Source organism: Eublepharis macularius, chromosome 2, assembly GCF_028583425.1.
Source record: "Eublepharis macularius isolate TG4126 chromosome 2, MPM_Emac_v1.0, whole genome shotgun sequence".
Taxonomy (NCBI): Eukaryota; Metazoa; Chordata; class Lepidosauria; order Squamata; family Eublepharidae; genus Eublepharis; species Eublepharis macularius.
The window spans coordinates 125,219,539-125,280,486 of NC_072791.1; the positions used below are offsets into that span (position 1 = coordinate 125,219,539).

At 40.9% G+C, this 60,948-nt stretch overlaps 2 protein-coding genes across 2 annotated transcripts; both read right to left on the bottom strand.

Moving 5' to 3' along the window:
- Window positions 1–8,164: 8,164 nt before the first annotated feature.
- Window positions 8,165–45,104, bottom strand: COPB1 (COPI coat complex subunit beta 1). Its single transcript, XM_054970808.1, has 22 exons — window positions 44,937–45,104; window positions 41,441–41,578; window positions 38,723–38,952; window positions 36,075–36,244; window positions 30,293–30,407; window positions 30,019–30,111; window positions 24,204–24,341; window positions 23,532–23,651; window positions 22,755–22,862; window positions 22,512–22,658; window positions 21,678–21,823; window positions 20,623–20,719; window positions 19,917–20,077; window positions 14,852–14,972; window positions 14,343–14,570; window positions 13,927–14,106; window positions 13,172–13,316; window positions 12,954–13,073; window positions 12,556–12,701; window positions 11,693–11,782; window positions 11,196–11,351; window positions 8,165–8,238 (listed from the first exon to the last, which is right to left on the bottom strand). Exons 2-22 carry the CDS (start codon window positions 41,529–41,531, stop codon window positions 8,179–8,181), a joined length of 2,862 nt encoding a protein of 953 aa, XP_054826783.1. The 5' UTR covers window positions 41,532–41,578; window positions 44,937–45,104; the 3' UTR covers window positions 8,165–8,178.
- Window positions 45,105–48,858: 3,754 nt separating this feature from the next.
- Window positions 48,859–60,081, bottom strand: PSMA1 (proteasome 20S subunit alpha 1). Its single transcript, XM_054972828.1, has 10 exons — window positions 59,974–60,081; window positions 59,164–59,208; window positions 57,691–57,792; window positions 56,590–56,693; window positions 55,160–55,248; window positions 53,985–54,055; window positions 53,496–53,625; window positions 53,186–53,265; window positions 50,408–50,512; window positions 48,859–49,214 (listed from the first exon to the last, which is right to left on the bottom strand). Exons 1-10 carry the CDS (start codon window positions 59,974–59,976, stop codon window positions 49,158–49,160), a joined length of 786 nt encoding a protein of 261 aa, XP_054828803.1. The 5' UTR covers window positions 59,977–60,081; the 3' UTR covers window positions 48,859–49,157.
- Between the last annotated feature and the right edge of the window lie 867 nt (window positions 60,082–60,948).

Below are 60,948 nucleotides of genomic sequence, written 5' to 3' on the forward strand. Positions count from 1 at the left end.
ACTCACTTAACATCAGAGAATCACAAAGCATGATTCCTGTCAAAAACACTTTATTTCTTGAACAGCTTTAGGTTACACAGCAGGGGGGAACACCAAAGGGCATGGCAGCACTATCTTACACAAAAATAACACAACTCACTTCACATCAGAGAATCACAAAGCACAATTCCTGTTAAAAACACTTTATTTCTTGAACAGCTTTAGGTTACACAGCAGGGGGGAACACCAAAGGGCATGGCAGCACTATCTTACACAAAAATAACACAACTCACTTAACATCAGAGAATCACAAAAACACAATTCCTGGCAAAAACACTTTATTTCTTGAACAGCTTTAGGTTACACAGTAGGAGGGCACAACAGGGCATGATAGCAATGTACTGCAAAAAATAATACAACCCACTTCACCGTTTTTGACAGCAATTGTGTTTGTGTGATTCTCTGATGTGAAGTGAGTTGTGTTATTTTTGTGTAGTACACTGCTTTCCTGCTCTGTGGTGCCTTCCTAAAGCAGTTACAGAAATAAAGTGCTTTTGACAGCAATTTTTTGGGGTGATTCTTTAATGTGAAGCGAGTTGTGTTATTTTTGTGTAAGATAGTGCTGCCATGCCCTTTGGTGTTCCCCCCTGCTGTGTAACCTAAAGTTGTTCAAGAAATAAAGTGTTTTTGACAGGAATCATGCTTTGTGATTCTCTGATGTTAAGTGAGTTTTGTTTTAATTTTTCTGTGTGGGGGACTGCTGGTGTAATGTGTCATAATGCTTTGCCTACTTGTACTTTGGAAGGGAGAAAATAATTTTTTAAAAACTTTATTTTGTGTTGTTCTTGTTTTATTCTTTGTTGTGCAGTTGGTTCCCATCATAGGGAACAATGGGGCTGGCTGGCCAGCCATCTCTGTAGGTGGTGGGGGAATTTGAGGGAGGGTGTCTGTGGTTCAGGTGCTCTTTCACAGGGACCAGCTGGCACTCAGAAGTGTGCCCACCATTGTGGCACCCCTGGGCTGTGCAGAATTGCCCAGGGAAAGAGAGTTTAGAAGTTCCCAGCATAGGGAACAAAGGGAGAGGGCTGGCCTTTGCCAGCCTGTTCCTGGGGTTATGGGTGTAGGGCAGGTGGGGGTGGATTTGGGTCTGTGAGGGGCTAATGTGGGGATTTGGGTCTGTGTGTGGCAGCTGGGGGGGGGAATTGGGTTTGTGTGGGGCTGTAAGGGGTGGACTTTAGGGGCTGAGAGGACCTACTTGGGGAGGCCATGAAATGCCCCCCCAAGTGGGAGCAGTCTGAGCCTTGGTGGGGGGTGGGGGGTGGGAGGAAGGGTGGGAGAAGGGCCCCAGAGGGCTGGGGGGCATTTTGCATGCAAAATGCCACCCCTGGCAACACAAGCCTCCCCCAGCAGTCAGTGGTAGAGATGAGAGCAGAGCACCGACTTGGGGAGGCCATGAAATGCCCCCCCCAAGTGGGAGCAGGCTGAGCCTTGGTGGGGGGTGGGAGGAGGGGTGGGAGAAGGGCCCCAGAGGGTTGGGGGGCATTTTGCATGCAAAATGCCACCCCTGGCAACACAAGCCTCCCCAAGCTGTCAGTGGTAGAGATTAGAGCACCTACTTGGGGAGGCCATGAAATGGCCCCCCCAAGTGGGAGCAGGCTTAGCCTTGGTGGGGGGTGGGAGGAGGGGTGGGAGAAGGGCCCCAGAGGGTTGGGGGGCATTTTGCATGCAAAATGCCACCCCTGGCAACACAAGCCTCCCCCAGCTGTCAGTGGTAGAGATTAGAGCACCTACTTGGGGAGGCCATGAAATGGCCCCCCCAAGTGGGAGCAGGCTGAGCCTTGGTGGGGGGTGGGAGGAGGGGTGGGAGAAGGGCCCCTGAGGGCTGGGGGGCATTTTGCATGCAAAATGCCACCCCTGGCAAAGGAAGCCTGCCTCTTCATTTTTTCCCCATAGGAAATAATGAAGAAAGATCAGCAGCAGCATGCTAACAATATGCTGCTCCTTCGCTTTCTTATGGGAGGATGGGGGGACCTGCTTTGGGGGGCCATAACATGGCCCCCCAAAGTCCAATCTGTCTGAAACTTGGGTGGTTGTTAGAGAAGGGTTAGAGGAAGGTCCCCACCAATTTTGGGCTTATTAGGTGGGAAAATGCCTCCTCCAGGCGTCCTGAAAGACGGAGGCATTTTCCCCAAAAAAAACCCCGAAAGAATGCCGAAAGAATGCCGAAAGAATCCCGAATCCCGAATCCCGAAAGAGATTCTTGTTTCGGCTTTCGGCTTTAACGGTAGAGAATCTTGTTTCGGGTAATCCCGAAACAAGAAAGCCGAAAGTTTTTTCCTTGCACACCCCTACTAACCAACTTTATTGTAGCATAAGCTTTCGAGAGCCACAGTTCTCTTTGTCAGATGCATTAACCACTATGGTTAACCACCAGGCTCCTCTTCCGTTAATCTTCATGATTCCACAGTCATTTGGACCTGTGTCTCCCTCCTCCAAATCCAGTACTTTGTCCAATGCATCATACTAGGACAGTAAAAGTAAGCATGATCCTAGAAAGCCATACGTTCAGTGAGATGTTTGGGTGGGGAGACTTTCCTGCCCTTGTGGGCTAATTGGTGAAGAGCCCTTTCATGCCAGCTGACCCTCCACTGGCAGCTCCTGTAAGGAGGGAAAGTGCAGTGCCCTCTCTGCCCAGCCCTCTGGGCAGCCCTGGGCAGAGGGCTGGGAAATAGTTGGGCAACTCCAGGCTTGGGTTTGGCACACACCCCTATCAGGCTCAAGGCCCTTTGCCCCCTTTTACTTCACTACCCTAACAGATCCATCACCCACTATCTGTGGGATGGGTTTTGTGGTGGCTTTTGCATTCCCTTCCCTGGCCCGTGGATCCCCACGGTATTGAGCAACCTTAAGTCAGCACAAGAGGTGCTGGAAATCATGGCAGCCAAAGTCACTAAAGAGGTGGCTGTGGGCTGGGTGATGGACTGCTTCAGCATTCCTTCTCTGCTCAACCTGAGGGTTTCCCCTTCTTGCGGCAGTCCCAAAGTAGGCTCCTACTGTCATAACCACAGGACTTATCATTTGTCATACCCATGGGACCCTTTGGTAAATGAGGCCCTCCCCCTGAGCTGTGTTCTGTTAAATATGCCTCTTTTGAACATGCAGTTCTGCTACTCCGGTTTTATGGCACTGGGATCCTTTTGGCAAAGTGTGGTGTGCAGTCAGCCTTCTGACTGCAACCTGTGCATCCCAGTGATTACTGACTGCTTGGCTTTAAATTTAGGAACATGTGGTACATAGACAAGGCCATGCCAATGGGATGCTCAATAACGTGCACTGCCTGAGACCTTCAGCATATTTTTGGGATGGGCCACAAGGGATCATATGGGGTGCCCATCACTCATTATTTAGATGATGTTTTGATTTCAGATGGAGAGGTTCTTCAGTCTGGCCCCAGCCACATGTCGCACTCTGGACCCATTTCTAGAGAACCTGTGAGATCTTGGGAATGCACTATAATGCAGAGAGTATTCAATTTGGTCACCCCCTCCACCTTATGGGCCTGTTCTGCAGCCACATCCAGTTTTTTGGTTTTGTGGCCAGCTCCAGGGCATGGCCTATTGGCCTACCTCCTGGATCATGGTCCTGCGTTACCCAACCGACCTGAAGGAATTGGGCTTTGCTCCCAAGACCATGCACTTTGCTGTCATCTCCTTCTTTAGCAAGACCCGTGGCTACCTGGACCCATGTGATTCTTTTGAGGCTTGGCAGACTCTGGAGAGCTGTAGGAGGGCACTGCCTCCCTCCCTGGACCTGCATTGTCCCATAACTCTGGCTATACTCTCTAGTATATGCAGCTTCTGGGCATTTTCTGGGTTGCTTTTGAGTCCCAGCTGTTTGACATCCTCCCTCCCTCAGGAACTCCTCGTTTCAGTGTCGGCAGCCATAATTGTCTGGAGTTCCAAGACTGACCAAAAGGGATGGAGGAAACATCCAAACGAAAGCTACAGCTAACATCGCACTGTGCCCAGTTCAGATTACTAAAGCTTACCTTACCATCTGCTTTCAGCTCTCAGGCCCTTTTCTCATACATGCAGATTGCTCCCCCATGATGCAGTTCCAGTTCTCTTGTCTCCTCCTCTTCAGAATGCACTCCTTTGGAACAGGGGCCGCCACCGTGGCAGTGAACATCGGCCTTCCGTCATCCCAGATTCAGGCCATTGGGAGATGGAGGTTTGGAGCTTACAGGACCTACATTTGTCCAGAGTTGGGGGATCCCCACTATTTCTTTTTTGGTAGCTCCTGCAGGTCAGTGAGTATTGGTATGGATTTGTGGGCAGTGCATCATTTGCTGGGCTTGCATCTACACATAGTCATCTGGATAGGGCTGGCAACAGAGACTGGATGTAGCCATTGATGTCACCTGGATCGGCATCAGGGCAATGCTTTGGGACTTCATGGTACCAACAGTTCTTCATGCCAGGGATTGTGGTCCTTCCAGATATCCTGGTCATACAAGTGGGGGAGAATAAGTTGTACACACAGCAGGGATCACACTTAAGGCACTCCATGATGGGTTACCTGAAACTCCTCCATGGACACTTTTCTTGGATGCATCTACTGTGGTTGGACTTGCTCGGATGGCTCTCATGGCGCAGGGCTGTTGGCCCAGACAAGGTGGATTTGGCCAAGCAGAAGTTCACCAGGGTGGTGGAGCAGTTTGTGGAGGCAGTGGGGGATGCACTGATTCCCACTGGGACATATCTTTCTGGTTGGAGCCATTATATTATCCGGACAGTGTGCACCTGTTCAGCTGAGGACAGGACATTTGGTTGCAGGACATTCTGGATGGTCTGTGGAGTTGCTTGCAGCTTTAGGAGCTTTGGTGGGAGCAGTTTTGTGGGTTTTGTGGTGGTTTGGCATTGGGCATGGATCCTTTTATGGGGAGACAGGGCCTGAGAGCCCAGTGACCTCAGGAAGGGGATCCTCTTAAGGGATCTTGGGAGTGAAGCATGGCAGGTGCATGCCCAGCTTGGAGGCTGTTGTGGCATCCTCACTCCCAGGCGTCAGGGGATTCACACAGGAGCGTATGGCCACGTGGTATCCTAGTATCTGTCATCTCATGGTTTCCCCCTTCTTAGCAGGTGGGTTGAAGGGGCATGGCAGGTCCATCAGCTGGCAGGCGGATCAGCTGATGTTTGGATCTGGTCCCTATGTCACCAATGCTTCACAAGCTGTGAACCAATAAAGCTGTGGCCTCTTAACTACAGCTAAAGTTGTTCTGTGTATTCTGTCACCTTGCTCTCACCCCCTCCCACCCATTAGTGCGGAGCCTGCAAACACTGGCCCCCAAACTCCCCAAACCAGTGGTGAGCTGGTTGCAGCCCGTAAGGGTGTGTGTGTGCACAGCATGGGCAGCTGCCATTTTCCACAGTTCCAGCAGCCCCCTGCAAGGCAGCACACATCACCCTGTTCAAATCCCCAGCCGGACAATCAGGGCTGGCTGGCCACATTGCTTGGAATAGGGTTAGGTAATGGATGCACTTTCCTCTCAGGTCTGTCACCAAAGCATTTGAGGAGAGGCGACCATGCCCCTTGTCACTTGGCTTGCAGCTAGTATCCCACTCAGCCCTCCCTTGTATCTTCAGCTTGCAGGGTGCTGTTATGGTCTGGCTACTAAAGGGATCTTGATCAGGTGTGGCATGCTGGGGGCTTTCAGGGGATATTGTTTGTAACTACTTTTCTTTGCCACAACTTTTGGTATGGTTTGAGCACTGGACATGGATCCTTTTCGGGGGGGATACAGGCCTGCGACCCCCCAAGAAGAGGATCCCCTTAAGGGCATGGTACATGCCCATCTTGGGGGCTGTTGGGGTATCCTCACTCTCACGTGGCAGGGGACCCACACATGGGTATACAACACCGTGGTATCCCAATATCTGTCATATCATGGTTCATCCCTCTTAGCAGGTGGGCTGAGGGGGCTTGGTGGGTCATTGGCTGGCAGGCGGGTCAGCCAATGTTTGGATCATCACCAATGCTCCACAAGGTGTGAACCTTTTAACTCCAGCTAAACTCGTTGTGGCCTCTTAACTCCAGCTAAAGTTGTTCTGTGTACTGTCATCTTGCCCTCACTCCCCTCCTACCCATCAACTATAATAATAGCATTCAATTTATATACCACCCTTCAGGAAAACTTAATGCCCACTTAGAGCGGTTTACAAACTATGTTATTATCATCTCTACAACAATCATCCTATGAGGTGGTTGGGGCTGAGGGAGCTCTGGAGAGCGGTGACTAACCCAAGGTCACCCAGCTGGCTTCAAGTGGAGGGGTGGGGAATCAAACCCGGTTCTCCAGATTAGAATCCCGTCGCTCTTAACCACTACACCAAACTGGCTCTATCATTTTAGACCTTTTTAAGTAGAGAAAAGCCGCATAATTACCGCCTGTGCTCCAACTCTATTCTCCCCTCACTAATCATTCTATCTATTTTATACAATGTCATGAAAATGAAAATGTAGAGGTTTTTTAAGCATCCCTTTGTGACATAATGTACAGGCATATTGTGCTAAATATTCTTTAGTAACTTAGAGAAGCCTGTAAATGCCAGAAACACTTTGATATATTTTCACCATTTAGAAATTTACAGGTGGATAGAAGCTAGTTATTCAGATGCCATTCTGTTTTCCTCCGTTCATTATACATGCATCGTATAGTGTTGAATTGCTCACAATTTGCATTTCCCCCCATAAATAAATGGACCTTAATGACTCACAGATGAATGTCTTCATTTGCTCCTTATGCCTGTCTGCTGACAGAAAAGATTTCTTTGGCATTCCAACACAGCATAATTACTTCTCCCAAAGTGACAACATTCCCATGGCAACATTTGCATTTTATTATCCAAGGACTTGTGAATGCTCCTTAAGTGAAAATAGGCATAGTTAAGATCTTTTTTTTTAAATTATGTTGTTACTTTTGGAAGAGGCATAAAATGGCAGGTACAGTTATCTTTAACTAAAGATGTGTGAACTTAGCTAGAAGGCCTAACCTTTCTCGTACATAGATTAGTTGCATGAGAGATTTGTCTAGATTATTTTTAATCTACAGAAACAATCCAACAACACCTAATACAAGATTCTGACATACTGTCCATGGATTTAAATGAGAACCAAATTACATAAAATGCAGCATGCAGAAAATAGAGTCCTGTGGCAACTAAAGACTGTTTCCCAAATGGCTACCCCGATTTCCAAGCCATTTTATGCTCTAAAGGTAGGTCTAAACCAGTACACTGATTTAGGCCTTAATTGGGACACACTGTCATTTGAAAAGTATGCATTCACTGCTATAAACTTTGATCAAAACTTAAGCTGCTGTATTTTGGACCACTTAAAAGTTTTAAGACATCTAAGAGATTGGTTAATGTACTACTTTATGAATGCAATACTGAAGACAGATGCCGGTGCCAAACCTCTTCCTGAAAGTGGGCCATCCCTAAACTTAGCAGGTCAGACTGGCCAACACTTAATAGGCTATTACCTCAAAGAAACAAGCTGTAATCTAAGCACACAAGAAAAAGAATGGGGTGGGGTAATGTGAATGTAGCTATCAAACCTAAGATATCAAACCTCGCATTCACACTACTGATGGATTTAGGGAAACTTGCTTGGGAAATGCAAAAGCTTCTCCCTTCATTTTAATCAAGGGGAAGCTCCATATACATGGTATGTGTGACCATGTGTATGGCCTAGCATCCTCCAGTGGAACATGTGCATACATATTGTGTGTGTATGGCTTGAGAGATTTAAATCTGCATTGTTTTTCAAAGTACAAAATGAAAAAAGAAAATCAGCAATCTCAATTATTTACTATACTTTTCTAAACTCTGAAATAAGCTTATGTCCAAACAAAAAGAAATTTAATTATACAACAGGACAGTAAAACAGATGTTTTTAAAAACTTTTTTGAAAGTGTACATATAGGAGACTACACATGACATTTAATGACAGTGAGAAAAAAATTAAGGTTTTATTGACATTGATCTATTTGCTGGAATGCATTCAATACAAGACAATCAGCTTCTACAAAAAAGACACAGAAAATATGAGATGTTCTGAATCCAACCAGCAACATTCCAAGCATTTAACTGTAAATGATGAGACTTCTTAGTCTTATAAGAATGAGACTTCTTAGACTTATAAACTGGTTTTCTTCTGAGAGAGATTGATTTTGTCACCAAGACTTAGAGCCATTCCCTGCAAAGAGACAAAAGGGTCATCACTATTTATATTACTGATGCTAACTAATGGAACTATGAATATGCAGGAAGTAATTTTGTCTTCCCACAAATTTCCATTTGCATATTTAGCCTGTTACAGCAAGGATTTTTTAAAAGATCTGGCCTGGTTAGCATGACATGGAAGTGGTTAAGCACAGAACACTCGCCTAAATCAACACTGGCTACTATTTAATCCTTCAACTACCCAATTTAAATGCTGCCAGGTAAAAGGGAGAAGAGTGTAGAACTGGGCAGGTGGGGAAGGAGAGAAAGACTCCCCCAAAGCTTAGACATGCATAAAGTATGAGCAAGCAGTATTCCACTATTATTCCTAATGCATGTTACATTCAGACATGTTAATACAGTGATACTCAGTGGCTCTTCTGAGCACTGTTACCACTGTTTAATTCTGTCTTAGAATCCCAGTTTGCAGGCAAGAAACAAACCAACGTTGGTTAAAGTGCTCCAATTTGGTCATCACAACAGTTTGCAGTTTCATTCAAGCCTGGATACCTTTAATCTCAGCTCTGTTTATAGGAGATGCAGCTTGCAAGTCTGAGATAAACCATGTCATGAAAAACTGGAATTTATTCATGGTGTTTGGATACATTAATTGTAGGTCGCTCACTACAGTGTGAGAATCCTTTTTCTAAGCTGTGTCAGAACCAAAGAGATGTCCTAGAGCCAAAAAGCATTGTAGAAGTAGCATTCTCTATCTCTGAGCCTTCCCTCATTCCCCAAGATTTCAGTATTTATGATTTTCAACATGCAATTTTTTGTATACACTTAAGAAAATTTATAATTGTGATTTATGAAGGGATGAGAATAATGTTCTATACCATGCAGAAAGCCTAAATCAGAAGCAAGTAGTACTTTAATTGTCTGGTGCTGCCCTCTCTGCTGGATATAGCCCCAGCCCACCACTCCCCAATGCAGCTGAACCCCTTACTCAAGCGGAGACAGTCAGCAGAGGTCGGAGCTTAGCAGGAGCCGTGGAGGAGGAGCGGGATAAAGAGACCGACGCACGAAGAGCCTTCCCCGCTTACCCAGGCGGCAACGGGAGCTGGGCAGAGGCCGAGAGAAGGAACACCCCAGCACACAGCAGCAGCAGGGATGGGCAGAGCGAGACCCAGCCGTCGTTTGGGAGCGGGGGTGAGGGTGAAGGGTGGCGGCCGTAATGTCGGCACACCGAGCCCAACTCAGGAGGTGGGCTCATTCCAGAGGGAAAGGCCAACCAGAGGGGAGTGGCAGACCAGAAAGCCCATCATGCAGGGAGCAGCAGGGGGAAGGAAGACAGACAAGCCAGACATGGAGGGTGACTGGGAAAGGGAAAAGGGAACCGGGAGGGAGATAAAAGGGTTTCCTCCCTGGGAGGCTGGGGATGAGAGGTTGGTTGGCGTTGCTAGAGAGCGCGAGAGAGGGAAAGAGAGCATGCACAACCTGGTAGGAGGAGGAAGTGGGTGAAATAACCCCCTCCCCACCACAACTCTGAGGTCGAGGGAGGAAACCCAACCCCACCCCCACCCCGGGGTGTAAGGCAGCAAGGAGGAATGATGGGGCAGCGAGGCGGGCGTGGCTGGGGTTGACATTAATCTTCTCAAAGGAAATTTATAACTAAACAAAGTCCATTGACACCAAGAGCTTTGCTATCAAAAGGGCACTCTATGAAACCACATTTATGAAAGTTTTATTTGTATATGGCTACATCTACGTTTACAATTTGAGCAGTACTATTTTACCCATGATACAACACAGTCAAGCACCTTGCACAATGGGTTTATCCTACTATTCTGCTCAGCTACATGAAGGTGTATTCTGAGAGTGCAAGACCCATCCTGCCAGTACAAGAGAATCCTTTGCTGACAGACTGCATGTGTGCCAAAAACATCCTTTGACTCCACATTGGCATCAGAGCAAGTGAACTGCTACACCCTTATCAGTAGCCTGTGGAACATCATACTTCATTTACATCTATCTTTCATTCTGCGTTTTCCAAAGCCCATCATGCATGACACCATTCCTACTATGCGTAAGTAAGTGTACCATGGGCCTGGAGAGCAAAAGACACTTTATGCGTATAAGCAACATATTGGAGGACCTCAGCTGATTAAGGAGCATGTTGCAATGCACCAGGTGTAAGGCCAGCATGAGGAAAGGAAGGGTTAAACACTTGTGTGGGAACCCCTTTGCACTATTTTTTGCAGAAGAAAACAGATCACTGCCCACACTGTTTACTTCAAAAATAAACAGAGAAACATGCACAACTGGTCAGTGCAATGGTGTTGGCCTCTATTTATTACATCTGACTATATCAATGAATAGACTTCTTTAATACACGCCAAAAGTATGCTTTTTATGAAATCAATTTAAATGAAATTTTGTAAAGTTTTATAACATGTAGCACAACTTTTGAGCGAATAAAAGGTTTTGTTTGTATCTCTACAGAATGGGAGTGTTAAATACAGATGACCAGAAGCTCCATTTAGTCTTAATATCTAAACTTCTGAATATATAGTAATGTGTCTTACAACCCAAATATAATTGGGTCTGAAGGACCCATACCAAATAACTTCAGGCACCTCCTGAGTTTTTACTGATAACTACTGGTAACTACAGCTCCTTGTAATACAGCCTTGTAGTATGTATATAGGAAAAGAGCTCTGTGAAGCTCTGCTTTGCATGCAAAACCCATAGCTCTCTGTATTCCTCCCTTGACATCACATCTTCCTCTGCTTCAGATAACTTTTGCTAAGGATAGATTTCAGTCTCAATCCTAAGCAACCTTGGACATTCAGTTCCAGGAAAATGTGCTTAACGTGCCAGCTGCTAACAGATAAATGTTAACAAAATTACATTATATTACATTGCAAAGTTCAAGCAAAGTGGGCATACTTGATTTGTAAGTTTGCAAGACTTTATATAATACACAATTACCTGACTTTTTGCACGAATTCTAATGTGTCCTGTGACCGGAGCATCAGGGCCAAGATGGATTGGCTTTTCAATGCTGACGTTTGCAAGTGCATCTTCTCCAAATATAGAGCGTGCATACAGATTGGCAGCCATAAAGCCACAATAACCAGAAAGGGCCTGGAGGAACAACAGATATTTCACACACCCTGCAATAATTATTTTTCCACATTTTAAACCTTAAACACCTCTAAATAGGTTTTCAGATTTAAAACTTGAGCCTCTGTTCATTACAAACATTTTAAACTACATATTTTAAAAATGTATATCCCAAAAGTAAAGTACAGAAAGCACAGAAAAGTAAAGCACAGAAGCAAACTAAAGTAGTTTGAAAACTTATATAACCTCCAACAGAAGATTAACCAATTCTATTTGAAGGATAAGGAACGTCAAAACAGTTCTCAGTGAAGTGACATATGCCATTTGAAACTAGAGCCACAATTGACTGGCAAAGTTCCTACCTTCTCAGGAGTAAGGCATTTCATATTTGTTGACTTTAGTATATGTTGTAGGTATTCATTCAGATCCACTATGTTTGTATTCACTGTGACCTACAGAAATGAAGAAATGTAAGGACTCACATTAGGACATCTTGGTAAGATTAATATTTCTTATAGGCCTACAGTAAGTAAACTCACTCAATACCCCCACAGGATAATATAATCTGTGAACGAGAAATTGCAAAAGTGTCAAACACTATATAATAAAGTATCATCCAGTCAAGGAGTCTGTGTTTCCAATACATGTGAGTAGTCCTGGGCAATTCAGAAGCCCACAAACTGTTTTAAGCAAAGCTTGGTAGAAAAAGCCCAACCACTCAAAACAGCATTCTCAGTAGCAGCCCATATTCTTTAGAGTATATAATCTCTGCTAACCTAGAGAGCAGTTTTTTGGAGAACAGAGCACAATGGATCGCCCTCATGCACTGCTTGTTTTTATGTGCTGGTGGTCACTATAATAATAACCAACCACCAACCACCACCACCACCACATTCAATTTATATACTGCCCTTCAGGACAACTGAATGCCCACTCAGAGCGGTTACAAAGTATGTTATTATTATCCCCACAACAAACACCCTGTGAGGTGGGTGGGACTGAGAGAGCTCCAGAGAGCTGTGACTAGCCCAAGGTCACCCAGCTGGCATCAAGTGGAGGAGTGGAGAATCAAACCCGGTTCTCCAGATTAGAGTACCATGCTCTTAACCACTACACCAAACTGGCTCTCACTACTGGACTAAGGCATACATATATATTGAGTTACATGGTTTGCTGATAACATACACATTTAAACACATCAAATAAGACAATAAACAGAACTCACTTTGTTTTCCCATTCAAATTCTGCCCACATCTGACGGAACTCTGCATCAGTACAAGTAGCTGGTTGGATGTAATCCATGATGTCAATGTGTATGTCACTGAGGACAACACAGTTTCTATCACTGGCTGCTCCAGAAACATCATATACTAAAAAACAAACATATCAGCAGACACTGAACCAGGCTACATAACTGGCAACACTTTTAAAATTGTATTCAATCCATAATAAAGAGAAGAAAACATTTTGAAAACAGCATTTCCTAATGCTTTAGTAACCATTGATTAAAAAATAATTCAGATTGTGAAGTGTTTCATTATAAGTATATTCTTACAAGAACTAGTTAAAAGTATTACACACTTAAAATTCTTTAATTATTATAAATAAAATACAATGCTTACCAATATTACCAAAAATTATACCATTCTCCGTTGAAGCTACTTTCACATTAGCCTTAATATTAGCAAAATCATGTGGAGCAAGTGTTAAAGGGGAAGGTTTTTCCACAAGCTTCAAGTCACCTGTTCAAAAACAGTTTGAAAAAGAATGTTTAATAATGTACAAGAAAAAGTCCTAATCACAGGCAAATATTTTTAGGTATCTGTGTTAGCTTATTTACCTAATGTAGCTAATTCTAGCGTACAGTTCTGCAAAGTATCACCAGTCTGGTTTACTACAAGCACATCCAGTACAATATCATATTGATTGACGTGAACATAAGCTTCTGCATAGACTGGATCCGAGAAGCCTGTCAACTGGGTGACCTGTAAAACACACAGATTAAAGGTCTTAGCAAGGAGCTTATGGACTTGGTTGAAAAGAAAGGATGCTATCAAAATGTTTAGAGATGCTTGGTTTCATTGTTACTAACAAGTTAGTCAAACTCTTCTATGGTACAGACCACTTTAAACTAAAAGCCCCAACCTTTAGTTATTCTCTCCAGTGTCAACTTTTGTAAGCAACCCATTTGGGGAAATATAGCGCAAATCACTGTCATGGACTAAATTTTTAGAGTTCTGATATTACTTACTTGTTTTGTTCAGTAAAATAAGTGCAATTAAGCTACCTTGACAGTTTTAACTTATCTTCCCCATTCACAGAAAATTATCCCATTTGCAGAATTCCTCTGAGGTTTTGATTGCTTGGTTATAAAGTAACAATTACAGTTTCTAACAAACTTCAAATGCTTTTCAGTATCACTACCCAAATGCAGAAGTAACTGAAACATTAATAGCCTAACAGGTTATTTCACAGAGAACAGAACAGAACATAATGGGAGTATTAGGTCATTTCTATCTACTAAAAAACAGAGTAGAAGCAGTTTCCAGATTTTGGACCTAAGGGTTGTGTGGGAATAATTAAATTTTACATTACTTTATTGAGTTTGGATGCTAGTGGATCAGCAGCTTCTTTTCTCTGTGTGTTCCCCATTGCTGCTAAAAGGCTCAGCTGAAATTGATCCTCCTTTGAATTCATTTCATTTTTAGCAGTAAGCTGCATAAAGGAAATGGGATCATCTGGCTGAACTGTCACATTCCTCTTCTCAGACTCTTTCTGTAGGGATGAGAAATAAAAACTCATTATTCCTACATGTGGATAACAAAGCAAATATTTTATTCAGCTCTCAATTCTCACCTGATTTAAAGCGCAATTGTAAGTAGCATTACACCAACCTAGGCCCACTGAAATCAAACGGTTTTGACTGGAGCAATTCTACAATGGACTGCGTTACACCAGGGCTCAAAAGCCCTACCAAAGTACCAAGTACACAGGCCCATAAGAGAGTTTACCTTTTGAGAGAGTTTTTCCTCTTCCAGCTTAGCTGATAACATATGAGAAAGGGACTGCCTGCACTCCTTGTTGAAAATGTCATTCATTAGAGGGGAACATTCTGAGAGCACCTTCAGGCAGAGAGAGATCCGATCCACATCATCATCTGTGATTGGCTTTTTGGGAAGAGATGACTTGCCCAGATGGAGAATAGTGGCCATGACCAACATTGCCTCAGCAACAAAAGACTAAATGAGGAAAAGAAGAAAGAGAGAACATTTGCCCGGCAACATCTCCCTAATTTCTACATAGCGTTTAAAAGCAGATTAAAATTATATTGCATCTGAAGCTGAAAGGATTACATGCATCAATGATATGTTGTCTTGAAACCAAGCTACATAGTTCAATGCAAATCAAGAGCTGATGCTAACTTGGGTGTAGGGTAGGTCAAGAAGTTATCAGTTAATAGTCTATTCATAAAATTTCTTAAGGCAGAAAACTTATATGACTAATCAAAAATGTAATTTACATTTTGTTTTTTCTTTTCCTGAAGCAGTGTCACATATCGTAAAGCGATCTTGGTCAAAGTAGTGGCAAGAGAAGCTGCAACAAAGAAGTCTCCATCCAACAAGAACCCTCGCAGTGGAGGTCTACAAAGAAAAACAATCTTGAAATTCTTAAAGCACTGTCTTAGATCCCTAAGAAGTTTTACTTCAGGCTTATACTTCTTGTTCCAGCAGTTAAGTATGATCAGATCCCAAAGGAAAGTACCCTTTTTCTCATATCCGAATAGGTATTCATAAATCAGCTAGCTGCATATGTAATCAAAGATTCCCATGAGTTACAAATAAATTCAACACAAGACATTATTAAAGAAGACAGTATAATAAATGGTCAATGATTATTCCCAACCTTCAGCAGAACTATCAAGCCATACAAATAAATTGGGGGATAGAGGGGAGGATGAAGAGCAGGAAGAAAGCCATATGCATAAATGCAGGGATGAAGTTTTGAATAGCTCCCAATAAATTAATTCGTTACACAGTAGCCTTTAGATTCCAGGGATATTGATAATAGGTGACTTTCTGTTTTGACGATATGTCTGTAAAAAGCTAATAGTCTCAAGGTTGTGTTGATTAAGTTAATTCTTTGTTCCAGCCTTCTCAAAAAGGGAGCTACAACAGAATCATCAGCATTTATATGACAAGGTCTGTGGAGGTGACACACAACTCTGGAATTTGCTCTCTGCATCAGTTTGCCTAGTAGCTGGCTTGTTAAAAGAGTTAGGGAGAACTTGTTCCATTTTCTCAGGCATTCCATTAATTTTGTTCTTCAATATTATCACTCTTTACTCTGTTTTACTATTTTATTATTTGGCCTGTTTTATGGTGCTTTGATTCTGCATTCTACTTTTATGATTGGCAATGAGAATTATTATCTGTTTCTGTTTTAATAGGAAATTATGTTACTTGCTGATGTTAACTATTTTTTTAAAACACTGTTTTTTATCTATTTAATGGGATTTTATTTTTATTTATTTAAGCTATTTCTAGCCCGCCCTTCTCACTGAGACTCAATATAGATTACATAGTGTCAATACAACATCCAATAAACAGTAAGGATTACAGAAATTTGAAAACAACTAGAAATCAGATACAGAGCTGAAAACAATGCAGAAAGAAAACATAAGCAAATTGACATGACATATTTTAAAGATGTATATATTAAAATATTTTTATGAGCTGCTTCAGGTGTTTTTAAACAGTGGGTATGTCCTGTATTTTAAACAAACAAAAAAGGTTCCTGCTTATGGTCCATATAGCTGATAATACCATTAATCTCCACCCTGAGAAATAAAACAAGAGTATGTTGTGATAATTTCATTTGCCATTAAGAGAGAACACAGCAGCAGTTTAACAGCACACTCAACACCACGCTGCAATTTAGGTAACAATAAACAATTATGTGCAATAGAGAAGTGGAAAGATGTAATTACACCTAATTTTAATTTGGAATATATGATGCACTCATACCACACACATTTATGATCCAGGGTTGTAAGAAATTTTATTTCATTTAAAACCTAAACAGCTTCCACAGATCAGACTCAAACACAGAAGGAAAAAAGCTCCTACTTCAGTTTCAAAAATGACTGAAGCGTTTACCCAGTGCTATAATAGGTAGATAAGCATTCTCGTGCTTATGTGAGATTTAGCTTAAACACAGAAACATCTCTAAATTCAGTTTCACTTCACTTCACATTCTTGCCTGAACATAGGACAGCATTGGCATGCAGAAAGAAGCCTTTGGTTTCAACGTGATGGCTTGGTAAATCTCTGCTGACAGAAAGGATTTCCATCAGGACAAGAAGACTTCCTCCCACCCCCCCACCCCCCAATTACTGCAGCCCAAAATGATCCCTCAAATGTGAGGTGAGAATTGGACAGTCAGGGGCAGGGGAATGAGCAAAAGTCACATCCTCTTTTGTTAGTGGGAATTCTTAATGGGAACCAATCCAATGTTTTTTGTTACACAGAACTCAATTTTTTTTTGCAGATCTCAGCAGAGTAGGGGTGTGCAATCTGGGTTTATGAACCAGCAAATAGCCAGATTATGGCAATCAGGTATAATCTGCCTATGCCAGTTCGCATGGAAGAACTGACTCCAATCCAGGCAGCCAGACTCTACTGGGTCAGATTATTCAGTTGTAACAGGCAGCCACAGGAAGCAACTAGAGAGGCAGCGGCACAAAGCCAAGCTGAGCTCTGCACTGCGGCAGAAGAGAGGTGTAAGGCTGATAGGGGAAGAGGCAGCAGGCACAGTGGATTCCCATCCCATTATGCCCCTACACCCCCAACCAAGTTCCAAAAGAGTCTATCAAGCAACTACTGCCAGCTGCCTTTTAAACTCTGCAGCTCCCCCCTTCCCCGTTTGGAATTCTTTGGTTCGACATTGGTTCCCTTGCTGCAGTTTGGTTATATTGGCTTTTGTTGGTTAAACTTCCAAGGGACTTTGTCAAACCAGAGCACAGAGCAATACAGCTACCCACCTGAAACTATCAAAGCAGAGAATCCCAAGTGTGTGTGGCAGGCGGGGGTGGGGGAACGACCACAGAATTTAAAAGCTTTGGAAATGTTTCCCCATAGGAAACAATGAAGAGTGGCTGGGGGCAGCTTGTTTAAGGGTCAACAGAATTAGACCCTAGAGTCCAATCCTCCTGAAATTTCAGAAGTCTTTAGAGGACGGCAGAAGTAGGTTCCCTGCAAACTTGTTAGCATTTACTTAAAAAATGCCGTCACCAGCCCTTTGGACTTTTTTTCCTCATAGGGAATAATGGCTGGATAAATCTGGGGTTCTGTAACCTGGATCAGAGAGAATAAGACCCAAATTTCAGGGATACTGAAATTTTTTGGTTTCAAGTGGATAGCCGTATTGGTCTGTAGTAGAAGAGCAAGATTTGGGTCCAGTAGTACCTTAAAGACCAACTAGATTTCCAGGAGATAGATCAAGATGGGTAACTGTATTAGTCTGTCTGTAGCAGTAGAAAAGAGCAAGAAACCACTAGCACCTATAAGACTAACAAAATTTGTGATAGGGTATGAGCTTTCATGAGCTGTGACTCACGAAAGCTCATGCCCTCCCACACACTTTGTTAGTCTTATAGGTGCTACTGGACTGTTGCTCTTTTTTCAGATTGCCAGGGTATGAGCTTTTGAGAATCAGAGCTCCCTTCATCAGATTTTTCCAGTATCTCTAAAACCCTGCTCTGAATCACCTAAGTTTTTGATGCACACCCCTACAGAAGAGCTGAAAGGAAATTCAGAAAGTGTAACAAAAGCAACACAGGAACTACTGATAAAGTTAGAGAAAAAAGGAGAACTTGTTAAGGGAAGATTCTTCCTTATATTTCAAAAGACAAGGCACACTTTTGCAAGCCAGACGTTATTTAAATAATGAGAATTTGACCTATATTCCAGACCAAAAAACTGGAAATCTTTCTGTATATCTTCATTGTGGAGAATGTTTAAGATAGTTTGCATGTATTTACTTATTTAGAACACTGATACACCACCCCTCCAGAGACCTGCTCAAGGTGGCTTACAGCTAAAACTTTTAAGGCTGTTTCAACACAAAATGCACAAAATTGTTGGAGGCCTGAATTAAAAACATAATTGAACAAGAATGTAGGGATCTGTAAGTGCCCTGTAGTTATCCTTCTCATATGCAAACTTCTTCCCACACTTCATATCCAGATCAGTACATGTGAACTATGCCAATTTCAGGCTAAAGTGCTTAGGTATGCTCTTCACTTCTCTTTGGGAACTCTGGTTCTTAATGGACAGTATAGCCACATACAAGGTTCATGTTACCCTTGTCTGGTGACAGGTCCCAGGTAATACTAATACAAGAGAGGAGAGATTCACACATGGAAGGGAAGATGATGCATGAACTTGTGGTCTATCCCTAATCTCTAAAACTCATTTGGTTGTATAGTTGATGTAGGCTGCTTTCACTGAATTTTTACAGTATAAGACAAGAAGCAGTCTCAAGGGAAAACATCAAATAAAACCATCTTTTACTCCCAGAATGTATCTAAAAGCTGAAAATTGGAAACTGGACCAGTCAAAATGATTTTTTGAAAGAAGACCAAGGGGGGGAGGGGACGAATAATCAGGATCAAAAGCTTTCCCAGAGGCAAACAACTGGCATCTCAAGACTAGCCACACAAAATTAAAATCACTCCACGCAAACAGAATTAGCTGGCCTCAAGCTGGAAACTATGTTTTGTTTTTCAGAAGCAGGTGGAACTCTAAGGGCATGCTTTTCATAAGCAGTTTTGTTCATGCTGGAAACTATAGTTTGTAGAAACACTAATAGGTGCCTTGGACTATTGCAAAAAAAATTCTCTTCTTTAATGATTTGCTGCCCACTCATAGATAGCCTTTCTAAACTTTCTGTCTGCTGCCAGCAATGTGCTTTTGGGCTCTTGATAAAAGACAAAAAGGCCATGGGAATTATATAATAAGTGCCTGTCTTTACTGATACTTCATCACTTCTTGTATCCTGTCACTTTAACAAACAAACAAACAAACAAACAAACAAACAAACAAACAAACAAACAAACAAACAAACAAACAAACAAACAAACAAACAAACAAAAAGCAAATTCCTCTATTTGAGCATTCAAAAGAAAAAAAACTGCTGCAGTCTGTTCAAGTAAGTGTCATTATTGGAAGATCCAATGCTTTTTTTCTTTAAAAAAAGAGAGCGATTGGTACTCATGATGTTCTCTCATCTGAGCCCAAGTCCCAAATGCCCAAGAGATTTCAGTACTCTGTACCTGTGTGTAGCCCCTGAAAAAAAGCCCTGGGAAGATTATCTGATCAGACAGGCTGCACTAACATAGAGCAAAGATGAAAACATCAAGTACAGTTAAGTCACAATGAAATATCAACAAAACCCCAGAAGTGATTCTGTTTTAAAGAGGTAGATGCTTGGGAAGAAAAAGAAAATGTAAGGCACAAGTTCGTTATTCATAAGGTAAGTACTGTAAGCAAAGAGTATTTAACCAACCAAACAAATACTCTAATCACCTGTCTTCTTCCTTTTTGGCAGGTCTGGTACTACTAAGGGCACTCTGTGTAGCATAGGTTCCCATTTCAGTAACCAATTTTTGGGCAGGGCCCACAGTGATTTCCTCTTCAGGTTTCAGCTCACCGGCCTCTTTCTTGATTTCAGACTCTACTATTGGGATCTGATAATGAATAAGCAACAATATATTTTAATCAACATAACCTGCTAAATAAACCCATTAGCATGTGATAGCGAGGAAACACGTTTTGTCTTTTCCAGATTGTTTCAGATTCTCCATTGAAGATATAAATGTAATAATGCTGTATTGTAAGAAGGCCTACAGGATAATACACAACATTAACACACAGTGTTTTTTCATGTCTGAAGCACTTTCTATACATGATTTTGTTTTCATTCTTATGCTGGTCCCATACTGCATATGAGTGGTGGGGCTGAGAGAGAGAGACTGGCTTGCCTAAAGTCTCCTAATGTGTTTGAAGAAGGGCTATAACAATTACCACTGAAGTACCTCTTTTTTCTATCATTTATTAATTCAAGATGCTTTGAGTCATTAGGTTAGTGGGAACCACTAAACTGATATTAGCATGGTATAATTTTTCATTTCAAAGCATCTTCAAGACAGCAGTAACCACAATTGAAAATGCTACACTGACATTCGTAGGTGTATTCTTCTTTTTGAAATGTACAACACACACAAATACATACCTCTCCGAGTGATCTACGAACTTCTGTCATTACACTTTGTATATCTTCCTTTGTACTACAGTATTCCCCAAGGATCCAGAGTGCTCCTCGATAAATTCTACAAAACAAACCGAGAGGTCAGCCTCATTGTCGAAAAGGATAATTTATTTCTTTTTTGTACCCTAATGGACAACAAAAAAGCAGCAGTCATCTCAGCTCAGAGGAGCTAAGCCAAACCATGTTGAAAGTATATATTACTAAGGTGAATAGCATATTGAACCTCTTGTTTGCTAGGGCAAGCAGTAATTTGCCCAATGGTGAGCAGATGAGGGGCAGAACTTTGGCCTCCTTCCACCACTTTCTTTGCCAAAAGCAGAAAAAAGAAATTTCAAGGTTCAGAGATGCATCACAGGCCTTTTAAAGTAAAAGAGTGCAGAGGCAAAGGTGGTAGCAGTGAGAAGGACACAGAGAAAAGTGAAAATACAAATGGGTAAGCAGTCACTGATAAAAAGGACAGGAAACTTAACTGGGTGTTCTTTTTAACTTTGTTAGGAACCATAAAATTTCATTATAAATTTGCTCCCTAAGATAGCAAACGTCGACTTAATACATGCAGCTCAGTTTCCCTTCGAGTTTCTGCTTCAGCAACGTAAATAGCTTTTTAATTCTGAAAAGCAAGGTTCTTAGTTTTCAGCAAGACAAATCAATTACCTTAGCCATGAAACCTAACATTAAACATCCCTGATACACTCTGTGCTCATATTTTATTCAAGAGCAGCCAACTGCTGCTTCAGTGGTCTTTTAACAGTCACGGGTTAATTTCATTATCTCATGTAGTTTGTCATCAATTCTATTGTATGATTAAATACGAAGGCAACACTGTTGACAATTAAAGATATAACAGCATCAACAGTTTAACTCGGGTCAAAGGAATTCATATTTTAAGAATTTTGTTGTTGGCACCTAGATAATTTTCCTCAACTAGCATCTCATATGAAGATACAACTTTGGAGATATAAAGAACTCTTTAAATATTAAATAAAGAGTAGCAAATTACTGAGGTGTATTTCACATACTTGACAGATTTAATAGCATGGAATACTTCCAGCATCTTCTCTACGATAAGCGGTCTGAGATTGTCAAAACGCTGGATGGCTTCACGCACAAACTCCAACACATCAGCCGCTGCAGCTTCATTGTAATCACTCAGGAACTCCATCAACTAGGACAAGAGCAAGCATGAACAAGCTGCAGTATCACTCAAGAGATCATAACTGCAAACAAATTCTTATATAAAACACGTAGAACTTAAATGGCCTTTTAGGCTTACATTTTTCTGACACATCCACCTTTGACCATTATTTGATACAACATAGCAAACAAGGGGCATTCAGGCATCATTCACTAGCATCTTATTATACTGTTCCCATTAAAATTAGACTTGCACAACGATGCAGATGGCAATGACTTGTATATTAGAAATTCTCAGAATAGCACCTATTGCTAACTTATCTTTATCTTTTTATCTGACACTGAATATAACACTGAATTTAATAATTCATAAAGTTGTCTAACTTTATTATATACACTACTTTTGGAGCAAAATACATATGTGAGAACATGTTAAAGTCTTATCGTTGCTTACCTCTTCTTCCAACTACTTATTTAGCTATAGGTTTTTCTTTTCCTTTTTTAATGAACCAGAAACAGCTAGCTCACAAAAATCAGCAAAACTAATTCAGGCTAGAAAAAAGATGTCTTACAGGCAACTATTAAAACAAATGGAAAGATCTCCCAGAGACTTATTCTGAATTAGTCTGGAACTACAGACTAGTTCAGGGTAAGCTGACAGAAGCAAACTGCAAAAACAACTTTGGAATAATGAAAAAAATATTGTATTATTTGCATACCACAGGAATGACATTTGCTGCCATGTCAGGGAACCGAACGCTACAAGAATGTAATGTTCGAACAAGTAACTGCCTGTATTTATCTGTGTCTTCATGCTCTGTCACATTATTTGTTTTAATCACTTCTTTCTTCAAAACTATCACCAGCTAAAGGAAAGGAAAAAAGAACAGTTATGATTTTAATCATCTTTTTGCTTTTTCTTTGCCTCAAAGCAAAGAAATACAAAATAATATATATTTTACCTCTTCTACATTTCTGGAAGATACCAGATCAAGAGCCAGCTGAAGGGTTTTTTTGCGCACTTCTAAATCTGGAGTACTCAAAACTCTCAGTATATCCATTACCAAATCCTGTAATAAAATAAATTTCATTAGTAATCAGTTTCTAAAAGTGCACTTATTTTTTGTGTAACATTAAGATGACAGTTTCAAATGGGGTCAAAAGGAATTAATAACACAAAAGGGAACTGTCTTCCATAAAGTTATGGGGCAAGCTATATGATGCACAAACGTATGTAACAAAGTACCAGGGTTTTTTAAAAAAAGAAAAGCTTTTTTTTAAAAAAAAAGAAAAACAGCTTTGGGAGGTGTAGATTTGGAACAGGTGGCAGTCTCCCTAATCCCTTCCTTACTGGATATTTTCCTACTCAAACTGCCTCTTTCCCCTAAGCTGCTCTTCCTCCTGCAGGGTTCCAAGTGCACATTCATGCATAAACAAGCATTGGGAACCCTACAGTGGAAAAATAGTTGGGAAGGGGATTGAATGAAAAAAACAGACATCTGAAAGGGTTAAGAAGCCCCCTTCAGCCCTTTCCAAAAGATTTTTTCATTCCTAAAAAATAAGGCTTCATGACACAACAATGTGTAGTTGCCCCCAGTATTATTCAGACTGATCCACCAAGATTGTTCGATGTGTAACGTACATCCAACCTAGAAACAAAATAAAATGTCCTTCAAAATTATGTATCATTTCATTATTGTAACATGTATTACTATAATTTTATTTTACTGCTTTCTTACTTGTAAAACTCTTTCATGGGCAGGGTGTTCCTTGAGTTCAATCAAGCGATCCAAAACAATAAGCTTCACATTATTGTCACTTTCTTTAATAATCAAGTCAATGTAGCATTGAGCTGCGGCCTTAAATTAAAAGGATGAAAATTCTTAATTGTAGTATACAGAAAGCATCAAAATAGGGAAAACAAATCAGGTGGAAGAATGAAAGTGTTCCTTTAGTTAAGAGAAATATCATTTTTCAGTAATCGCAATTGTTTCCTGTTTCAGACTTACACATAAATGTATGCAGTAAGAACTGCAAAAAGCATGAAACATAATTTATAAACTGTTACAGATTCCTAGTTTCAGAAAAAAAATTACCAACCACTTTTAAACTAGTAGAAGGTTTTACTAAGTAAATTCAACTGATCAGTAATTCAAAATGATTTCCTTGAGCACTAGCATTCTACTGAGAAATGACCAAATGTCTAATAAATACTATCGAAGTATTTGCATATTAAACATAACATGACTGTTCATGAAACGTTCATATACATTTGCCAATCGAGAGAGAACTTTGAATACAGTTCTAACCATTTCAATTTTTAATTAACAAGTCTTAAATCCATAATACCAAATGTATACTACAGTACAGGATAGCACAGCATTTTATGAAGTCATAATTAATTTCAGTACCTTGATTGCTGTAGGTGCACTGGAGAGCGTAACTAATGTTCCTGCTGCTTCATATTTTACTGCAGGACTTGAAGACTGCAGTAAATTGTAGATACAACGAATAAATCGGGCTCTTTCTGATGGATTAGCATGACAAACCTAGATGAGAATACAATGTTCAAATACTGAGGGCAGAAGGGACATTTTTCAAGGAAAACTGCTTAGCCCACCAACCACTATACTATAGTAAATAGTGAAACCAAGGAGAGGAATATATTAGCAGTAACATTAAATATTACAAATACAGGCCTTTTTCAAAATGTGTCATATTAGAGAACACAATGGGTTAGTTCCAAAGCTCTGTGAAAAGAGCTCTGCCTGTGGAACAATTTTTTCCTCCCAGTAATACTGAATTTACGTTTATTGAATTTATTCAATAAAATTTGGTGAACTTTGGAAACCATGGCAAGACTGATCTGTTGCTAAGATCAGCAAAGAAACACTGCTTCCTGTCTTTTTTAACAAGATGGGAGGAGAGAGGGGGAAGTGATGCACAGGCAGAAGGGGAGGGGGAAAGCAGGGGGGAGTATGAATAGCCAATCCTTGCAGGATCTCTCCTTCTCCAGCCAATGGGATTCTCAAGGAGGAGAGTGCCTTTTTAAACTGCTGACAGAGTTAGATTAGGAGGCTTGCCTCAGTCAGCCTCCAGTTTGCTGTAGCCTGGAGATTGAGAGAAATACTGCCTGGCTTGCTGCTAGCTATTGATCCTCTTTCTCTCTCTCTGTGGTCTGGGCCGGGACTGTGGCCGGCCTGCTTTGGACTACGACTGCCTGGATCCTGGAGTGAGTGGATTCCTGCTGCTGCCTGCTGAGACCTGCACCAGGAGGACTTTTACTGCTGGAGGACTTCTGCAGCCTGGTTTGAGAGTCATTAGACTTGATTTTTTTCTCTCTTTAGGAGGAGGAGGTTGGCCTGGTGTCTGGGAGGGCTAGGGTTGGGGCAGCGGGGGGGGAGGGAGGGAAAATTTTCTTTTAGTTTGCATTTTAAGACCTACTTTTTTGATTTAGGGAGGGGTTTGGTTGGGCTTTTGTGTAGGAGGAACTTTGTTTTCTGGCTTTATATTTACTGCTTGTTCTTCTGGGGGGAAGGGGTTGTTTTACTCGGTTGTGGATAATCTATTGTTTAGAGTTTTATGGTTCCTGTTCATTCTATTAAATTCACTTCTTTGGGGGGCTGTTTTCCTGCTTTCTTTGTTGCTGAAATTTTCTGCTGCTTGTTCTTTGGGGGGGGGGGCATTTTCCCCTGTTGGGCTTCTTTACAGAAGTTTGGTTGATTTTTTTGCTAAGTTCTGAGTTCTGTCTATTGGTTTGGTCATGTGTTCAGTTGTTGTTGGTTGTTCTTCTGGGGGGGGGTGTATTTGTTGGAGTGCTTGTTTGTTAACTTAAATTACTTTGTGGTGTTTCGTCGTATTTTGGGGTATCCTGAGAGGGTTGTGAATCTATAAAAAGTGTTTTTAAGATAGGCTAGTTATAGGTCTTGTAAAGAAAAAAATTGCTAGCTTTTATTCACCAAAGAAAAACGTAGAGGTAATCACCATTGACGGGCAGCCTTTCTCCATAGTAGACAACTTCAGTTTCCAAAGGCTGCTCCAGCTGTTCTGTCCTTGGTACACACCCCCTGCTTGCACTGTGCTAAGTAGGCCCGGGCTGCCAAGGAACATGTGAAGCCAGAGTTGTCTCGCACCACCAGAACTGTGCACTTCATGTCAGTCATCTGGACCTCCCCTCAATTGAAGCATGTGTACCTATCACTTACTATACACGGGTGGCAACCCGATGACCTTCAAGGCAGGAGTTGGATGATCAGAGTCAAGCAGGGCCAGATGAGAGGCTGCTACTACAAGGCTTTGCTCCACTCGGAGGTTCTTGACAAGGCGCACACAGGGGAGAACATCACTGTTATCATCAAGAGGGAATTAGTGGACTTGGTAGGTGAGAATGAGGGCATCATTGTCATAGGATACATGGTGACTGATAGTGGCGCAAACATAAGTGGCATCAAAGGTGGACCTCAAGCATATTTAGTGTGTGGTCCAAAAACCACCTCCTGGTGAAGAATGCTGTTGGTTTGGGTTCTTCCAAGGAACCTGCTGAGGACACAAGTTCCAGTGTCTCCTCCAGAAATGTCAGCGACTTGCACAGCAAGAAAGCAACTCACCAAATGAGCGAGAAACAGGCCAGGACAGGCATGCCAGACCATCGCCTGATCACTGATGTTGCTACTCACTGGAACTCCACTTGCACCATGCTTGAGCATTTGGTGGAGCAGCAGGCTGCACTCACAGCATGGTTCTTGGAGAGTGACACTTGGAGGAGAGTGAGTGAGTTCAGCCCTGAGGATTGGCTCACCATCTCCCATGCAGTGGAGGTTGTGAGACCCTTCAAGGAATTCACGGATGCAGTCTCGTCTGACATGGTGAACCTGGGTCTGGTCATTCCTCTGGTGCATATGCTTCAGAGTGCTATGGCCTCCTTCCTGGACCCAGACGCAGGATGTGCAGACATGGTTCCAGGAGTGCACACTCCTGTGAGAAGGCTGCAACAGGGCATCGTGTCCTGGCTACAGCCTCTCACTGAGGAGTTGTACGTGTTGGCGAGCATATGCGACTCATGCATCAAGGGCACATTTGCTGAGTGGGCTGACCACCTCACCAATGTCAGAGATGCCCTCTCTATGAGGGTGTGGCATAGGCAGGCCAAGAGGAGTCTCTTGCCAGCAGAAGGGATGGAGGAGGGGCCAAGCTCTGCTTATCTCCCTCCTGCCCCTTCTCAGCAGGCTCCCCCTACAGCTAGCGCCAAGATGGCCATGGAGATGGAAATGCTCTGGTGTGCCCTCACCCCCTCTGGGAAAATAAATCATGTGAGCTAGGATTCGGCAGAGGTAATAGTTAGGGACTGCCTTGCAATGCCCTGCAAGTTGCCTTCCACAAATCCATTGAGCTACTGGGCCAAGAAGGTGGTCTGGCTGGGCCTCTCTCTTGAGGCTCAGAAGCTCCTCTCATGCCCTCCGATGAGCATGGAGGATGAGCACGTCTTTCTCATGTGAGTGACCTTGTCAGCTCACACCGCACTCCCCTGTTCCCCTGGAGAGTTAAAAGTTGGTCTTCCTGAAGGTCAACATGCCACTCTTCAATTTCTAAACTTTGGACTTCCAGAATAAATGAGGAGATGCATCCTCTGGGAATCTGTGAGGTGAGGAAAAACACTCTTCCTAAGACTTAAAATTTAGGAGGAAAACCAGTAGGAGAAGGACAGTTGACTCCGATGGCACAGCAAATGCACACACACCCCTCACACACACACTGAAAAACCAGATGCCTGTATTAGCAAAAATTTCTGCAGATAATTGAGAAAAGAGGTCCCAGAAATGTTATCTTGCCACTGGGATGGGAAGAGTCGGAGAGAGATGTTAGGGACAGCAGAGAATGACACACACCATGCATCAGAGGAAGCTCACAGAAACACTCAAATGAAGCTAATGTCAACTGAATTTAACTTTAATCATTGCAGGGGTGGGAGGGATGGCTGATGATGAAGGCAACTGCAGAGAGAGAATTACTTGGGTTTCCCAAGTGTACCTCTCACAGTCAGTTTCAGCCTGAGGCCAGTAGGTGGGAATGAGACCTATGAAACTGTGCTTGGTGCATGCCATTGTATTGTGCTTGTGGCATACTGCTTGCTTCTGTTCTGTGGTGTCCCCCCACTGACTGAACTCAGTGCCGGGTTGCTGTGAATTACACTGGTCCTGTTGGGGGTAAGTGTCCCTTGCTTCAGTTTGGTTCTAGTTGCAAGACTTTCCCTTGCTTCAGTTTGGTTTGGGTGATTCTCTGGTGGGATGTTGGTTGCCATGGACAGGGCTGGGTTGCCCACGGGCTGCGAGCGAGCGAGAGAGAGAGAGTCCAAGACATGCCAGGGTCGAGAACCAGGAAATCCGTCCATCAGTTGAGATCAACGAGAGTCCGAAAGCCAAGCCGAGGACAAAAGCTAGGTCGTCAGTCAAACACGGAGGCAAGCAAGGTCAGGAAACAGGAGATCAATCCGAGCGAGGGCAGGGTACTAAGTAGAGGTAAAGCTTCCAGGAGTCGGGCTGCTGGATGCCAGGAGCAGTGAGTGACATTGCTCCCACGCTGAGCTCTGCTCAGCATTCTCCTTATAAGCCCCGGTCAACGTAAGAGGGTGAGAGCCAGGTGCTTCCCCTTCACTTGATTGCGGCGCCTCACCCTCAAGACCCAACTCCGTCCACTGCTGAGCCTGCAGGCGTGTGCTCTTCCTCTGTTCCCAAACTACCTCCCTTGCTCAAGCGCTTCGTCTCGCTGCTGGCTCGAGAGGCTTGGGTCTCCGGGGCGCTGGATCCTCCTCCTCCCTGCATGACTCTTTGCCGTCGCCTGCTTCCATGGAGGGTCCTGGCGACCCATTGCTTGCCGGCCCCTCTGGCGCTGCAGGTGGATCTCCAGGCAGATCTTCAGTCGGCTCCACTGGCTCCTCTACCCCCTCATCCTCTGAGGAGGAATCGCCAGCAGGCAGGGAGCCCCGCTGAGGCTGGCCCATGACATTGATTCTCATGGGGAACAACAGAGAGTGGCTGGTCAGCCTGCTCAGGGAACGATGGGGGGTGTTGGGGGTGTCAGTTTGGTTCTATTGGGCTTAGTCAGGGATGAGCTTGCATTTGGGAGCAGTCCTTGGCTGTGGCAACCTTGCTCTGCATGTACCCCTGGGAGAGAACTTGTAAACATGGAGAGTGGCTTGTCAGCCTGCTCAGGAAGTGCTGGGGTTTTGGGGAGGGTGTCAGTTTGGTTCTGTTGGACTGTTTGGTGGGGAGCTTGTATTTGGAAGTGTGCTCTGGCCATGGCAGCCTTTGTGCATATGTTTCTGCAGTAGGAGTCAGCTAGGATTTCCCCCCCCACAATAGGAACAAATGGAGCGGCTGGGGGCACCTTATTCAGGGAGCCCAGAGAACTGGACCCTGGGGTTCAATCTCTCTGAAACTTGGTGTGTCTTTAGAGAACAGTCTGTAGTAGGTCCCCTGTAAATTCAGTGGATTTTGCTTATAAAATGCCAGCCCCAGCTTCCAGGATAGCCCCCAGATAGTTTTTCCCACAGGGAATAATAGAGATTGGAGGTGGCTGGGGCACCTTCTTTAGGGAGCCAAAAAAGGCCCCAAGGGTCCAATCGTTATTAAACTTGGGGAGAGGGTCGGTAGAAGACAATTAAAAGTAGGTTCCCTGCAAATTTGGTCCAAATATGCCCGTCCTGGCCGCCGGATATTTGCGAACTGAGTTTCCCATAGGAAACAATGGCTGAATTTTACCGAATTTGCCCTGTATCACTGAACTGAACTGGAGAATGAATTCAGTATTCCCCGAATTCTGATTCCTCCCCCCCCCTAGTTTATTATTAGTGAACTCAAATTTACCAGTTTTTTTTCCTGTGCATATCCCTATCCACAACCCATGAAAAGTGGCTTCTGGGGGCCAGGGAAGCCTTGGTTACAGCATGGAGCACAACGTAGGAGGTAGTAGTAGAAAAGGGAAAAACATCAATACCCCCTTGCCCCACAAGCTGAAGAATTTTTGTCCTGTGAAAGGATGAAGATTTAACCCACTTAAAAAAAATTGATCTGGCATAATGGGTTTTAGTCCATAAATGCTTATGCCCCAATCTCTTTTCCAGTCATTCAATGAATTAACTGAACTACAGGGAGGACTATGGTTTATTTGACTTTCTTGTTTAGACTAAATTTATTTCAGAGAGAACATATGTTGCTTGGTTTCCTGTACCTTGTAGATAAGTTCCACAATAACCAGCTGGAGAATGTCACCGAAAGTCTGGACTTGGTCAATGCAGGTACTCAAGTAGTCCAAAGCTCGATCCTTCAGAAATAATCATGAACATATTTCCAAGTATGAGTTTTGCTATTTCATAATCTTCAAATATTTAATAACTTTTCAGTCTATTAGAGATTTTTCAGTCTACCTCTGCAATAGGTAATTCGTATCAAACCAGTAATACAGAATTCAAAATGAAGAGCAATTTGCAGGCCATTGTTTTTACCTGATCTGCATGAATTAGCATCATGAAGGCATTTCTTTTGCAACTTGCATCCTTCTCATTCACCAGAAAATCATGGATCAGTTCAGGGGCATCAGGTATTAGATGCTCAAAGTTTCTTTGAAGAGAGAACAGATAAGGCTTACAACTGTAATGCCCAACACCACAACAACTAAAGTAGTACATAATATAAATACTGTAGCACTCATTGTTCATTCTTTGTGTGTTTGAACAAAAGGAAGGCCTCCCACAATTGGCAAGTTATTTTATGTGATATCCTTCCTGCAGGAATAAATTATTAACCTTCCTCCAGATCAGTAAATGAAGAGGATCTTTTACAGGACTCTATACCCAGATTGTGATCACGAGGGCCATGCTGCAAACTCCTTGCAATCAGCAAGGTTTCCAAGGTTTGGAATTTATGCACCTAATGGAGCAAAAGAAAGCTTCTTTGAGGACTTAAGGAAGCAACTAGATGAACTTTCATATGATCAGATAATACTTGCTGGAGACTTCAATGGAGTGACGAATCTGGAGTTAGACAAAAAATCATCAACTGCACAAAAGAAAAGAGGATTGCTACCAAAGTTGTTTTTTGAATTGATACAACAGGAAACTTTAGAAGATGTATGGAGAAGACAAAATCCGAAAAGTAGACAATTTACGTTTTACTCCGCAAGACACTTTACATTATCGAGAATTGATATGATCTGGGCCTCAAAAGACTTAGCGTTATGGACTAAGGAAGTGGAAATAATGCCGATGGTAGGCTCGGATCATAATCCAATAATGTGGAAATTGGGGAGAAGGAGCAAAAGGAAAGGATGGAGAATAAATGAGGACTTACTTCAAGAGGGAGAGAATATGGAGATGCTTAGAAGAGAAACAAAGTTCTTCATACAATACAACATGAATAAAGAAGTACCAACCAACAAGGTTTGGGATACTTACAAGGCGGTAATTAGGGGCATACTAATGGATTTAAATGGAAGAGCCAGAAAAAAGAAAGAGGAGAAGAGACAGGAGATTATGGAGAAAATAAAAGCCAAAGAAACACAGTTAAAGAAGAGACCGGGGAAAAAGAAAATTTATCAGGACATTAAAATACTACAAGAACAGCTAACAGCAATGAAAAATAAAGAAATGGAGTGGAATCTTAAAAGACTAAAGCAAAAAGGGTTTGAAGGTGCAAACAAACCCGGGAAATATTTGGCATGGCAATTGAAAAAGAGAAAGGAAAAGAAAATAATAAACAAAATATGTGAAGATGATAAAACGTATTTGGAACAGACATCCATTAGCAGAGCCTTCTATAAATTTTATGCTAAATTGTATAACAAGAAAGAGGTTAATAAAGAATCAATAGCGACATATTTGGAGAAAATGAAGCTCCCAGTAATTTCGGAAGCGTGGAGAGACAGATTGAACAATGAAGTAACGGATGAGGAAATAAAAATGGCAATACAATCAACAAATTTGGGAAAGGCACCAGGACCAGATGGACTTACAGCTAAATTTTATAAGACAATGGCCAATGAACTGGTACCATTCCTGAAAGAAGTGATCAATGGAGTATTAAAGGATCAACAGATTCCAGATACCTGGAAGGAAGCCAACATTTCACTGATCCCTAAAGAGGGCCAAGATCCGACTAATGTGAAAAATTACAGGCCTATATCTTTACTTAACAATGACTACAAAATCTTTGCGAAGATACTGGCAGAGAGAGTGAAGGGGTGGCTTTCGGAAATTATTGAGGAGGAACAAGCAGGTTTTTTACCTGGCAGGCAAATCAGAGACAATTTAAGGACAGTCATTAATGCTATTGAGTATTATGATAAGCGTTGTGACAAAGAGGTTGGTTTCTTCTTTGTTGATGCAGAGAAAGCGTTTGACAACTTGAACTGGGACTTTATGTTTGCCACTATGGAAAAGCTACAAATGGGAGAAAAATTCATAAGAGCAGTTAAAGAAATTTATAGAGACCAGAATGCAGCAATTGTGGTCAATGACGAGACCACCAAGAAACTGACTATAAGTAAAGGAACAAGACAAGGTTGCCCGTTGTCTCCGTTGCTATTCATTTTGGTACTGGAGATTTTGATGATACAAATACGACAAGATGAAGAAATCCGCGGAATAAAAATAAAGGACTTTTCTTATAAAATTAGAGCATTTGCGGACGACATAATGTTAATTGTGGAAGATCCAATGGAGAATATGCCAAAAGTGATAGAGAAGATTAAAGAGTTTGGAGATCTGGCAGGGTTTTATATCAACAAAAAGAAGTCAAAGATATTATGTAAAAACATGACTAAGCAAAAACAACAACTGTTAATGGAAATAACGGATTGTGAAGAAACAACTAAGGTGAAATATCTGGGAATTGAACTGACTGCAAAGAATATAGATCTATTCAAAAACAATTATGAAAAATTATGGACTCAGATTGAGCAAGATTTGATCAAATGGAATAGATTGAATTTGTCATGGCTGGGAAGGATTGCAGCAGTTAAAATGAATGTGTTACCAAGAGTAATGTTTTTGTTACAGACAATACCAATTATCCGAGACTCTAAGCAGTTTGAAAAATGGCAGAGGAAAATATCAGATTTTGTTTGGGCGGGCAAGAAGCCTCGAGTGAAAATGAAAGTTTTACAAGATGCAAAGCAAAGAGGCGGAATGCAACTACCCAATTTAAGACTTTATTATGACGCAATTTGCCTAGTGTGGCTGAAAGATTGGATGACGTTGAAGAATAAGAAATTATTGGCCCTAGAGGGATACAAAAAAATATTTGGATGGCATGCATACCTATGGTATGACAAAGTAAAAGTGAACTCTATGTTCCTACACCATTATATACGGAAAAGCCTATATGCAACCTGGAAGAAGTATAGAGATTTCCTACAAGAAGGAACCCCCATGTGGGTAGTTCCGTATGAAGTAACAGATCCGAGAGCTGTCTATAATGAGCAACAGTGTTTAACATATAAGGAGATAACCCGAATAGAATCTTCTAAACTTAAAATAAAGACGCAGGACGAGTTATCTCCCAATTACGATTGGTTCCAGTACAGGCAGATCAGAGATCTCTACAATTCGGATTGTGCAAAGGGAGGCATAAGAACAGAGAATTCGGAACTAGAGCAGACACTTTTGAAAGAGGATAAGAAGGAAATTTCCAAGGTATACCAAGTACTGTTGAAATGGTATACTGAAGATGAAATAGTCAAAGTACAAATGGTGAAGTGGGCCATAAATTTTAATAAAGAGATAACAATGGAGGCATGGGAATACTTGTGGAAAAACACAATGAAGATTACAACGTGTACTAATATTAAAGAGAACATTTACAAAATGATCTATCGTTGGTACATGACACCAAAGAAGATTGCGCTAGGGAATTTGAACACTTCTAATAGATGCTGGAAATGTAAAAAACATGAGGGCTCTCTATATCATATGTGGTGGACGTGTGAGGTAGCCAGGCAGTACTGGGGAGAAATAATAAAAGTAATAAGTGAGATTCTACAATTTCAAATTAATAAGAACCCAGAACTCCTGCTACTGAACTTGGGAATGGAGAGCATTCCAGCCCAACATAGAACACTGTTATTTTACATGACAGCAGCGGCCAGACTTTTGTATGCGCAAAAATGGAAAGTACAAGAAGTGCCAACTATGGAGGATTGGACTTACAAATTGCTGTATATGGCCAAAATGGACAAAATGACAAGAAAATTGAGAAATCTGGACCCAGGACAGTTCAACACAGATTGGGGGAAGCTGAAGCAATATGTGCTGAAGAAATGGGAGGTGGGAAGAGAACTGTGGCAGTTCGAGAATTACTGAAATATGACGAAATGTAGAGGGGGGTGACTTTACCGGAGGGTAGAGAGAGAAATGAAAATGTCTAAGCAGCTATTTTGTTAGATTGTTATATATAGAAAAACATATAGAATATGGATAGAAAATAATTAACTATAAGGACCGACTAACTAATATGGTTTCTGGTATAAACGTGTAACATGTTAAACTGAATAAGTCTACCTGAAGAAATATATGGATTAAATTGATTGATAACTTTTGATGATAGTTATATAAAGTAATATACGGAATGTAAGTCAAATTGGTTGACTTATATAAATGTATGGGTTATATGGTATAAGGCTTATAGAAATATCTGAAACTAGGAAACTATGAAATTATGTTAAAAAGGGACAAATTGTTTGTCTAATGTGGAAGAAGGGACTTAAAGATAAGATAAGGTATAGAGTATTAAAAATAGTTAAAGAATTATTGCTTAGATTAAAGGGAAAAATACAGGTTTGTTAGATAGATGAATTAAAAATGAGTAAGAGAAAAGGGACAAAGGGTTGGAAAACTGTTGGAAGTCAAAAGAAAAGGGGGGAAAGGGTGGGGGTTAGAAATTGGGAAATGGGAATTGATTGTAATATGTAATTATATGATTCTAATTCCAATAAAAATTTTATTAAAAAAAAAAAAGCAAGGTTTCCAAGGTTTGTCTCAAAGTATCCCAATGCACTGTTTGAGGCTGCAGCAGCTGCAAAAACACTTTCTAATACAGTAAAATGACCTGCTGTTAGGAAAAAGCTGCACATTAAGGGATCTTCTGGAATATAGTTTCAGTTTAACAATCTAATAATAACAGTGTGCCTGCATACCACCATTCTGGACACATTAGTGCCCCACTCAGAGTGGTGAACAAAGTCAGTGGTGTTATTATCCCCGAAATGCAGCTGGGGAGTTGCAGCTGAGAGTAGCTTACCCAAGGCCACATGCAGAGTTCATGGCAGTAGTGGGAGTCGAACTAGCAGAGTGCTTATTTGTAGCCCAGTCACTTAACCACTATGTAACACGTGACAAAATGCTTGCATTAAATCTTATTTATCCTAGATAAACCTACATTCCTTGGGAAAAATAAACTTAAATAAGCATATCTTAACATACAAACAGTCACAATAACTTGGTACTATTTTACAGTTTGGCAGGCCCAGGCTACACATAGCTGAAATATATTTTCTTTGTTAATTGGAAGTATTAAAATACTAGTTCACAACCATCCTACATAAAATAAAGAAGCTTTCATGATGTGGCAATTATTTATTTTTTATTCTAAAAAAAGAAGTTCATCTTTCAGTTCGGCATATCTCTGTGTACTCGTGAATGATTAGCAGCAGTATGACTGTAATAGACATCATCGGGATCAGATGAATTACACTTTTTTTCAAACCTGATTCCATCACACACACAAAACTAAACTGAGCTCACTCTCAAGTAGTAGCTCAGCTTAGCATAGGCAAAAGAAAGAGAGGAAATTGTTCATATACTGGATTCTCTGCCAGAAGTATCAACCAAACCACAATCATACAGAAATCATTTACAGATAATATTATACATTGTTTAAGGATTTTAAGTTTACAAACTGAAATAAGATTTTAATATTTTTACTATTCAAACTGAAATTTGATATTTGATCAATATTTTTCCAGAACTCAATATATAAATAATTTTTATTAAAAAATCAAAATACTTAGAAATCAGTGCTGATAATGATTAAATGCTTATTATAAAATCAAGTTCTGAAATCATTAAATTAACTTGTAAGAGAGCCATCTGTTACCTTTGTAAACAGGCCTGAACAAGAAATGTAAACACTAAAATGATTTTTTTCTAAACCATCTTTAAGTTATCACTTGGGAATTTGCCAATGTAATATACAATCCATATGCTGAGACTTCAGTAAATTCATAGAATTTACCTGTAAATGGTATAGATTGCAAGGACTGCATTTCTGCGCACGTAACTATGACGATGTTCCAGACATGCACGAATAGCAGGCATCAAGGGCTCCAGTAGTTCTGCTTCTTTGAGCTTGCAGAGAAACCGCAGAGTAGAGCCTCGAATGAATTCATTTGGATGTTGAAGATCCTGCGCCAATGAAACCAACATTTTAAAATTTCCCATAAAACAAGTGTTACCACATTTCAGTTTTCCTAAAGCTAATCTGAAGAGATAACACAATCCAAAATTAACACTCATCATTACAACAAAGACATGACATGACTTGGATCCCAAGAATGGCCTTTCAAGAGGAGGATGCAGACACGGTAGCTGGGGGAAAAACCGGACCCTCCCCCTCTTAATGCCTTCCCCTCATGCAACAGAATTTTGGATCCAAGAAAAGAATTCTGGATTTATGTATGAGAATTAGAGTCTTTATATTTTACACAACATTTCTCTTACAATACTAAAATGCTTTGGCTAACATAAAGGCTTAATTTTTTAAAAAAATTAATAAAGACTGAGATGACCGTTTACCTCACACACAAACCATTACTAATCTATTAATCCATCTTCTTTCTCCCCAATGGGGACCCAAAGTAATTTACAACATCATTCTCACCTCCTTCCATTTTATCCTCACAACAACCCTGTGAAAGTAGGTTAAGTTGAGAGAGTGCACCGGCCAAGAGTCAGCCAGTAAAATTCTATGGCGGAGTCTAATCTATGGCAGAGTCTAATCCAACACACTATCCAACTACAGTATGCTGGATTTCAATCTTATCTAGTTATCACAGTCCTCAAAAGCACAAGGAAAGAATTTTTACAAAAGTCTGACCAATTGCTAAAGCTATAACTGGTTGCCTCTTTCTCCTTTTTGACTTTGATCGCCAGTCTGGATACAGCTGATGTTTTGATTGGATTATGAAACAAAATATGGAACTACCTCAACTTATATCACATTCTAATCAGGGTAAATGTAGTATAAGTGTCAAATCTGGGTTTAAAACCTCAGTCTGTTATGAAGCTCACTGGGTAACCTTGAGACACTATCTTTCAGTCTGAGGTACCTCATGATTGTTGTGAAGTTAAAAGTAGGGGTGTGCGATTCGGGTTTCCAATTTGGGAAAAATACCCAAATTGGACCTGATTCGCAAATGGACCCAGCGTGCTGGGTCCATTTCAGAAACCTTGAATCAAAGATTCCCGAAGTGATTTGCATCGCTTCAGAAAGCTTCAGGTCAAGGGGCATTTACACCCCCGAATCAGATGCTTGGCAGGGAGTTTGCGGGGTTAAAATGCCCCTTTCTGTGATGCTTTTAACTCTGGCAGCTTGACTCAGCTGTCTGGTGGTGAACTCCCCACCAAGCAGCCGATTCAGGGGTTAAAATGCCCCTTTCTATGGCGCTGAAATAAGCAGCTGGGCAGGGAAGATTGTCGGTGTGCTCCAAATCTTTACGGAGCACACAGAAGCAAGTTAAGTAAGAGATTCCCGAAGTGGCCTGCCGCTTCAGAAATCCCTTATTTACTAATTTTTTCCCCATTTTAGGTTTCCCAAACCTGGAAACCCAAATTTTGTTTTGCTGCACACCCCTAGTTAAAAGGTGATAGGAGAGGGACCATGTATGCCACCTTGTGCTCCCTGGAGGAAAGCCAGGTTAAAATTCAAACAAATAAGGCCAGTTGTGGAATTTCCACCAGGGACCCAAAGCATACATAAGCCATATTGCTTAGCTTAGCCCACGTGGCCCATGTTTTGGAATAAGTTTTGCTAGTGGCAAAATGTTGTACCTATTCAGTGAATTCTGAGTTCTCATAGTATTTCTTTCTTTCTCAGTTTGGGAAAAATGATCTAAGTTCCTGTTCCAGAGGTTAGCTCTTCCTTAATATTCTGATCATATCAGTTCAGAATAGCAGTAATAACATGACCATGACAACCTTTAGCATCAGAATGTCCAGAATGTATTCTAAGAAGCAGGTAATATAGCACACTAGACGATTCTGTTAACTGAAAATACTGACAGTTTTTGACAGCTAGTTTTCCATCTAACAACTCCCAGTCACACATATAAATACTGGCCCATTCAAGTATACAGTTTTTTGTATCAAGAAATTTCAGGTATTATTGCTGTTTGTCACATATTACATGGCATCCTACTATATAAAAAGCTAAGCATACTCAAGACAACTCATTTCCTATTCTGGTGCGCCACCAGAGGGCGCTACTGTGGAGGGAAGCCCAGATGAGACAGCCAGACCTCCAGAGAATGTGCTATGGCAGGAAGCCAAGGCCGGGATCAGGAGCGGAACAGGTGGCAATGCCCTCCCCCCGCTTTCACCCAGTTTGGATCAGGAGAAGAACAGGTGGCAATGCCCATCCCCTGCCTTCACCCGGCTGGGATCAGGTGCAAAGCAGGTGGCAATGCCCACCCCCCTTCACTCTGCTGGCATCAGGTCCAGAGGAGGTGGCCATACCCACCCCCGCCACCTTTATCTGTCTGGGATCAGTGATGAAGGAGGAGGGAATGCCCGCCTGCCCACCCTCCCCTTTCTAGAGCCCACTGTATTCCCCCCCCCACACACAATGGGCTTTGTTGATAGTGAATACGTAAGTAAGAAACTAACCTTTCTGTAAGCATCACAAACCAGGATCATTTCTTGCAACAGTCTTCCATCAGGAGTAGTTTTGGGAACTATCTCCCAAAACACTAAAAGCAGTTTTTTGATGGTGTGGTCTTGAAGTGGCAGCACAAACCGAATAATAGTCATCAGAAGTCCTGGCAGCTTTTCACCATTTAAGATCATTATAATTACTTTCTTCAAGGCCTCAGTCTTGGACTTCACATCTCCTTTTTCTGTTAGAGAAAAGTAGCAGCTTAAGATAAAATGAAAGTTTGTACTAATATATCAAAACTTTGCTGCATTGCAGGCCACTGTTCCAACTTGCTCACTTTTTTTGCATACCATCACATTCATTTACATTATCATTCCTATGTGAAAAGTTGCTTGAAAAGTTTCTGAACTAAAGCTGAGGTTTTTCTGCATACGTTGGAGAATGAAAGTGAAAGTGTTGCTGGTAGGGATGTGCATTTCAAAAATAAATATTACAGTACGGCAATATGTACAAGTAGGACCTCTGAATTTCCAGCTTTAATTGGAAAAAAGTCAATCTCTAGCTCCTTACATTGCGGAGATATAAAGGAAAAGGCATATCTCTGTAATGGAAATAGCGACAGACTTATATTGTCAAAGGCTCTCACGGCCGGAGAATGTTAGTTGTTGTAGATTTTCCGGGCTGTATGGCCATGGTCTTGGCCATACAGCCCGGAAAATCTACAACAACTAGCTACAGACTTACTTTTTTTTTTAAAAAAAGGAAGCTTGGAATTCAAACAACCTGGTACAAATATTGTTATACTGATATAATTATAAACAATTGCCGATTAAAAAAAATACACCCTCTACCACATGGCAGGGAAGGAAACAGCCACTGAGACAACCAAGCCCCATGGGAGTCCAGGAGCCAACCAGCCTACATGCCATTTTCCAACCGAGGAGGTGAGCTCTGCTGCCTCTGCCATTGACAGAGGGGAAAAGCCACCAACAGAAACAGTGGTAAGTCCAGGATCACTTTGGTCCTTTTCCTTTTAAAATTAAGACGACCATGCATGGAGGCCAGGTCTATTCAACTCTCTGCTCTGTAAAAGACTTGCATTTCTCTATTTTCTGTTATCTCAAAGACCACCTGAAAGTAAACTGCAAATTATCAGCTGTCCACAGCCTAATTTTAAAAAAAATCTGTTTACTGGCATATATTGGAAGTCTTTATACAAGGGAAAAAAACTCTCATCATGGCACTGTATGATGTCAAATTATCATCCTGTATTTTAACTCTTTTATTCGGAGTAACAGAAGCCTGTTTACGTCAAATCCTTCAGTTCTCTATTCATCAAACACTTGGAACACAGAAAGAACTGCACAGACAACATACAGTTTGGCATTGAGCTCCTGAAGAACTTCTGTGCAGCCAGCAGATTTTTGGAATCAATAGAAGTTCATATAATTTTTAAAAAGTTTTAGCTCTCATGATTGCATAGGAAGTTTTACAAACAAGATGTTAAGAACACTGCAGGATCAGAATGAAGTAATATCAAATAGCTTGATTACATAGTCAAAGATATTACCAAGATTTTTTCATGAGCTAATTCAAATTCTTTGCATTTGGGAGTAAGAGTGGCAGAATAAGAACACTGGAATGAAAATATAACCACCCCTGAATTGACATTCTATACCTACACTGTGAAAACAATATACAGACTTTGTTAGTTATATACAAGTGAAGGACAGAAATCAGTAGCAGCCCTCTGCTACACAGAATATTGCCAATATAATTCTCAATGTTGAACAATTTATCTACTGCTACACAATATAAGTATAAAGATAAGATAAAACACCTATCGCTGAGCAGTGATGGGAGATTTGTCAGCTTTAACCACTAAACATCCAGACAAGATTGCTTGATCTATCATATGCTGAAATATTATCTAAAAAGGGCATCCACAAAGCAGAATGTCACATACAAAATACCTGTACAATATATATCAAGCTTATACCAACAAGGAATTTGATACTCTTTGCTTTGCTCTGTTCCCACAGCTTTTTTGACACCCTATTTTCAATATTTCCCATAGTAATCCATGCTTACATTATTGAACTGAGCTCTAAGGCAGCTAAAATAGCATCACCGGTGCTGAAGATGGTGGTCTATCTTTAAATAAGAACAGATCATGGTGGTAATGTAATACCTATCTTGGCTTAACAGCATTTACTGTCTATTTGCTTCCAGACAAAATTTAAAGTGATTTTTTTCACCTTTAAAAGCAGAAAATGGTTTAGAACTTTACAACTTCAGGGAATGTCTGCTCTAATATTCTCCTGCCCATTCCCTTATATCAGAAGAAGAGATTCTATTCCATGTCCTATCTTTTGCCCAGATGATGCTGGCAAGGAAGTAGATTAGGTTACACTTTGTGTAATGCACTTCCTTTGGACATCTACCTGGATCTCTCTTGGTTCTTCTTGCATTCAGTGATGACTTCTCTATTTTGAAAGGTGCTTTCTTTTGATTAACTGTATGCAAAACTTCACCTTTTTAGCTGCCACTATATAATCTTCAATATGTTAGGATTATTTTAACATTTTCATTATTTTATACATTTATATTTCATGTTGCTTTATCATCTTATCATATATCATTCTGGACGCCATGTCTACAGAACATACAGTTCATAAATACTAGAAATAAATACATAAATAGAAAAAAAACCCGAGAATTTTACTTACCCAAGTCATTTTTTAAGCTAATTTCAGATGGTGGTTCCGAGTCTATTGGAACATTGATTAATGTATAACATACATTTTCTGCAGCTGTCATTGTTTCCTCTCAAGAGTTTCCAAAATGTAAGAACTTTTCCAAAAACTCTAGAATACAATTGGTTAACAGAGACAATTTATAATCACATGTCTATCTGAAAACTAAGAGTAACTTCGAAAGCTGTCAACAAAAAATTTAAGTGTTTTTCTGTAGGATTGTCTGAAGGTTTTACAAAAACTTAGGAAACTGTATAGAAATGTTGCAACAAGTACACATACATCAACCAAACACCAAGGGAATTGTACTACCACATTCAAATGAACTGCTAATGCGTACAAAAGCTGCTATCTTAATTGTCATAAATACATTTGATTGAATCCTACAGCTCATTTTCACTAACAGCAGAACTTTCCACTAAAAGAATAGTCTCTTGTGCTGGTAGAAGAATGTTGTTAGGGCAATGGAATTAAAGAAGCCATTATTTATTATTACTAATGTTAGAGTAAAGAACATACACTTGTACAGTATTGTTATTTAGTGGTTTTAGAGGTTGTTCAATGGTTCTACTACTATACAACAGAATACATGTATTAAAAACATACAGATAGATCCCAAGCTAACATACTTGGCTATATTTTTTTCTGAAATACATGGGACAGCCACAGTTAATCATTTTAAGTCACAAGAATCTCAATGGGAGTCAAATGAGACAGTATATGTGTAACTTTAAATGCTTGACTTCTATATATGTACTAGAGCATAACTACAAGGAAATGCTTTCATAATAAGGATGGATTTTGAAGATGTGGTAGAAGAATAACAACAACAACAACAACATTCGATTTATATACCGCCCTTCAGGACAACTTAATGCCCACTCAGAGTGGTTTACAAAGTGTTATTATTACCCCACAACAATCACCCTGTGAGGTGGGTGGGGCTGAGAGAGCTCCAGAGAACTGTGACTCGCCCAAGGTCACCCAGCTGGCTTCGTGGAGGAGTGGGGAATCAAACCCTGCTCTCCAGATTAGAGTCCCATGCTCTTAACCACTACACCAAACTGGTAATAATGTAAGAATACATTATTATATAGAGAAATTTTACCTCAAGAGAGACCAAAACAGAAAAGCAACAGTCAAGTGAGCTCTTCTTTGTACCCGAAAAAAAAATAAAATCAATGACACTGCTTCAGAGTGTATTACACTGGTTCATCCAAATAATCAACCCACCAGTGCATTCATACAACAGTAATCAATTTCTGTCCACAAACACAAGTCAGATATCCTTTAGGTTGTTCTCATTTTCCTTTCTCATATGGCCCAGTAGGACATCAAAATGTAGTAATAGTAAGACGAGTCTCTACTACTGTTGGCCTTCTCTACCAGCTTTTATACATTAACTACAGGGCTCCTATTGAAAGACTGATATGGAGAACATAATACTGGAGCATACCTATTCGGAACTTTCCCACATTCTTAGGTACTGCATTGTGCACACTAAAGACCATGGGAAATGTGTAAACACTGTCTTTCTAGGAGTTATAACATAACTGGCAGTCAGCTGGGGAAACTTCACAGTTCATGCTGCTCCCTATCAACCACACTAGGCTACAGATCAATGTGAGCTTAAGCTTCTGTCCAGTTAGATTGTGAATACTGGCACCAGTAAAACAATATATGTAGTCACTGATATCAAAGCCATTTTTCAAATACTGTTATTATTGGAACCCAGTGTATACAAGGATAGGAAATTGGGCTTGCGTGGCAATTTCTGGAGCAGTTTTCTCAGACTTCCATCCTATCCCCTTTTCCCAATATGGGTACCCAGATTAGAAATAAAGGTCTGAAGCATTTTTCACTTAGATGTATTTGCTGCAGTTCAACATATTTACAATATATGATCCATTCACTTAGATCATCGCTGGAAACTTTGCTCTAGACACCCTGCCTTCAGAAAGCAGGCAAGTGATGACTGAAGTTGAGCCTTTTGGATGGCAGTATTCCATCTCTGGAATAAGGCCTGCTTGGCATCACCATTATCTTTCAGGTATGTTGTTCAAAGTTCTCACAATTTAAGATTTAAAATTCACTGTATGAATGGTACCTTTAATTTTCTTTTACATAAGCACCCTTGAGCACTTACAGAAAGATATATATTTATATATGTACATATACAAATGCATATCCCCCTGCTACTCTTCCTCTGAAGAGCTGAGGATGGAGTATATGGTTCTCTACTATTCCAGTTATTTCTCACAGCAACACTGTGAAGTAGGTTAGGCTGAGAGAGAGAAGAAATTAGTCCAAGTGCCATCAATGGCCAAATTGAGCTTTCAGCTTTGGTCTTTCCAGTTCGAGTCGGCACACCACTACGTCATGAAAACTTTACACTTTCTTTTACATCCCAGTCAAATTAATAGCTATGTATCCAGCCTCCCTAAACTAGAGTAGACCTGAACAAGCATATTATGAATGACAAATACACACCCATTCACATTCCACCAACAACAAAGTTCTTGAGGACTATTAGAAATTAATTAGTCCATGTTAAAAATTCTCTTACACTTACCACAAGTGGCAAACCTTTCCTTGCTTATAAATAGCCCTCTAATTTAAAACTGTCAATAGTGGGCCACCTAAAAGAGACTCCAATACAAGACTCTGCAACAAAGCAAACTTTTATCTGTATACACTTAAGCAATACTACTGTAGGACCCAACATCAATATCTTGGGCCCACCCACTTATTCATCTTTCAGTGTGATCATGCGTCAAAACTTTTCTGCTCTAGACAAGACAGTCCTTAAGAAAAAGGTTCTGCTGGTGACCTAAAAGTCACAATTCTTTTGCAACACAATTTCCAAGCGAGGTTACAGCATCAAAGTGCTGAATTTGAATTCATTAAGAGTTGCACACTATTCTACCCGTGTTCTCTCCCCACCCCCCACACTCCCACGCCATTTATCGGGGATTTCGGATATCTAATTCTCTACAGTTATTAACTACCTTGGGAAAGCCCGGACTCCCCCCCCCCCCCACTACAAGTGTTAGCTAGCTCAATAAAACGAGCCAACGGTTTCTGTAGTTTTCTTGATTACATTTCATCCTGCATTTCGGGCCCCCTCGAGTCTGCTTGTTCTTCTTCAGCCTCAATCTCCTACAGAAGGACCCAAGAGCCATTCATGGCATCTGAAGAAGTGGCCTCTACGCCACGAAAGATTCAAGCGAGAATAAAATGGGTTCGCCTTTGATGTGCCCCCAAATCCGTCCTTGTTTTGTTTCTCGTTACGAGAGCTGGACTCCGAGCTCCGTCACGATAAACTGTGTTTGAGAGGACACCCAGCGAGAGCCCCTTCACCGCCACCCGGGACCCACCGTCTCCCCCGCAAGCAAAACCCTGACAACGAACACCGCCGTCCCCTCCTTGCCCAGCATTGCTCCCATTATAAACTTTCTAGCGCTCCTACCTCTGCGGAACGGCCTCGTCGTGAAACAGCCGGGAAGGCCGCACAGCCGCCCCCTAAGCGCGCCCTAGCGGGTTTCGCCCCCCTTCCTGTTCTTCTTCGTGCGCTCCAGCTGACGTGGAAGCACTCCGACCGCAGGCCACATCGATAGTATGGCGGCCCTAATAGGACACGCTTCCGTTGTACGCAGGAACTCGTCTTCTAGAGAAGAGAAAGCTCGGCCTCTTCCGCCGCCCCTTCTCCTTGAGCCTTCCTCTTGAAGTACAAAATCTATGAACCAACCAGACACGATTCGGTTCTCACCCCAAAAGTTCATTTGTATTGACAGGCCTGTGCCTGCTAGTCGAACGGGTTCCTATTTCATGGGATGGATTTCTAAAGTCGTGTACGTAACTGCGCGCTCATAAGCCGTGTGCGTGGGAGACTCTTCCAACTCCCCAACCTGTCGCCTGTGAAGCCCTCAGAGGCTTAATTGATCTTATTCCCAAATTAAAGGCTCAGTCACGTCACAGTTGCTAGGGTCTAAATTTCGTTGAACGTGCCTGAATGTGTTTAGGATTCGGCTATGACATATGCTTCTGCAAATTACTCCAGGTGTGAAAAAGTCAGTTTTTTAAAAACTCGGGCTTTTTTTCTGAAAAAAGAGGTGGTGGAACTCCGGACTGCACAATGATGTCACTTTGGGTCAGCTGGAACAAGGGTGGAGTTTTTTAAAGTTTAAATCCTTGGCAAAAATGGTCACATGGCCGGTGGCCCTACCCCCTGATCTCCAGACAGAGGAGAGTTTAAATTGCCAATCTAAACTCCCCTCTGTCTGGAGATCAGGGGCCATGTGACCATTTTCAAGAGGTGCCAGAACTCAGTTCTACCAAGTTCCTGCTGAAAAAAAAGTCCTGTATGTATAACTCTTCAGGACAACCACTCAGCAGTTTAAAAGGTGTGTTATTATCCCCACAACAATCATCCTGTGAAGTGAGTGGGGCGGAGAGAGCTCGGAAAAGCTGTGACTGACCCAAGGTCACTAGCTGGCTTCAAGTGGAAAAGTGGGAAATCAAACCTGAAAAATAAACCTAAGTGGGTATCTTTCTTGGGTTACTCCACAACAAGATGCCATGCAAAGGGGAGGGGGAAAAGCCTGCCTAGATGCGCGACAGGGTAAGTGCAGAAGAGGACTATTGGTTAGATGGCAGGAGGAGGCCAATCAGCTGCATTGAGGATGGGAGGGAACACCACAGAGATTAGGTGGGTTGGGGTAGTAAGGGGAGCCAGCAAGTGGGTGGCTGGATTATTAAAACTCACAGCAGGGAGTGGTGGCTTTCAGCTCCTCCATTAAACTGGCAAGTAGAGTTTTTACAAGCGGCTTCTGAACAGGAATATACGTTCAGTTCCATGCCACCACTGATCATCTAACGTAGGCTACACAGTAGAGATGTAAAAACTGGCAAAAGATGAAGAATGATTTTCCCCCTCCCCGTAAGTCCTCATGGGTACCCCACTTGTGAGTTCTCTCATAACCAAACATGGCTCCTAAATGGATTTTTTAAAAAATCCTCAGGGCCAAAATATAGACTTCTGCCAAGCTAGGGGAATTTCACATTTGCAGATTTTTTTAAGAGACTTTGGAGCTAACTGCCCCTCCAACAGTCAATTTTATTTTAATGTTTTAAAAATGCCTTTAAGTCCAACTTTCTCCTGCAAGGGAGGACCTAAAGTGGATTACAATAAAAGTCTCACTATGCAAATAGTACAATAAAACACCAAATATTACTCAGGTAACAGAGAGTATACATCACACTCCTTTCCCCCAGCAGAGGTTTTTCCCAATGCCTCAGGAACAGCAGAGTGAAGCTTAAGGAGCTGGTCCAGCCCTGGCTGGAACTCTCCTAAAAATGATATTTGTACATATGCAACATTTTTTTTCAAGCTATCTAATGTTAAGTCTGCTGTTAACAAAATTGGATAGCATCTTGGATTTTTATGAACACCTGAATACTGGTGTCACAGAAAGACTATGGTAAAGTGGGGGTGGGGGAAGCAAGAGGTAGCAGAAGACAAGGAGAGGAAAGGAAGAATACAGCCAGAGGATGAGATAAGCAGACAGTTTAGTCAAGGCAATGGGAAGGAAAATAAGTCTGCTGGATGACAAGAGGAGGAAGGGACAGAGCCAGGATGAAGGAAGGAAAGTAAGTCAGGCAAACCAGACAGACCAAGAGGGGAAGAAAATGAGATTTCCCTTCATTGAAACTTAGTTCCAGCTGTTGCAACAGGCACCTTTGAGGATAGGTAAGCTGCAGATTCCGTTTGTCCTCCATAGATAAAGCAGGAACTGCCCCAACTTAGATAATTGCAGAAAGGAACATCTGAGAGACTGAGCTGCACTCTTTATCCATTTTCTACAGCTGTCATTTTCAGCAGAGAGAAATGTATTAGTATATCCTTTGAGAGTTTACTCAGAAGTCAGCCCTGTTGAATTTAGGGTTGTTGTTTTTTTAACTCCTAGATAAATAGGCAATGGATGCTCTGTAGGTTTGGCCACACTTTTAAAACACCGTATCAAAAAGTTCAGATGTGTGTGAAGCCTACATCTGATGGAACCATTAGTGGTGAGCCAAAACAATCCCTTCAAAATCTCACCTTTCAACCACAAAGTGGATCTAATGCAGCTTTAAGAATTGCCACTATTATCTCAGAACACCAACACATCTGATAATTATAATGGGGACAATTATATTGATGCATTATTATTTTGAAGATCAGAAGAATATTAAATCAGACACTTCAGTCTTTCAGACCTACTTCTTCTTCACCTAAAAATAAAACACAGGGAGCAGAAAATCTTAACACAACCCCAAGGCTTTCTACAAGATTCTAGGCTGGTGTGAGGATCTCCCCTTTCCAGCTCCATCAGCCAGCCTTCAGCCATCCTGCTGGGTCCTGCCAATGGGTCTCCCAAGGCCTGAGCAAATGAACAGAATGGGATTGCTTCCTTTGATTTCTTCTCTATTCCAGGATGACAGCTCTTCTCAGGCCCAATACGGTATCTTCTTTCCTCCTCAGCCTCTTATAGGAGACCTTTAAAGAGGCTGTCTGGCCTCACCATCACCACCCTCCAATCCCTGCCTCCCCTGCCATACTTGGCCTATTTCTGGGCCTGATGGTTGGTCTCCCTCTCTTCCTCATTTCTTCCTGCAAGGCTGCCATCACACCCTCCTCCTCCTCCTCTTGGCTGTGTCTTGGGGCTATCTGGTATAAGCTGTAGACCTTTTGGGTCCATCCCTGCTTCCCTTATGCCTCCCATGTCACTAGATGTGGCTGGGCCTGGCTGATTTTTCCTGGTCTTTTTGTTGCTGATGCCAAAGCCTCACCAGGGCTGCCTGGAGGATGGAAACCAGCCAGCACTGGCTGAGGAAGCTGTTTCGCTGGTGGGGTTGGCTTGGAGTCTGGCATCATCTTTAATTTGTCAAAATCAACAAGAAGTTCAAGGAGTGAAGGAAACTATACACAATTTCAGTCTCCCCAGATAAATAACAGAGAGGGACAATTGCAGCTTCTTTTCTGCAATTTTTGCAGAAAATTGACTCCTGGGCCACTCACTTGTATCTGTTATATTTCAGACTGATATTACTGCTAAATCAATATGATCACAGGTCAAAAAACCCTGAAAAACAATTGTAATGCAGTCAAAACTTGGTTATGTAGGGAAATAGAATTTGCAAAACAGTCCCCAGCCACCTGAGAATGACATCAGCTTAGTGCACTGACTGTCAGAAGCCCAGCAATCCAATTAAAAATAGCCAGGAGAGGGGTGCATAGATGCCCTAAGACACAAAAGTATGGTGGCTAAGAGGAGGACCTTGTCCTCTGAACTATCAAAGATAACAATTTAACTGATTTTTTAAAGGTAAAAAAAAAGTCTGAGCAGAAGTTTCATGAAAGAAATGAGTTTATTTCACAGATGCTTTTGTGAGATAAAAGCAACATATTTTTCATATAAAATGGTATTTCATACTTTTCTTGGTTAGAAAACAGCTTTTCAAAAGAAGTGGTCAGTTTTAAGATCTTTGTTGCCAGCATAAACTTTTTTGCCATATATTTTAAAGATTAACTCACCAGAACATATCATTACTATATGCATTTAGTTTAGAGTTAAATTACCAGAATTCAGACAAATGCTCCAGCATTATTGTATATTAAGTAACCTATGCACTACTTCATGTACAATGATTAGTGCTCCATTGGTTCATCTGCCTTTTCTGCAGAATCCTCAGCTGGTTGAGCAGGCTTGAAAAGAGAAAAGAAAGTGCAAGTGAGGGTAAACTACAGAACAAAGTTCTAGAGAGAAACTACAATCCCACCAATAATTAATTTAAGGGATATGGAAATGCAAGATGTGATATTCAACATTCCACTTTTCATGCTAATAATCATGTCAATAAAGCTAAGGGACACATTAAAGTATCTTTTCGACAAGTATTTCATTATTTTCATGCATTTTCTATCTGGTTACCCTAGCTCAAGGATCACAGTCATGCTAGCCAAGATCCAAAAACCAATGAAAATAGTTCCATACACCTAAGGAGCATATTTCTCAAAGCAGCCTCCCATGACATACTGCAACCTGATGATGAAACAGATGACCTTCAAAATCAATTTGTGATATTGTTATGGAGTCTGTTGCTTAATGGAAATCCAATTAAAAATTCCACTAGGCTTGCCCAAGCCCTTGGGCACACCTAAAGTAGTTCTTTGGAATCCAGCCACTGTCTTTTCCCACTTTCCCTTACAACTGTGAAAAAGTAATCTTATTAAAAAAAATGGAGCCAAGACTTGCATATAGATACAGGTCTTCAACAAGCTTTATAGACAAGTATATTTTTGTGACTGAAAATATGCTGTAGGAAGTTCAAAATAATTTGTTATTAGAGTTTAATAAACCAAAGTTACAAATAATTCAGATAAAGAAGGAAAACAGTAAAATGAAACTGTATCTTGATTCAGATTTCAGCTTGGACTATGTGAACAAGCCTTAAATGAGAAGACTCACTTGGACCTTCTTCCCCTTATGCACAGCAAGCTGATCAGCAACTTCTGCTTTCATGACAAACCAGTATGCCTTTCAGGGCAACTGACACTTGTACTGCTACTACAAACCAGGATTGCAAATTGTGATTTGATACCTGTTTTCAGGAAAACCACAAATCACAGTTTGCCAATCTGGATGCAACTGTAAACTACAGTTTGCATGGGAGCGGCTAGCTGATGGTGCATGCAGGGAAACGGATCGCATGAACAAATGTAAAGTTCCTTCATGTTTCTTTCAGATGAAAAAGTGAGCTGTGACTCAGAAAAGCTCCTGCCAGAGTAAATGTTAGTTTTTAAGCTGCTACTGGACTTCCGTTTTATTTTGCTTCTGAAACAGTCTACAGTGATAGCAAAGACATTCTACAAAACAGTCTGTTATTACACTTGCATACCTTTCTCTGTGGTCTTTCTTCAAGGCCTTCCAGGAATGATGCTACATCATCATCATCATAAATAGTGAATTCCATATCTTTGCCAACAATCCCAATGGAAACATTCTGTTAAATAATTTAAATTAGATTCTCAATCTCTAGTTGTATTAAATAATATAACTGCCAAGAAAATGGTACAGATCACAAATAGCACTGCATCTCTCAAAGAACAGTCAGGAAGAGCTGAATGGGTTGATTCATGCCATAAATATCAAAATCCTTAAATGAGTTTATTTTCAAGACATGTTTATTTTTATTTTATTTGTTTAAAATATTTTATACTGTTTCTGATCTGCAGGGTCTCTCTTAAAAGCAAGCAGTCCATGTTTCTGTGTGCTCCAGGTGGTTTAAACTACAAAAACAAATACAGAGTACCAGATACAATCTGGAAAAATATCATTGAAATGATCTGTGGAAAAGAAATGCTTTTACTATTTTCCCAGAAACTCAGAGAATATGTTGATCTAAAGGGTGCAATTAGATTTTTTAAATATTTTCAAAAAAGGGTAATATGGCTATCCTTGAAAAAATTCTGAAGCGTTTCCAGAGGAAGATTCCACCACTTGACTTGCTTCCGGCTGCCCCTGTTCTCAGCATAGCACAGCACATGACAGCTGTAGCATAGTGACAGCCAACGGTCCTGATCTTAACTGGTGAATGGGATCAGTGAAAGAGGTGGTCCTTCAGCATTTGGATCTCAGGCTATGGAGGACTTTAAAGGTTAAAACTATCATTCTGAACAGAATTCAGCAACAAATTGGCAATCAGTACAGCTGACCAAGAATAGACTGAATATGATCAAACCTCCCAACAAGAGGTAGGAAGCTGCACTCTGGACCAACTGGATCAGCGAAATCCTCTTCAAGCACAGCCCCATGTAAAGGACATTGCATCAATTAAGCCCGGAAGTTACTGCAGCATGGATTAATGTAGCTAGGTCTGAAGTGTCCAGAAGAAATGCACCAAGTGTAAACCCCTCCTCGTGCAACATCAGCAACCAGGTCCAAACGTAAGACTCTTTATGTGATTAAAGCAATAGAAGCCTCTGTCATAGGCAAATCCATCACATACCAGTTTTTCATAAAAATAGCACCCTAAATAGTTTACAACCATAATAAAGTAACAGTATAAATCTAAAATACAATTTTAACCACCCCGAGCCAAATTCTTGTATAAAAAATGTAGCAACTGTCAGCTCACAAAACTAAGATAATGACATCTGTGGCTAAAATCCAGCAGCACACCAAAGCTGTGCTTTCTGCCCTTTAGGAGGAGTGTAATCTCAGTTAAAAGAAGTAACATCAATGTCCCTCCTGCCGTAAGTTAGCCTCTCATCATAAACACTGTATTTTCTGGATGAAGTTTTAATTAATTACTAATTTCTCTTCTAGCCTAGTAAGAGTTATGGAAGAACAAGCAAGGTCCCATGGTAGTGGTGGGGAAGATCTCACACTGCAGTTGCTCAAGCTTTCCCTCCCTTTCACAGTCCCTGCAATTTCTCCTCTTTCCATGCTTCCTTTGCTAGTAAAGGAACTAGCAAAGGAATGTTTTGGTTGCTCCCTCCCCCTCCCCCCCTAATTGCCTCTTCTCTCTCCTCCTCTTCTCTTCCCTCCTCTTCTATATTTGACCAGTCTCTGTAACATGCATCTGACGAAGAGAACTCGATTCTCGAAAGCTTATGCTACAATAAAATTGGTTAGTCTTAAAGGTGCTACTGGACTCTTTTTGATTTTGCTACCACAGACTAACACGGCTAACTCCTCTGCATCTTGTAAATAAAGTTTATTTTTGTTTTGTTTAACTCTGGTTGGCTTGAAATCATTGGATGAGGGAAAATATCTCACACAGAGACCTCAAACACACTGGTCATGTTAAATGGGCCAAGTAAATGGTGGCAGCATATACAGAGAGAAAGTGCTTCTAAGTTGCCTTTTCCCCAGTAGCCCTGGGCTGCAGCTGCGTGAGGGGAGGTACATGTAGGGAACTGGCTGCCTGTCTGGTAGAGCTTCTGGAAGAGGAGACAAGAGGACCCTGTAAGGATTTGGTTCAGGAGTTTCTGCCTGATATAGTGGAGGCTAAGCAGGTGGCATGTGGTGACCCAGCTTTTACCTGCCCAGGAGGCCCCAAACCTGTGAACAGAGGTTTGGGGTGAGTGGCAAGAAGAGTGTGAAAGGCTGTGGAGAGTCCCATCATCATAGTCACATACTTATGTTCTTATATCACAATACAAGTCTCATTTCCTTGGACCTCTTCTAGAAAAAGACAGCTAAGGGGAGTGGTTGGCCACTGTGTGAAATAATATGCTGGATCAGATAGACCAATGGTCTGATCCAGCAGGCTCTTATGTTTTTATTTGTGGATGTGCTGAATCTGGGTAACTCTGTGTATTTAGACAGGCTGCACCACCACAGGAAACAAGAGTTCTGGCTGCACTAACAAGGCCGTGCAAATCCACTTACCTCTGTCTAAGCATGTTTAAGAATGAGAAGCAGGGCCACCAAATTACTACAAATCAACATTTATCCATCTTAACAGTAGAGAAGAGTGAAGCACTCTTTTTTAGGGTTATGCTCCTGCCCTCTCCAAGTTGGCATGTCTGGCATTTACTTATTCACACACACCCTGATTCATCTTCATTGTTCTGGCAACTGATTAACTGATGGTGAATTTTGACTTGGAGTGCATCCTACCATACGTACCACCATTATGGACAGACCTCAAAAGAGAAACTGCACTTGCCTTAGTGGTCAGGTCTTGTTCTGCAGGAAGTGTCTCTCTTAAAGCACGCAGCCCATGTTTAACCAGTTCATTCAGATTACCTGCAAAATATATATACATATTATCCATTTAGAAGCATGATATTTCTAGAACTGGTTTTTAAGTGAAAGAGATATATCAAGTAAATCTCTTTTCTCAAATGCATGGCCAACAGGCAACCATCTGGTTTGCAATAAACCAAGAAAGGTATCACATGTGCAAGAGAGAAAGGGACACAACAATATACATACATTAGCAAAATAAAATCAGATCGATGAACCTCAACACTTACAGTCAGCAAATTCGGTCATGTGTCGCTCCAAATAAGTTCGAGCTGACTGGGATCTTGCACCAATAGACATTGCTTTGCAATCAAAATAATTTGCAGAAGGACAGGTCTGGAAGATATGGGGACCCATATCCTAACAAAACAAAGTGTCATTTTTTTATTTTCAAAGGAAGAAAATAATCTGAGATCATACAAAGAACTTCAGTACTGTTTTATTCCATATGTGAGCATACAAGGAAAAATCAATAATTAAACTGTATATACCACCATTCTCAAGTTTCCTATGTAAGAGTTTATAACTGCATACATCTACAAAATGCTGTTTTATGGCTTTGACTACAATTCTGAACATTTTGCTTTGGAGTCAACTGTCATATCAATTTCAGGGAAGGAAATATCTCAAGAGAAAACAAATATTATGTCCTCCAGGGACAAATGACACATTCGTATTTTTTTCTTATGAATTACAAAAAAAACATCCAATACACTTACATCATAGCCTGCAATAAGAAGTCCCACACCATACGGTCGTCTTCCATAACGCTGTGTTGGTATTTGTGTTTCTTGAATATGCTAAGGAATAGGTCTCAAACTGTTGATCTTGCATGTAAATATGAAACATTTCTTCGCTAAGTGGGTTGCTGTGGAAACTTTAGATTGTATCAGGCAATATGCAAATTGTCACATACCTGATCACCAATAGCTGGTTTGCTCATGCAAATGATCAATTAATGTTAAATAACTAATAACAACAACAGCATTTGATTTATATACCACCCTTCAGGACAACGTAATGCCACACTCAGAGCAGTTTACAAAGTGTGCTATTATTATCCTCACGTCATTCACCCTAAGAGATGGGTGGGTCTGAGAGAGCTTTGAGAGAGCTGTGACTGACCCAAGGTCACCCAGATGGCTTCAAGTGCAGGAGTGGGGAATCAAACCTGGTTCTCCAGATTAGAGTCCTACCACTCTTAACCACTACACCACACTGGCAACAAACATGCATGTGTGAATCCAAAAAGAAGCTTTTTTAAAAAAATCCAGAAACATTTGAAACATCCCAAATCTATTGTAGTAGTATTTTATCTTTTGTAGTTAAGATTCTTGTCCCCTTCCAACTCCTCAATCACTGATCCTGAAATCTTCACTCTCAAAGTAAAGGGTCTGTGCTAGTTTATTTCTGCTAAGAGCAGGGTATCAAAGTAAATTCTTGACTCTATTCCACTTAAGCCTCCCAAATTAAAATTTGTCTCTCAAGCCCCGTTCTCTGTGCCCAGCCTTCAGAGGTGAGGCAGGTGGCAATTAGAGACAGGGCATTTTATGTGGCAGTACCTCACCTTTGGAATACCCTCCCCCTTGACGCTTGCCTGGCGCTTACTTCACTTTGTTTTTTTGCATGCAGGCTAAAACACATCTTTTTCACCTTGGCTTTTAATTAGGAGTTTTATCTTATCAGCTTTTTAATCATCTGCTTCTTTTTTACAGATAGTTTTTACAGACGTTGCTGCTGAATATTATAAGCTGCTGAATGTTATAAGCAAGACTGAAGAGGCAGAATAGAAATATTCTAAATAAATAAATAAAAATAAGACCATTACCACTTAACAATGTGGCATCATGCTGATGTTCTTGAATATTCCAACATAACAAAAGAAAAAGGATACTGCTTCCAATCAGAGACACTAGTCGAGACACTGGAAGAGGCCTATCAAATACAAATCTTGAATCCAGACACTCCTGACGCATGAAGTTGCTGTTAGATTAGAAAACAAGCAAGCAGAAGGTGGCTTGTTATACATAGATTTCCTTTAATTTAGATTCAGAACTATCTAGGACTATTCTTTAAGAACCATAACCATACAATTTATACATACAATAATATTTCACCGAGAAGGTGGCTGAGTTTCTCCATTCTGCCTTGAAGTTGCGTCAAAGGATATCACGGAGTTAAGCTCTAAATGTATTTTTGTATTTGTAATACAGCATTCTTTTAACTTTGTTCTTTTTTTTTGTAAGTGGATAACTTGAATTGCTGCTATATGCCAATAAAGGCTAACTTGACTTGACTTGAAAATAATATTGTTAAATCTAATTGAGCTAGTATACAATACTCTGGGTGGCCTTACCATTCTCTCACAGCCCACACACACCATCTATAATATAGGAATGACTACACTGACCCACCTTATGAAGCTGGCATAAGCACTACTGAGAAAATGTGTATGAAGTGTTTTGAAGACTGAAAGTTGCTGTATAAATGCCAAATGTCCAGGCTAGCTTAATATCATCAGATCTCAGAATCTAAGCAGGGTCAGCCCTGGTTAGTACTTGGATGGGAGACAACCAAGGAAGACCAGGGTTCTATGCAGAGGAAGACAATAGCAAACCACCGCTGCTCATCTCTTGCCTTGAAAAACCCCCTGGGTTGACCCATAATTCAGTTAAACTTGATGGCATATCATCATCATGATCAACAGGGGATGGTAAATACAGATTTACTGAAGTCTTGGATTATGTATTTTGAGGAAAAAAACAAGAAAAAGCAAACAGTATTTGTTGTGGACCTAAGATAATTGGTCCAGTACAATTTCATATTTTGTCACTTCATCTCCTCATTTCAGCCAAATACAAGATCAATAAATCACTGTGATTTATCTACCTCACAGTACTGCAAATAGGATATGTATCTTACTTAATATACTAATTACAGATTCTAGGAATGCATTCTAAGTGTACATAGGACTCACAACATGACCCTAAACCCATTTATTCAAAAGTAAGCCACACCAAATTTGGTGGAACCTACTTCCTTGTGAGTTTAGGAGTTCAGTGAATTCTTATGTGTGTTGCTTTGGATTCTATATACCACATAACACAACAGGTGGCAGAAAATATATACTAATGTTAACAACAGCAATGTGCATTTCTAACAGTACCTGTCAGCTTAAAGAACCAAGATGGTTAACTATATCAAGCCCATACACATTTTCCAATTAATGTAATTCCACATTTGGTTGTTGCACTAAGTAAAATTGTATGAAACCTGTACCCCAGTGCCATGTACATAAAACAACAAATCAGCATGCAAATTTACCATAGAAGTCTTGCATCAGCAGTAAGTCCAGCAATTGAAATACCAATATGGTTGTCAACATACAGGATTTTTTTCTGATGGGCAGCCAGCTCAGACTGTGCTCTCTACACATTAAAAAAAAATTATCCTAAGTCAAGAGTATTCATGACAAATATAGTTAATTCACAAATCTGTAAACATTTACAATAAAGACTGAGCACATATTCATAAAGGAACTAAAAAGTATAGAGAAGGGAATATAATGCATTTAAGTACTGGCAACAAAAGGACAGTCTAGTCAATATTTACTATACTGTTGTTTATAAAGTTTATAAAGATAAAAACAGATGTAGAAAAGAGACCAGTGTCTGAGCATATGTGTGGCATGCAGACAAATCCCAGGTTGAGTTCCTGGTACCTCAGGTAGCGGCCTCATTAAAGTTCACATCCAGTTTAATAAGAGAACTACTATATCATTTTTTCTGAATTTTTCATTCCATAGATGAAGCTCAGGACATTATTGCAATTTGGTTGGCACAAGAGATATTATTTCTAGAGCAAAATACAGGTACGATAGTACCTTAAAGACCAACTAGATTTCCAAGGTATGAGCTTTCAAGAATCAAAGCTCCCTCCCCACCTGAAACTATTATTTCTAGAACACTTAATGCATTCATTAATGAGAGCTACTGTAGCATAGTAGTTAAGTAGTTGGGTTGCAAATCACCACTCTGCTGGTTCAAGTCCCACTACTATCATGAGCTCAGCAGATGGCCTCAGGTAAACCACTCCTCTCAGCTCCAGCTGTATTGTGGGGATAATACTAATGCTGATTTTGTTCACTGCTCTGAGTGGGGCACTAATCCATCTAGAGAAGCAGTATATAAGCACAGTTATCACTATTCTAAGTATTTTAGAATGATTAAAATTTAACAGCATCTAATCTAAAAGTACATTTAAAAGTACATACATTAAGAATTCCAATACACTTGCAAAGTTGTATAAAATAATTTATTCATCACACCACATAACTGCTTCTACTGACGTTACATTGCAAAAACATTCTGTACCCTATGTTTACATAGACTCAAATATAATTCCATATTTCATTTTAATGTTTACCTTCAAAGCAACCAGAACAGCATGATCTTTTGATTTCAGACCAACAGTTGCTGAGCCTTGCTTGACGGCTTCCATTGCATATTCTATTTGGTGAATTCGGCCCTAAAGAACAGAATGCAATTTAAAATATATCTCCTTATAAATATACTCTCCCTCTAAGCATTCTGCAACTACTCTGATACAGTGCTGAGAATAGGATTTTCAAATTAAATAGGACTTTCGTGTTTTTTAAAAAACAAAACTCCTCCATCAGATGCTACTATTTTATTTTGTTCTCTGTGATCACCAACAACAGCTAATGTTTATTGCTGCCAATTATTTTAAGTCATTATCCAACAGGATCCCAAGCCATTTTGCTTGTTCCCATTCTGTCTCACTCCCGTAACTACAAACAATGGGATGGTCAGTTGCCAGGCAATATGCACCTAATCCTCTTCCACCCCAGGACTACTGACTTTCTTCACTGGCCCAGCGTTAGATGGAGCAGCCTTGCTTTAGCTGAGGTGTTGGGTAATGGCAGTTAAGAATCAGTTACCAGGTTGTATCAATTACACTTATCATATAATTAATACAATCAGAAGTTTTGCTGTCCTTTTCTCAACAATAACAAGAGTGACAATAAACAATTAACACCACTGCTCCTTAATTAAAATTTCGGTATTTCCAAAGGAAGATGGATCATTACTGCAGATTGGTTTGCATTTTGACTGCTCTCTGCATCACAATCTTTCCAAGTCATTGTCCTCTGAGTTGCCAAAAGTCTTATTCTAAGTAAATGCCTCTTATTATTCTACAACTGAACACAGAGTATAATGTATGTTCTGTTACATTCAAGGCAAGCCATTTCTTTGCACCTCAGGTTAAGCATCTTATAGTGAAATCCTAAACAGGGTTACACCAGTCTAAGCTCATTGTAATCAATGGGCTTAGACTGGTGTAACTCTGTTTAGGATTTCACTGTTAGCTTTATATTACAATGACTAGAACGCTGCTTAAGCCACCTGATGCTAGTCCTTTGAATTGCATATTGCCATCTAGCTCAAAAAGCCTGATAAAAGTATATTCTCATATGAAATGTACTTTAAGAATAATACCTTTAGTTCACAAAACCACCGCTGTTTTATGTTACACTACAGGATCATATTTTTAAACATAAAAACCATTTCAGCCTCTCTGTGCCTTAGCTCCTCCTTTTGTAATATTTCCTATGAGTATTCCCAAAATGTCTGAAGAAATGAACTGACTCACAAACACTTGTTTTGAAATAAGTATTTTTAAGAAGCCGCTGGACTTGTCTTTTACCACACCTATAGCATTTTTACAACAACCTTTATTTTTGATCAAAAGTAATATAAAAAGCTTAGATATCACATTCCTTTGGTTACCAAAAATTAGGTACTAATCTTTATTATCATAGCAATGAGAAGAGCAAAAATGAAATAAGCAAGAAAAACTATCAAAATCCAGAAATACCTGAGGACTCCAAACAGTCACATCATTGTCATACTGGTTGCGAAACTAAGGCAAACAAAAAGAAACTATTAACATTGACAGCACATTCAGCAGGAAAAGCTAAAGTACCTTATTTATAATGGACATCTATATTAACGTAACTCAAAGAAAACTACTGTTAAACATGTGAGGCTTTAAAGGGTGCTTATATAAAAACATAGATATATGGATAATTTTCTTTTAAAAATAAGGTAGTTTCTTTAATATCTGAGATTATGGCAGTGCAAAAAGTTTTAAGACGAGATTTGCTTGCTAAAATGAGGTGATGCATAGAAAAGGAATTATCCAACAATACAGAGTGGATAAATGCACTAATACGAAAACTTGCCAATTCACATTATCATGTATTAAGGTCAATAAATGTTTTGAGGCAAAGAGTTTCAATAAACCAATGGCCAGCAGCCGCAATCATAAATATGCTGATCCAGATGTAGGCCTCACTGAACTCAATCTGAATACTGAGGAGTTTTGCTTTCAATTTTAAAAGGAGCAGTGAGGCAGGCCAGCTTTTCCGAAAGCAGAAAAGAAGCGCTGGGCATCATAAAGAAGGTCTTGAGAGAAACGGGGGGCGCAAAACTATCCAGAGACAGTAAGACTTTTCAGGTGGCGGGAGAAGAAGCGCCGCTTGGGCCGCAGATCCGCCGCTAGGATATGCTGACTCACCCCCGCCACGGCAGACGCGGAGGCCCCTCCAAGCCCCCCTCCGACTCATTCTGGCTCTCCCTTTTCCTTCCCGTCCGCCCACCCGCCCCCGATTTCCAATCCTCTCACCATATCTGCTGTTCTCTAACACCGGCACGAGCGTCTGACCACCAAGCGAGACAAGAGCAGTTCGGCAAGCGATGAGTTTAGACTTTGACTCTTCCTTCCGACCCTGGCAAGGAAACGAAGCCGATTCTCGATCATCTGATCAGAACTTGCCTAGCGGACACGCCGGGGAACCTCCGGGCAAAGCTCGGAAATCGCTTTTCACGCACAAACCGACAGCGCATGCGTTTGGAATGTTTAGCGGCTTTCATAGAGAGGTGTGACTTTTTGAATGTCTCCTTCTGAAACCTGAGAAAAGTACAGCGTGCCATCCTCCTGTTAGTACCTTTTGGAGAGATTATATGGAGGTTGTATTATTTGTTACGTATTTGATTCTGCAATAGGGTTTTATGCTAGGCCTACAAGGCCGAATTCTTCAAGAGCAGCAAGCAGTACAGAAGGTGGACTGTCCATAATAGAAATCCAAGTGTTTCACGATTGCGGCCTAATGCATACTTTTATATCTCTATGTGCACACTGTTCATAAAATGTCATATTTATAACTGTGTCTCATTTTCTTTGGTCTAAGTCCCTAAGAGTACCCTGCAGTGGACCCTGGTTACTGGCAAGAAAATCCCATTGAATTTAGTGCCTGGGTTTGAGCCCACTTAAGGGCATAGGACTGAACATAAGAAAATTACTTATCTAGGCAGGGTTTACAATGAACCAGATTTAAATACCAGAACGGGTTTTTGATGTCAAAGATTAACCTTGGAACACAGGAGCATCATTTAGTTTTTTTAAAAAACTATCCCACTTTTTGACAATGTCCAAGGTGGCTTGCAAAATATAAACATACAAAATTCAAAACATATTTCAGTATATGAGTTAAAATATATCACATTAAAAATACAACATTGCCACGAGCTGCTAGAGGCATTCATTGGATATTTCTACTAAAGGTGTGTCAAAATACAAAAGGAAGACTGTAGGAGCTCT

What these genes read in the sequence shown, in the direction of transcription:
- PSMA1 (XM_054972828.1), bottom strand. An exon ending in GCTGATGCAAGACTTCTATG is followed by an intron (nt 55,249 to 56,589) that starts GTAAATTTGCAT and finishes CTAATCTAACAG; the next exon opens with CAACTTCATGCGTCAGGAGT. An exon ending in TTCTTATTGCAGGCTATGAT is followed by an intron (nt 53,626 to 53,984) that starts GTAAGTGTATTG and finishes TTGTTTTGTTAG; the next exon opens with GATATGGGTCCCCATATCTT.
- COPB1 (XM_054970808.1), bottom strand. Translation starts at nt 41,531, where the DNA reads ATGACAGCTGCAGAAAATGTATGTTATACATTAATCAATGTTCCAATA. An exon ending in TAGCATCCAAACTCAATAAA is followed by an intron (nt 13,317 to 13,926) that starts GTAATGTAAAAT and finishes TGTGTTTTACAG; the next exon opens with GTCACCCAGTTGACAGGCTT. An exon ending in TATAATTTTTGGTAATATTG is followed by an intron (nt 12,702 to 12,953) that starts GTAAGCATTGTA and finishes TTTGTTTTTTAG; the next exon opens with TATATGATGTTTCTGGAGCA.